We start from the raw sequence: 72,089 nt of genomic DNA on the forward strand, positions 1-72,089 counted from the left end.
CGTCTCACCATGTCCTACATGTACAACCATGTAACCCGCACCTGCTTAATAGGAGGACACTAAATTCTATGAACCATAAAAACATTGCAGCGTTTTATGAGAGTGTCTCTTTAAGAGGGTGACATTTATGAGCGGCTTATCTGCAGAAGAAATCGCAGCCATTTGTTCTGGTGACATTAAACCCAACGGACTTTGTGAATTAAAAACAGATAATTCTAAAATAAATGATATTCAAGAGGGATTATATTTGTGCCAGCAGAGAGGAGAGCATATGGAATCATTTATTATGCACAAAGAGGCGGAATTATCTGCATATCCGTCGCCATTATCTGCATATCCGTCGCCATTATCTGCATATCCCTCGCCAGACTTGGGCTCGGTCTGGTTGGCGATTCTGACAAACATGAAATTCTGCAGATCCGTTTTTAACTACAGCGGTTTAGATAGCCACGATCAGATGACAAGACTTGTAGGATGAGCGCTTTATATATGAAGGTTTCATCACTTGGATTCTAGCGACAGATGGCTTATGGCGTCTTCGTTGGCTCCGGTTTTTAATGATAATTATTCAGAGCCATATGTGGGAGGCAGAGACTATACATGTATTCTATATAACTAGAGCCGTCTCTGCCGTGCGGGGAAATAAGTTTATATTTCTATATATTTGTTAGATCAGAAATCTGAGGAGTGTAGGAATCTGGAACATCGCTATGGAGTAAGTGACAGTGTGAGGTATACGGCGTCAGAGATCAATGGAAAGACGGCAGGACAGTAAATGCATTGAAAAAACATTGCACTTAGGTAGAACAACAAAGTTACGAGATGCTAGCACTTCTTTTTACACCTACAACACTTATAAGGCCAAGTGCAGGAAAATAGAAAAATATCCCAGCTCTTCTTCCTTTAAACCCTACAGGGTGCAGACTGTATACACTTACAGGGCACAGACATTATAGGGCACAGGCATTACAGGGCGCAGACATTATACACTTACAGGGCACAAACATTATAGGGCACAGGCATTACAGGGTGCAGACTTTTTACACTTCCAGGGTGCAGACATTACAGAGCGCAGACCTTACAGGGTGCAGGCAATACATACTTCAGGGCGCAGACATTATAGGGCACAGGCATTACAGGGTGCAGACTTTTTACACTTCCAGGGTGCAGACATTATACACTTACACGATGCAGGCATTACAGGGTGCAGACATTATAGGGCACAGGCATTACAGGGTGAAGACTTCTTACACTTCCAGGGTGCAGACATTATACACTTACGGGGCGCAGACATTACAGGGTGCAGACATTATACACTTTTGTGTTTTTATTTTTAAGTCCCTGTATTCCAAAAGGGTGTTTAATGTATGGGGACAATGTATGTGATTTGCATACACTTAATGAGGGATGAAGGATGATCTGCATATATATTATACTATGTTCACATTTGAACCAGTGTTTCCAATAAAGGACCAGAACAACAGACATACACACCTCTAAAACAGTCGTAAGCGGCAGTGGTTTCATTGGATATCCATGTTTTTAAACTGAAACCACTGGACAAAAATCGTCAGATTTGTAGCACATTTTCATCCGGTGATTTTCTGCAGACACTGTAATGTGAACCCGGCCTTAGTAAGTAGTGCAGTGAATTGCTGCAAAACGCTCCAGTTCCTCACATTACCCCTCTAGCCATTCTGAGAATCCAGCGCCCTGCACATACATCACTAGTGGAAGAGGTTCCATGTCCTTGATACATCAGGAAGGAGTTAATAAGGAGTGAACCTTGTTTACTAGTCCTGGGTTTATTTAAAGAAATTGTGGAGGAGTTTGAGCGATCCCGTGCCCCTCCGCTAAACTCCACATTCTTGAGGGATAACAGCTGGAGACATCTATGCTCAGAGATCTTCTTAGCTCCTTATCAAATAATAGACATTGAAGAAACTTCTTACATCAATAGCGTATAAAGGACGAGACTTGTCCTATTACTTCACCTTGTACAGAGACGTCCTATGCAGAGAATCAGACAGAAAACGATTCATTGCACAACAAATGTGGATTAGGACAAGGGGTTTTGTGACCGTTTGGTGGAGTTGCTGAAAGGTCTTCTGTAAATTGCTCTTATATTAGATGGACAGTCATCGAGTCAAACTCTCTCACGGAAATCAGCTGATCAGCAGATGTGCCGGGCGCAGGACCCTTAGCAATCAGCTGCTCATTGGGGTGCCGGGCGCAGGACCCTTAGCAATCAGCTGCTCATTGGGGTGCCGGGCGCAGGACCCTTAGCAATCAGCTGCTCATTGGGGTGCCGGGCGCAGGACCCTTAGCGATCAGCTGCTCGCCTTGGCAGTGCAATTGTCGTGGGGTTGTCTTGTGAGATTACCCTTAAAAGGGAGTCTGTCACCAAATCCCAGCCCTGCAGAGACAGATTAGGGTTACCTGAACCAATCCTTGTTTGGAGCAACAAGGCTGTAGTCATTGCACCAAAGGAGCCAAGCAGTAACTAACATACATTAATCCTGGCAGGGTTAATGATCTACAAGTCACAAATCACACAAATAAGGACATTTAAGAATCTGATGGATGTTTTTTTTTTATTTTCCAGTTTGAGAGCATAGCAACAGAGAGTAGTGCAAAAATAATTCATTTGTTACAAAACATTGTAAAAACTGTACAAAAAGAAAAAAAGGAACAAACTTTTGCCCAGCAAATCCATCAATAAAGATCATTGACATGAGACAAGCGCACATGGGTGTCACCCCCTGCGGATTCACAGACATTATTGCAGATTGGTTACATTCACTGATTGGTTATCGGATAGACATTTGGCATCTATGTAACATTTCTCGGCATTGCCGGGCTATTCGGTAGCCTGAGCTCGACTTCATGAGACCCGATAATCGCTGTAATTGTCCTATACGTGTGTTTTGCACCTACATTGAGAACCATTCCCTTTCCTGCAGCCATAACACAGACACATTTGATGATGTCACTTTGGTTCCGGAGAATCATCGGAGCTCCAGTTATTGTCCATGTTATGGCGTCTTGCTCTGCATTTCCTTATAGACAGTGTCCGGCCAACACCCCTGACTCTTACAAACCCCAAATGTGAGCAGATTTTCAGACATCAAAGTCTTTACCAAACTCTAAATCCAAAGAAACGATCCGGAACGCTGAATCCTGAACAGTTCCCATTTACATCCTAGCATTGGCCGTAGACCTTCTTATGTAACAGGAATATTCCCAAGACTGTAGTTTCCTCGTCCTTATCTCAGTGCCAGTTTCGCAGTCAGGTTGCTGAGGTTTGGCCGTGCGCCCCTTACAATTCCTCCAGATCACCTTCCTTGGTGCTCTGATCAGAGCTGAAGGCCAAGCTTACGCTTTTGCCGTTTTGGGCAATTTTGCTATAGATTTTTGTTAAAGGCAAAGTAAAGGAGAAATCTTAATGAAGACTCCACCATCTCAAGATCTATTTTGGACCTGAACAAAAATAAAAATCTTGCAAAATCTGCCAAGTGTGAACACAGCCAAAGGGACGTCATTGGCACCAATGTAACAGAAGTGACAAGTAATAGCAGCAGAGCCTTGTCCTCCCCAAGTGCAACCTGCAAAACTCATCAGGTTCTCCAAAAATAAATTTGGGTGGAGAACAGAGGTGCACATAGAGGAGGGGCGCCATAGCAAAGACCAAACTAGGTCTCTGCATCTCCTCCATGGTCTTTAGGCCAATTTTTCCTACCTATGTTTGTTAATATTGCAGTTCCTTTGGAGGGAGTCCTGCACTGGTTTTTACAAGGGCCCTTCTTTTTTTTTCCCAACTGTCCTATAGCAACCATACCATCATGTTTGCACCCTTGACCCTTCACAAATTTTTGCACTCCTATTTCTAATTAAACACAATAGAATAGTCTGACGTGCTAGCAAAACCCTCAATGGACTGCAAGACACATTACAACCACTGGGTGGCCCCACTTAGACAACTCCCGACAGAGTATCACAAAACCATTGCCTCGATACTGGTATAAGTGTGGCACATCTTAGGCCTGGTTCACATCTGCATTCAGGGAGTCCACTAGGGGAAACCCCAAATGCAAACCTATCTGCAGAAATAAGCAGCGACCTAAGGAAACCCAAGGACCCTATAGACTAAAATGGGGTCCGTGCGGTTTCCGCATGAAAAATGCAGAGAGAAAAGCGCTGCTTCTAGGACTTCTCTCTGCATATTGCATGCAGATAGAGGCCCAAATGCAAATGAGAACTGGGTCGGAGTATCATCTTGCACATTTGGTTTGAGCTAAGATTTTTCTGACTTGCTAGACATGGTGTGACTTCTCAAAAGGGGGCAAGACTGTAATAGGTCTCAAAGTTGTGGGTAAAAATTTGGCTAATGTCTGCCAAATAAAGGTGGTATAAATTTGGTTATTCAACGCTGCCAAGAGACAAGATAAAGAATGACGTATCTGTACAACCTGGCTGCAAATCCTTATAGGTGAGCTGAACTAGAAATATAGGGGGACTATACTGCCTACAATTCGGTCTTAGGGTACAGGTACCCAGGAAGCCCCCGTGCGGTCCTCATCTTTACATGCGGTACTGGCAGCAAGGACAGGGGAGAGACCGGCAGAGACCGGCAGCCAGAACAACAGGATAGAAATGCATTGGCACCGCTACGACATTCTCCTGCTTAAGCCAGTCTTGGCGACTATACGACTCGTCTTTCACATTACTCTGCCTCACAATAGCAGCGGAAGAAGCGCACAATAAGATGCTGAAAAGACAGGAAAGATGCTCGGGCCTTTACAAAAATCAAAAGGGAATTTAAAAAACAAACTGAAATCGGTTCTACCCAGGAATGCCAAAAACTGCCCAAGAAATAGATCTTATTGTCAGGGATCTGGGGGGGGTCTAGCCTGCACCGTGACCAGGGCTCAAAGAAAGAAGCAGAAACATCCGACTCAACAAAAGCTAAAACTAAAAAGTATTAAAAAAAAATTATAAAACCGAGAATATTTTTTAAATATTAATATCCAAGTTCTACTTGGCAAAGGGGAAAAAATAAAGACAAAATAGGCCTTTAATATACAAGTCATTAAATTAACCCTTTGGCTACCACAAGGCCCAGCGGCATGTCGCTCTGCAATACGCTCTGGAGGCCTTTGGTTGTCAAAGGAAAATTATTGGAAAAATAATAAGAAAAAATAAGGTAGAAATAAAATGACGTGTAAAATATCAGAGTAACATGCTTCAATTTGGCAGTGCAAAGTCTCTGTTAGAAGAGGTGCATCGAAAAAAGAGCCTGTGTGTCTTATCCTCATCCACTCGCAAAAAACATTCAGGAGGTCAAAGGGCACTTCCATCTTCAGGCTAGGTACAGGTGATCCACCCGGCCCAAAATTTACAGGGGCCACCTGCAGTTCTGCTTCTACTTCTCAATACTGTCTGAATTGAATGCAATTTTATGATTCTCCTTCATTTAAGTACAAAACCGACACATTTCATATAGAACGAAATATATATATATATATATATATATATATATATATATATATATATATATATATATATATACACACACACACACACACCGGTATGTATATATTAGGGCTTATTTAGATGCCTGGATGTATTAGGCTACACCTTTCATCCCATCCATGGCTCCAATGAGATGAACCAGGGTCTATACTACAGTTAGATCGGGTCATTAGACCCCCGGTGGGGCCGGAATTGTGGCCCTAAATAAGTTTATGCATCATTGAAATTCCAATACATGTAACAATGATGGAGAATGTGACGATGGAGCGATGAAAGAGAAGAATTACTTTGATTTATTGCTAATTCACCAAGAACTTTTACAATTCCACAGAGACTGTGAGATGAAGAGTCTCGATACAACGATCGGTAACCTAAACACATGTAACAGTAGGTTTCGCAGCCTATGATGTGGTGTCAGGACGACCGCAGAGGAAACTGGTGCCAAAGACAATGGCAGGTGGATACGATACACAAGGATGTAATGGTTTACAGATGGCGGATTTTGGTCCCGATTCTGACGCGGGGCCAAAATCCGCTTGCCACAACGGTCGTGGCTTCAAACGGTCACGGTTTCCCGCTCCGGAGTAGGCACAAATGAATGGGGAGCGTGCTGCCGTGAGGTGGACGCCGCGGCTCAATGAGCCACAGAATCCACCTGAAAAAAGGGCCGCTCATGGACTGTCTCCATAGACCTCTATTGTTAGGGGGCGGATTAGGATATATGGGGTGGGTTCTGCACCAACATTTGCCCCCTCTTGCCCCGTGTGAACAGAGCCTTAGGGTATGTTCACACGGTGCAAAAAGAAGAGAAATTCTTCTTCATTTTCCACCGCTGTCTAGCCGCGATGGGATTGTGTTGCGACATCCCACTCCGATCAGACACGGATGAATGGGCCTAATCAGCAGGAAGTCTGGAGCCGCGGAGTCCTCAGCAAGATCGTGCAGGACCCTTCTTTATTCCGGGTCCTGCTGCGATCTCTGTCTCCCATTGAAAACAATGAGAGGTGAATTTTGGGAGGAATCTGCTCCAGATTCAGGGGCAAAATCCGCAGCAAATTCCTCCATGTGAACACACTGTTCTAAACATGTTAACACCATGTCGATCTGTCTACAGTATACATGTATTGTTTGGATCTATAGTATACAGCAAAATGCTGAGACGATAGATCTTTAGCATAATCTTACTTGGGTGCGTAGGTCCTCACATTCTCACCTCCCCCCTTCTGCAATGATCACGGCTAAGGGGGTCTTGGCTTACGCCTTGCACACATAGAAGCAGATACGTCTATTGCGGTGTATTTTTAGTCACGATACTTGGCAGTGATGCCATCCTAGGTAACCTGAAGGTGGTAGCAAGTCCTTACCATAGATACCCAATAGACGTGACCTGTTACATCTCAACATTTACATAGGGCACATTCACCAAATCTAAAATTTACATAAAACATACCAGATTCTTGCAATGTTTAAAAGCAGACAGGCCAAAAGATGCAACGTGCTTCGGGAGAAACCTCCTATGATAATCCATAATATGTCATTCACTGTCATTCAGGCGCCCGCATGTCCTTCACCTTCTCAAGAGGAAATTACTTGCATATGAAATTACCTTCTCCATAGGTTATGGTCCTAATAATGATCGGTGGTTCTTGTCTGCACCGCCCCAATGGTGTATAAACAAATTATAGTGACTTATAGTCTATAGGCCACTCTGAGCGCTTTACAAGTCACTAGATTGAGTTTACATCCCATTCACCAAGTGCTAGGACTGCAGGAATAATAAGGAACCATCAGAGGTTTTATGCAGGTCTGAGACCAATGGCATAGACGCCCCCTGATATTCGTCGTCACTCACTGACATGTCAGGGCTCGGTTTAGTAGGGATCGAAGAGCTGGAAATCCATCAATAACACTTGACCACAAGGAATTGACACTCAACGTTGGTATCTGCTGCAAGACTCCAATCTATACACTGGCTATAGGCTGCGTGGTCATGTTGTCTGGTCAGTTATAGCTCGATGTCTCTGCATAGAATGGCATTTTTGATCTAATAAAACATATTCCATCCCAATTGGCAGCCTATAGATAGGTTTGATATCTATAACAGGAGCTTTCCCAATCCCATAGAGCAAACAGACAAAGCAAGTGCCGTGTGACTTCACCCTTACTGACATGTCAGCAAATACACAGTCCAGTCATAGTAATGTGACCAGTGCCTACGTTAAATAACCAATGGCAGAAGGCGCGTGTCATCAGCCATCTGGGTGCACTCATCATTGTGGAAGACACAATGGATCAACACCATTATGCATCTATCCTTGCCGACCATGTTCACCCCTACATGATGGCATCTACCAGCAGGACAATGTGACATGTCATAAAGCTCGCAGTGTACGTGCGTGGTTAGAGGAGCACCAGGATGAGTTTACCGTACTCCCTTGGCCAGCAAATTCCCCGGACTTGAACCCAATGGCGAATCTGTGGGACCACCTCAATTGGGTTGTTCGCGCCACGGATGCTCAACCGCATAACCTAGCGCAGCTGGCCACGGCACTGGAGTCGGCTCAACATCCCAGTGACATCATCACAACATCCCCTCTCTTCCTGCACATCTCGCCGCGGTCCGCTCTGCCAAAGGAGCTTATTCTGGATTGTGACGGGTGGTGACATTAATGTGACTGGACTGTGTAGAACAACCTTGTAAAAAAAACCACAATGGGCCATCACCATCTAGATTCCTCTCGGGGTCAAGTGTGTCAAACAAGGATTCTGTCTACAGCAAATCAATTTCCAACTACTTGCAAGACTTGTAAATGGAGCCATTGCCACTGGGAAGACTCTTCACTCCGCCATGTGCATACAGGAGCCCCGGGATTTGCTTTGACCCTTACAATATACATGCTTCTCATGAATACATTTATCTCAGTATTTGTTGTACTTTAGTAATGCATATAGGTTCATGCAACCTGGGTTATACAATACTGCAGATACGGGGTTATACACTGTCCTAAGCAGGCTGGAATGTTAGATGCAGGACACAATGCAGAATGGGGAACTACCACATCCCCCGGGAGAGGTCACTCTCATGCTGAATAGGATTACGGTTTGGGCGGGGGATTGACTGTTTAACAAACCAGACCTCTGCCAAATAGGACATACATCGTGGTCTTCTTTATGTACAAAGCTGGTACGTTTCCATTCTCTGAAAAAGTAGGGCAACAATATGAAAGCATGCCGCTGTCGGGAGACCAGAGATTGTTCAATTCTTTCCACATTCAGGAGACAAAAAGATCGCCTATGTATCCCCCAACGTCGTCATCCAACAAGACCGGGTGCCAAATCCTCTGCCAGCAGATAGGCCATATGCTTTAAGCTACAAAGAGAAAATCGGTCGTAGGCTTTCCGCCAAGAATTATAGATTACTTTCAACACTAAAGTCCCTTCGGTTCTGTACAAAAGGCATTTATGTCATTTACAAATATAAAAAGTCTACATGACTGGGGGGGGAAGGAAGAAAAAAAACGTCCAATACGTATAAATATGTTTGGGTAGATCTTCCTATAAATACTAGAATAGTTAAAAAAAAACAAAAAAAAAAAAACGTAGAAATATCTTGTTTATATAAGATATTCCACCAATTCCCCATCTGTAAGATCTTGGCCCAGGGACGGGATGGGATTTTTTCGTTCCAAGGTGCTGGACTGAAAAGTTGCATCTGTGGAGGAAGAGAACAATAGTCATTTACAATAGTATAGAAAACAAAATATATGTTAGGAAAGCCAAATAATCCGAATAGACTTAGACCTTGTATTATAGGGGTGTCGGCAGTTCTGACCCCCCAATACTGCTGCCTGCACTGGTAAGGTGGCGGGGGGCGCAGATAAAGCACAACAATGATCAGACTAGGAGAATTTTAACACATTGTACATCAAGATTGCAAATGTCCTCTGTGCGGTACCCTGATCTCCAAAATCTCGCTCACAGGATGGCTGCCACATTTTCCTGTTTGGACGCTACAGCAGAAGAAAAGCGTTTGAGACGTCAATGCAAAGGGCCGGGGGCACCGCACGTGAAAGGACCACCCAGATAACATATGCAACGGAGCCTAGTAGTGCATTAGACTTCTATTTCTAGCTTAGGTCTTATTCACCTCTGCATTTGGGTTTCCATTTGGGGAGTCAGCTTGTGGACCCCCTCGAACGGAAGCCTATACGCATTAAAAAGCAGTTACCCTAAGGAAACCTGCCAAGCCCATAGACTATATTGGGATCCATGTGCTTTCCACACGAAATAGGTGGAGAGAAAAGTCCTGCAAGCACATGATCCATGCGGAAACCACACAGACTCCATTATAGTCCATGGGGTCCGTGTGGTTTCCTTAGGTAACCACTTTCTAACGCGTATAGGCTTTCACGGAGCTGTGTAGTAGATATTTGTTGTGTGTGGGTCTATTACTTTGTGTAGCCTAGTCTTCTGATTCCATATTCCCCAATACAGAGTCAAAAACTGTGGACAGATGCCCTTTAATCCATTTTAAGTATTGGGGACTAGAAGACTAGGCTACACAAAGTAAGAGACCCGCATATAACAAAGATGAACTACTACACAGCTTGTGGAGACTGCTAGTAGGAAAGGCACCAGTCACTTTGGGGAGACACTCACCTGTTTTCTCAGAGCTATACATAGGACTCGGAGTGGCCAGCCTCCCCGGGCCTGGAGATGCACTCACTGAAGGAGCCTTGTTTTGCTCATTACTTCGGTCTGTCTGGGTGCAGCAGTCTCGGCTACCAGACTTTGAATGTCCAGAAAGTTGTGGTGTGGATGGAAGTACGGGTGAGGGCGTGGACGAGATGGACTCGGGGCGATACTCTGTTCCTAGCAGAACACCTGCGCAAAAGACAAATAACCAGTGGCCATAGGTAAGGCAAAAGCTGAATATGGAAATACAATTCTTTTCCTTCCATCTTGCTGTATATAGTAGGGTAACTTACCCAAGCTGCCTTTCCAGCTCTTGTCCTCTCTCTTCTCCTCCAGTATCGGTGTATTGCTGAGTGTAGAGGAATGGGAGAGGAGCCCAGAGCTGGCATTGGAGATAGACATAAGGGACTTTGATGGGCGCATGGAAGAAGGTTGATCCGTTTTGCTAGGATCCTTACGAGAACGTTGTTGCAGCACCTTGATCATGGCGTCCTTCTCAATTATCTGTGCGTGAAGCGTCTTTATCCTGGCACAGATAGAAGAGAGAAGTTTATGCTGCCATATCCCACAAATATAGATTTGACTTCCTAAATCTTTTATGATGACATGGAGTCTTGTTGTGGGTCTGTCAACAAATCGACAAGAACCTCAACAGAACCCTGCAAGGCCCTATCCTAAATCAATGCGGTCCGCCCAATGCAGTGTCATGGGTTTCATTGATCCATCATCCACATGACCGAGTGTACGGGCCGAGGTTCTCCCGATTGGGTGGTCTGACGCTCTGTTCCAATGATTATACAGAAAGGTCCTATCCTGCAACGTGGCATCAGAATGCAGCAATGGAACAGAACCGCCCTACTGAATTCAACAGGGAACAATGGCATTCTGATGTCATCTGAGAGCTATGAAGTCCCCAAATTGGTAATATTTGCCATATATTTTGCATAGGACCTTATATCGGTTGTGGCAAACTCTGCCTTTCCATTAGGCCCCTGTAGCATTGATGACGGAGGCTTTAACCACCTATGAAGTCTCTAAAAGCCCAACATTTCATAAGGACTATGGAGCCAAAAAGTATTCAATGACAAACCCAGAGTATTACCCCACAAGTATGCCCTCATAACCTCACCTTCCCTCCATGTCTACACATCTTCTGTTCGCCAAAAGGATCTCTTCTTCTTCCTTCTGGATACGGGCCTCCAGGGTGGTATCAAAACTTGCACTAGGAGAATGGCTTATGGAGCTGGTGTCCCTAAAATAAGGCAAGAAGTGAACAAAAGGACGCAGACATTGCTAAATGCAAAGAATAACTGAGTAACTGAATATAAAGTCTACACAGATCAACTGGGCATCCAGCATTCGCAGCGGCACGGCGTAAAGTAGCACTCGCGGAAGAATATTTGCAGTTTGTCAGGAACAAGAACACATGGAATATTTACTACAAAGAATACAGGATAGATAGTGGACCATTGAGACCACCGCCGATTCATTACCGTGTGCAACCAATTGCTATACTTGGTCAACCGCCTGCACACAAACTTTGCTGTGAAACTAAGAATTCCCGAGACCCGCACCGACTGCAAGATGATGCTTTTTGCAGATCAATGGGCTCAATGAAGCAATTCCATAAGAACCAGGAAAACTTTCCTAGGGTAAAAAGTTTGGGATTTCCTTGCATGTATACACATTGTGCAGGTACCTTATAGAAAATATGGCAAGTGTGTATACCCCGAGCATACAGAGTTAAATAATCTGCTTACACTAGCTGGCCGCCAACCCAGATATGCTGTTTTACAACTTTCAGCTCTTCAAACACCCATGTCCCTGAAATAACTAGTAAATTCCAACACAAAGGCCTGAGAAGAGCCGCCCGCAGATAAGATAAGGGGAGAATGCAGCGCACACTAAAGAACCATCTATAGGGTCTTGGCCATATTTTCACTACATCAGCACAGACTGGGATTTGCAGGCCGCCATTGAAATAACCTACAACTTCCCTAATGGTGAAAAGGGGAAAGGGCAAAGCTCGAAAAAGACTGAAACAGGAATCTGTCACCAGAATTTTCACCAGTAGACCCAACGCACGGTCAGGGAGGGTCCAAAATATACTTTCTCTGTTATGTTAAAAAATCATCTCAGACATTTGTATGGAAACGGAGAAGAGCCTCGGTAAGAGGATGGAGGAGGAGATCCCGTCAGATGCCGATAAATGGGGCTGCGTAGCACCTAGAACCACGGTTTTGGTGTCATTTTAAAGCAGAGAATCTATGTTTTCACATAACTCCAGGAGAGCTGTATCTTCAGTTTTCTCTGTAACTGCAAGTGGAGATTCTCACCTTTAAAGTGACACCAGTGACATGGTTCTAGGAGCTACAAAGCCCAACGTAATGGCATCTAAAATGACTCCGCCTTCTACGTCTCGCAATGTCGAATTTACGTAGAAAACAGTCCAGTGTGACTCTTCTCATCTCATTTTGGGTGGGTTCACACCTGCGCCCAGTCTCCGCTTTTAGGTTTCCGTCTTCTGCCCAAGAAACTGGACAGGAGACGGAAACCCGGCGGTCACTTTTCATATCCATTCATTTCAATGGGTTTGCAAAGTGTCCGCCTGTGAGTGTTTTGTGGTCACCGCTGCGAAACAGTTGTTTTTTTTTTGTTTTTTTTGCTGGACCGCGGAGACGGACTGCCAGGTTTCCGTCTCCTGTCGGGAGAAGACGGAAACCGGGCCCTGGTGTGAACCCGCCCTTACACGCAGATGACTGTGGAGATGTTTAACATAATAGAGGGAACACTAGAAAGGATAGCTCATAGATTACCTGACAGCGCTAAGGGTTTGGTGGTGAAAATCTTCTTGTCCGGTTCTTTTTAAGCAGCGTCATTCTGCGCCCTTAACCCCAACTAGACAGAGCCCGCCATACAGACAAAGCATAACTCATAGTCACCTCTGAGCAGCGACAGTGGCGGCAGCATCAAGTGCAAACTGTCTCATAACACTCTCCTCCAAGTACTTCTGCTCCCACTTGGTCATGTCCGCCTCCAGGGCCAGGACTCGCTCCTCTTTCTCCCGGAGAAGCTCCATTAGGGCGGCCGCATTATACTCAGAAACACTGGTGGACTGCGAGTTTCCCTGGCGCTGTAACAAACAATATAAGTTTTACGAAGAGCAACTTAATAGGAAAGCCATCAATAATAGTAAATGCAATAAGTTTTAGCATTTGTGTGACATCACTAGTCATGTGTGTTCTCAATGTTAGATGTTCAGATTTGCACCAGACTAACACAATGTGCGCCTGAAATCAGCAGAGGAAAAACCAGTCCTGCACGCACAGCTTTTTCATCCACCAACAACTGACAGACCCCAATACAGTCAATAGGGTCCGCGTATGCAACTGCTATTTTAGTGGATCGCCTGTTCGTTGCTCTGGTCCTCCGACAGACCCTGGTGTGAACCTAGTGTAAGCTAGAAAACCGTTGCTGCAAACTTCAAGCACAGCTATGTAAATTCTGCATTGAAATGTCTACAATATGACACAAATCCCAAGTCTTATCATATTGTAGCACTGTGCAATGGGTATTGTTAATGGCATACTTGTTGGTCTCACCTCTGGGGTCCGCATGCATCTGCAGCATGAGAGTCCCCCAACCCCAAGTTCCCCCTGGTTATATATTTGTGACTATTTTATTGCTGCCCCTGGACTCTTCTATTTACTGATCTGTAAATGGTGCAATCACAGATCCATTTTAAGTGAGGGCTCCATAGAAATTGTGGCCGTGTCTGCAGGCAGTCCTTTCACCAAGCTGCATCGCACCACAATGAAATTAAATAGGAATGCGTTGCAATGCAGAGGTGGCTGCAACGGTGAAACTACAGTCCCAATAAAAACCTCGACCCTTCTGGATTTCCTGTGAACCTGAGCGTTGCAACATGATTCACTTTTATGACGCTGTAATGCAGAAAGGTGAAGATCTGATTTTTGATGGCATGATGGGTGTCACAGCTAAAATCACAATGCAGTCCAAAGAATTATACGGACAATGTCAGACTCCTTTAATGGGTGTTGTTGGGGTTCAAGTATTTTGGATGGCAAGAATAGTGCCGCAGGGGCTCAGGGTATCCTATACCTGCAGGGGAAGATAGTGAGTAGGTGGGTTTGCTATAAGATTGAAGTTAAACAATAGTTCTCTAGTCTCTACTTCAATGTTCAAATTTAGCTTTTTGCAAAATGGAAATCAGTCAGTCATTGCATCTGTCCCCAAAAACTCAGTGTGAACATGTCTTTAGGGTGCACAGATAACCGTAAATGCACAGCAGAGACCATCATGTAATGTAAGAGACGGCCAGACAATGAAGCATTGATGTGGAGAAGAGTCTTCTCTATATGTAAGCAAACAAGATAGAGTGAACTCAGCTGACAAGTCCCAGTCCTTGAAGAAGCAGCTTGAGGGGCACAGGATTACATTTTCATTCTGGACACAACACACAAACAAGGCGATTGTTTTGCTGGCTCTCTGCAGGAGCCGCTGACCACAGTTCACCTCTGCTCGGTTTTTTTGCAGGACTCTTGGAAGGCTGGGGGTTTGCAATGACCTGACTGTGCAAATAATCTCCCAGTAATGTGCAGACGCAGCACTTTGCTTGGGCCAAAGAAAGAACTAAATTTATACGGGCTATTTCTGGGGCGTCTGCTGGTCTGCTATAGGAAGGCCAATGTATATTTAATGTGTGTGCGCGCTAGGATAATACCGTAATACAAAGGAGAACATTCACACCCGCAAACAATACAAGCTGAACAGTAGCTTTATGCATCGCATTTGCAAAATTTGTTAATACAGTTTTCGTACAAGATGTCCAACAATATCATAAATTTGCCATTTTCTTTAAGTGACCAGTTGTGGTTTATGTAGATTGTGAGCCCCATATAGGGATATAGGATATAGGGATCACAATATACATTTTTTTCCTATCAGTTTGTCTTTGTAGAATGGGAGGAATTCCATGCAAACAAGGGGAGAACATACAAACTCCTTGCAGATGTTGTTCCTGGCGGGATTCGAACCCAGGACTCCAGCGCTGCAAGGCTACAGTGCTAACCACTGAGCCACCGTGTTGCCCCATCTATTGACCCTTTTTGGTTTGTATCTTTATATAGGACAAAAATGAAATCCTGAGAACCCATGTGGTGGTACCTGCTGCATTCGGAGGGATTCCAGTTCTCGTTCCAGCCTGGTCCGCAGTCGATGTTCCAGTTGTTCGCGCTTCTCGCAGGCCGCCTGGAGCTGAGCTAAGGCCTGCTGCATCTTTTCTACTTTGTCAACATAAACCTGTTTCTTCTTCAACTAGAAATAAAAGGAAACGTGTGGCGTTAGCAAGTCCCATTGTAAGGTGCGGGTCTGGGCATGACAATGCTATCAGCTATTGATTTCCACTGATATTTTACATCTACGTCAAAATGCAAGTAAATTCGCTTTTACATTTTTGAGTCACTTTCCCGCTATTTAATGTGTTCTTATTTTCTCTTCTTCTTTATTTTTCTCCTTCAGAGTCCTTCATCTTAGGGCGGGTTCACACCTCCGCCCGGTCTCTGCTTTGTGGGTTTCCGTCTTCTGCCCGAGAAACTGGACAGGAGACGGAAACCCGGCGGTCAGTGTCTGCCCGTGAGCGTCTTTTCACGCAGAAGACGATCACAGGCGGACACTTTGCAAACCCATTCAAGTGAATGGGTTTGTAAACTGACTGCCGGTTTCCGTCTCCGGTCCAGTTTCTCGGGCAGAAGACGGAAACCTGCAAAGCAGAGACCGGGCGCAGGTGTGAACCTGACCTGAGTCGGGATGTTTGGCCTGCATAGCCCTGGTACTGGGTGTGAGCGGCATGAACTGCGATGGTGGGCAAGCCAAACCCGATATAGTACCTGTGCTACAGAAGTTGCCCTTACATGGCTATGGGCTTATACACCTTGGTTAAAATGTATACGGAGAACCTAATGTTGGTTGTAGTAGATTTTGCTGACATCAATGTATAATACTGAGAAGTGAGGTCCGTGTCTTTTTCCAAAGTGTTGGGGCACCCGCAGCGATTCCTCTCCAACTGAACCCTCTTTTGCACATCAATCAGACCTCAAGGGGTACAATTACAATGGACAGAGTGACTATTGAGACAAATGGCTCCACCCAGATGACTATCCAGCAATTACGTATAATATAGTCCCAGCCTACTGTAGCGCTAAACATACCATGAATGAGGCATGATACCCAACCAGATTGGGCAGGGGTCTAGGGTGACACATGGCTCCGGGCAGCACATCTCTGATTTGAAGCAAGGACTGGGTCTTAAGCCTAATTCCTACAGGATTCCAAATTCGTAGGATGTGCAGATACTCCTCATCCTATAGCTGGCACGACAGGTGAATGATAATATCACTTAGGAAACCTGTCCATACGTGCTTGTATGGGAGGCAAAGCAGCGCTATACCAGTTTGGTCACATTGCAAAGAGATGAGAATAATTTACCTTAACTCCCTTATGCCCATTATGCAACGTATACAGATAGGCCCCCGGTTTAGTGCTAACTTTCTTATACAAGGACATTAGTACATGGTCAAAGCCTGGGTACCAAGTGTATTTGCACTTCCATGCACTATAATATATATATATATATATATATATATATATATATATATATATATATATATATATATATATATATATATATATATATACATACATACACACACACACACTATATATATATCATAGTCTTCGCTTCTGAGACAAGGAAAGGGACAAATGCAAAGAGCAATGCCGCAATGTTCAGCCATTATATTGTCGCACCTTTTATGGTACAGTTCTAGTATGTAAAGAATCCCGTATATCCCAAGCTCTCGCAAGGCACGGTCTCTTTTAGATTGCACTTGACAGAGCTATGAGAGGAATCCCCTGTGTTTATACTTGCTGTTCAGGATACCTCTTATGGTATAAGGTTGGCCACAGATGCCAGTCCATCACACAGTCATAACTGTCATCACACAGCAGACGGCTGGGAACTCGCCACTAAACTCGCACTCCCAAACACTTGCAGCATATAAAGGGGTCTTCTAATCTTTTCAAAAGCACCAGAATAGGTTAAAACATAAGAATTAAACAATGGATCCCCCTGCCGCTCCCATTGCAAAGCTTCACAAATTCCCCCCACTGTTGTCTACTCCCCGATCCCCTCAGACTCAATGTCATGACTGCTTAGCCAATGATTGAGACAAGTCACAGTTTTGACAAGTAAGGCCCATGTACGGGGGAATCGGAATATCTAGCCCATATTTCACAGCCTGAACCGGGTGAGCGGAGCGGGACTCCATATATCATACGGATCCCTCAGGCAATACCATGGGGCCATACTGGCTCAGCAGTCAGCTTGTGTTCAGAGGGACTGAGAAGTAGAAACCCGCAGAGGACCAGCGAAGAGAGTATTCCTTCATTCATTCATTTTTTATTTTTTTATTATTATTTTTTTATTTATTTAAATTTATTTATTTTATTTTATTTTTATTTTTTTTACACATCCTGAACCTTTTCTAATAAAATAAAAAAAATTAATTTTATTTTTTATCATTAGTATTATTATTATTATTATTATTATTATATTTATTAATTAATTTTACACATTCTGAACCTTTTTTAATAAAATAAGATAATTTGATTCTATTTTTTATTATATTATTTATTATTATTATTATATTTACTTTTTGTATTATTATTTTTATTTTTTTTATTTTTTTATTTAATTTATTTTTTATTTATTTTTTATTTATTTTATTTTTTTTTACACATCCTGAACCTTTTCTAATAAAATAAAAAAAATCGTTTTTGTTTTTTTAAATTATATTTATTTATATTTTTATACACATTCTGAACCTTATCTACCGTAATAAAATAAAATAATTTGATTCAATTTTTTTATTATTATATTTATTATTATTATTATTTTATTTTTTATTTTTTGTATTTATTTATTTTTATTTTTTTTACACACACTCTGAACCTTTTGTAATAATAAAATAATTTGATTCTATTTTATTATTATTATATTTATAAGAAAAAAAATAATTTTTGATTTTTTAATTTTTTACACACATTCTGAACTTTTTGTAATAAAATAAATCGACAACTTTTAACCAGCACCTGTTGTGCATATACGAACAAAATCTGCATTATATCAACCCTCGCTTATCTCCAGCACCATGCCGTATAAACACCAGCAATAACTGAAGCTATTAAGGTTTGCTTACATTGCTGTGTTCTATTAAGACAAACACTGACTTATAATGTACAAATGAATTATATTATCCCCAGCGCCAGGACTTACAAGGCTGTACAAGCCCCTGTGTAACTGCTGGTAAATAAGAAATGCTGCTAAACTCTCTATATTCTTAGATTTTTTTTTATTTTTTTTTCAGTGTATACATAAAAGATTTAGTATTAGCTTCAAGTAGTTTAGTCTGAACAGAAGGCAGCACATAAAGAAGGATGGGTAAGGTATGCTAAAGCGTGGGCCGTCGCAGCGGCCGTCAATCCTGATCAGCAACGTTCCTGACTCTCTGGAATGTTACTAAGCGCCTGATGTTTTCCAGACAGTAATACAAAAAAAAAAAAAAAAAAAAAAAAATTAAAAAGTTTCATCTTCATTTACTGAAAATTCCTTTGGCAGACACTGGCCAGACTCCCTGCAGAGGATCAAGTATTTGTAGCCCGGCTATGGACTGCAATGGGTCAATGAAGTAGTTACAAGGGAAACCCTGCAATCTGGGCATCATTAGAAGCCGGGAGCGGGCAGATTGGGGAATGTTGGTGGTAAAAGGATTGTGGAATGTGTAAGGTGAGGAGAAGCAGGGCACCGACTAACCAGAAAGAAAGAAAAAAAAAAAAATTTCCAGGATTAAAAGGAAACCAGAGCCAAGTTTCTTGGGTTTGCAAATCTACTTAACATGGTCGTTCTAAGAAGCAAAAATAGGACTTGAATTCTACATATTTTATTGATAATACGCACGATATATTCCAACCTGAATGCATGTCAAGTGAATCAGCAATTAAATATGTATCGCTCAGGCAACATTGTTGCTAATGTACTTTCACTCTGCATTCACTTCCTTTTTTTTTTTTTTTTTTTAATGTAGATTGTGAGCCCCACATAGAGCTCACAATGTACATTTTTCCCTATCAGTATGTCTTTGGAATATGGGATGGAAATCCATGCAAACACGGGGAGAACATACAAACTCCTTGCAGATGGTTTTCTGCCCTTGGCGGGATTTGAACACCAGGACTCCAGCGCTGCAAGGCTGCAGTGCTAACCACTGAGCCACCGTGTGGCCCCCTGCATTCACTTCCTTGACAAACCAGACTACATTGACTTTGGAGTTGATTCAAAGGATGAGAATATCTAAGTCCACAGATACTGGATTGTATTTATCAATTATGCGCAGGATAGGTGACAAAAGCCTGAAATCTAATGGGTCCCCAAACTGGAATCCTCCATATTGCAGTGTGTATAATGCTAATAGAAAAAGGGGAGCGCAGTCCCAGTATTTTGGGATCTCTGTAGACTTTATATGAAATGGCAGTGCATATGCTGGACCGCTGCTCCATTCCAACTTGTGCCGTGGGGAGAATGGGGATCCCTGTTCTAGGAATTGGTGACAGTTCAAGAGACGAGACATTTCTTACTTGTTGTAATAGTTGGAAAATGTCCATTTTCGGCAACCCTTTTAATATACCACCAGATTACAATCTTTGGAATTCACATCCTAGATCAGGGTTAGGGAACCTTGGCTCTCCAGCTGTTGCAAGACTACAACTCCCAGCATGCAAACTTGCTCTGCTGTTGTTGGAATCCCATGGGAGTGAATGGAGCATGCTGGGAGTTGTAGTTTCACACCAGTTGGAGAGCTGAGGTTCCCTACCCCTGTCCTAGATCTATATCCAACACTACTACTTACTTCTTCTTCCAGCTTCACCACCTTGGCCTGTGCATTGTTTAGGGCTTGGTCTCGGATCTCAATGTGCCTTCTTTGGTCCTCGTTCATGGAGCGTAAGGAGGATAACTCCATTTCCAACTTCTCCTTCTCTCTTTGCAGGTCTTTGTCTGCACGGATAGAAAAAAAAAAAAAAGGATGATCTGAGTATTCTGAAAACTGACAAAAATGTAGGGGGCAGAAGTTATAGGAGCTGAGCGTACACATGTGGGAGTCTATGGATGAGGTGGATAAGTACAGATGTAGCATTTGTTAACTTTACATTCTGAGATCTTATCCTATCTCATCTGTGCATGGGTTTCCGTTTGGGGAAACCTAATCCGGATAAAAAAGGACCCCATAGATTATAATGGGGTCCGTGTGGTTTCTGCACATAAAATGCAGTGGGAGGAACAGGGTGACCCGAACGTGGATGTGAAGCGGGCCTCATAAAGCCATTGAAAGAGTCTGTGCCACAGTGTTGTTAATGCGTTCGGAGTCATGTTAACCTTTGCTACCTCTGTACCCTTACTTTCCCATTCTATGTACCAGGATACGATTCAATCTTCCAGATTTCTGAATAAGCTGCGGCTCTTTCCCCGTCCGTGACAGTTTCCTGACCCCCTAATACATAATATTCATCTTCTATGGAAAGCCCAGCAATCTGTAAATGGCCGTCATTGTTCCTGCGGTCGCTCCCTCGTCGCTGGTGCCAATCCATTGACTCATTCAGCTAAAAAGCAATGCTAAACAACATCACCCACATCCTTCTATTCCCAGCTCCGCACCACAAACATCTGGGCGTTGCTGGAGCGATGGGTGTATTTCTGTAGAATTCTCCAGGGCATAAATCAATGACAGCAACAAAAGTTGTTAACAGGGCAAAAAGTGGGTGTAGTTTCAGCAAGAGAATGCCATCACGCTGAACGAAACAGACCGGCAAGGTTGTGATGACTGTGTCGTCCCTAACAGATACCGAAACTGAACTACTGAGAAAAATATAGATTACGTACAAATGGAGCAGACATCTCTTATTGACAAATGATGTGAACAGTCTGGAATACAAAACTGAAAAAAAGGAGATTAAAGGCCAGGGCTCGCATGGTGCAAACGCTGCAATCGGGCAAAAACCGTGACATTATATAGTCCCTGCAAAGTGGTCAGGATTGTAGTGAATCCCAGCCACGCTGCAATTTCCAAAACTGTTGCGTTTTTGGTATTTGCAGCATGTCAATGATACATACAGAACCACCGGTAGTTACCCTATAGGTATAACTAAAGCAGCAACTCTCTGGACTTTATCTGTATTTCCGCTGCTACGTGGGGTCTTGGGCTGGATTCCCATTTACGTCCAGGGGTCCGCTTTCTCTATAGACACCATATTTATATATTGGAACCTAAATTGCAGAGATGAAACATTATTGTATCTTACAGACCCGCTTACTTATCCCATACATTTTGGTTATTTCACTTGTGCTGCCAATTTAGAGAACCCTTTGTACATTACCGGGGAAAAGCCAGTTACAAATGTGAAGTCACACAATGGATTGTGCGGAATTTACCCGTAAAAAAAACCCCCAATAACTTGGAAAACCCCAGTGTAGAGGAAGAGGAACAAATATTAATTCCAACAGCTCGAATCTAAGCCAGACAAGAGAAAGTCAGAGAGGAAGGAATTCAAAGGACTTGTGGCCCCGACCGTATCAATTAATTCACTTCAGATGAGATGACGACAGAACCGGACGGGTGAAATGACAGACATTGCTGAATTGCAAGTGACTGGTAACAATAACTAATGAGAAGATTTGGTAAGAAGAGTCCCTGCAGCCATAACCACCCAGTCAGTCGCTGACCGACCAGTAATGCAGCATTCCTGAGACAGGGCCGTGGGAGGAAGGTGAATCAGGGCAAAGGTTTACACGTGAACACGACTGAAGCAAAGCCTGCCGCTTGTAAGGAGCTCTACCAGACGCTTTCATCTCCGGGCATCTACTGAAAGTGGAACATGGAGACAACTAATTGTGGTCTTTACCGGCTTAGGAGAGCGGCGGTGGGAAACCTGGGCGAGAATCCCCTCCGCCTGCCACGGAGAGCTTACAGGCCAAGAGAAGGAAAAACTTGGGTTGGGTTTGTTAAATGGTTGTCAGCTTATCTTTAGATGTGGCTTATCCCAATCCTGACAAAACGCGAGGTTATGTTAGATTGAAGGATGGTTGTGCCGAAATGGTTGACTTTCTTCTGCCATCTTCCCACCCGGCCATGATTATTTAGTTCTGGCACATGGAGAGGACAGACCCATAAGATCTTTCTATGGATCTGAATACACAGACTACTTAGGTCTTACATTTGTTCTTCAAGGATGTTCTGCAGTTTCTACAGCTGAGGTTTTAATTGCTATAATTGAGGCTAGTTGGATAATGACGGCCGCTCTAGTGAAAGTGGAATAACCGGGAGCAGGAGTGACGGGCGTCTTGTATGGCCGGGTCACATTAGAGGTCGCTGTCCAGTAGATGAGAGAACAATCTGCAGCGCTACCTCTGACCCAGTCCTATAGCCACATCCCAGGCTGTCGGCCATTTCACACAAGCGAGACACACCTTGTAATGGAAAACTGAACCAAGAATCCTGGCAATGTGTGTTTGAAGGGGGGTGATTGATGAAGACATATGTATAGGGGTCGATAACTGCAGAGACCATATATATGTAGTAGTAAAGGGCATTAAGTAAGTTGTCCAAGATGAGGAGATGCAGTTGGATAGGACACCAATATCAGATCCGTGGGACCCATTCAAGTGACTGTGAGCTTAATGGTAATACTGCAGCATGGCCACAGGTACTTGGGGGTGTCAGACCTCTACAGACGCAATCCTGAGGTCAGGTCATCAATATCTGATGTTAGGCCATTAAAGATTAAAGGGATTCTATCATTAAAATCACATTTTTTCTCAAATCACACTTCGGAATATCCTTAAGAAAGTCTATTCTTCTCCTACCTTTAGATCTCTTCTCCGCGCCGCTGTTCAGTAGAAATCCCGGATTACGTCTGTATGCAAATGAGTTCTCTCGCAGCACTGGGGGTGGTCCCCAGCACTCAAACAGCACTGAGGGCGTCCCCAATGCTACGAGAGAACTCTCCAGCGCCGCCTCCATCTTCTTCAAGAACGCCCTCTCCCTGTGTCTTCTTTCAGAGCTGAGTTCAAACTTCTAGACCTTGGGCAGAGCTGACTGCACATGCCTGCTGGCCACAAGAAAATGGCCGCTTACACAGCTTACTGTGGCGCTTACACAGCAAGCTGGTGTAAGCAGCCACTTTCTTGTGGCCTGTGGGTATGCGCAGTCAGCTCTGCCCAAGGCCTAGAAGTTTCAACCCAGCTCCGGAAGCAGAGAGGCCGTTCCTGAAGAAGATGGAGGCAACGCTGGAGAGTTCTCTTACAACATTGGGGACGCCCGAAAACCGGGATTTCTACCGGATGGCGGCGTGGAAAAGAATAGCCTTTCTTAAGGCTATTCCTACGTGTGATCGAGAAAATATGTGATTTTAATGATAGAATCCCTTTCTATATTGTGCATTCACAAGTAATATGTGGCTGGTTCGGGGTCTGAGGACAGCAGCGGCTCCCTACAGGTCTACCATCATCGTCCCTCCATGTCCGAGCACTCAAAGACAAACCCATATCCCAGGTACTGACTAAAGGCGACTCCCATAGAGAACTCGGCCGGGCCGCTTCACTCCCACAGAAAATACGTAAACACCTCTAATTTCCTCAAACAATTAGCCGTCCTTTAAAACCAGATCGTCGGCTTTACTGGAGCTGGAAATTCTTTTAATTTCTCACAAGCTTGGAGACGTACAAGGAACCGCATAAGATCAGCCCTCCTTCCAAAGGGTGGGAAAAGGGAGATGAAAGCCTCCAACATCAAACATGCGGGATCCAGATGAAGCAAAGAAGCAAAAAAACACCAATCAAACCGCACATTCAGACATCAATACGAGGAATCCACACAGCCTTTGTTTCTACAAATTATTAAACACAATGCCATTTAACCCAACACTCTCCAAGGCAGCGCCCCTCCCCCGACCGCTCATTATCTACGCTTTTCATTTTACTTGTTTAAGGGAAGGGATCACTTTTCACCGACACCTCTCAGGACTATGGCGGCTTACTCCTTACATCTTCCTTCACGTTACTTGGGGGCACGAGCCCATGAATATGTGTGTGTAGGGTGAAGGTGGCGCCATAGGGCTTTTCCTAAACTTCCCAAAGTGAAAGGAGCCCTTACCATCAATCAGACTGACCTGCAACGGTGCCCTTACCTAAACAGCTTGTCACAGGCAGAAGAGGAAGCTTTCCTTCTGTAAATACCCAATATTCATTACACAAAGGGAGTTGTTACCACCACTTTCTACCCAGAAACATTTAAAGGGGTTATTTGGGACTTACACAGGATGACACATCCACATTTGGGGGTGCAACACCCCAGGACCCCCGCCAATGAGCGGATAGAAGAGGCAGCAGCATTCATGTGAGTGCTGCAGAGTCTTCATTGAATACCAAGTACAGCTCTGTATATATTGTAGGGGATGGACTTAGTACTGTAGCTCAGTCCCATTCACTTGAATGGGACTGAACCACGGTTGCACCATGTGACTGATGAATAGGACATCAGCAGCACAGGGAAGAAGCTACAGCATTCGTGGTCACCTAAGGCCCTTCAATTATCAGACCCCCATACTGATGACCCCTTTAAGAAGAACAAGATGATCGGAGAGGATCCAACTGCTCAGCCGCTCCGCTGATCAGGAGATCGGCGCGGTGCTCAGGCAGCACACAAACAACTTCATTCATTACAATGAGAGCACCTGAGATCGCCAAAGTCCTCTGATCGATGGGGGTTTGAGCAGTCGGACCCCCACTGGTCTAAGTTATGGATAGGGGCTAACTTGCTTTTGAGGGAAACCCAACACCCCAAATACAACACGGACACCAAATACTGCCCCGGGCAGAGAACTCACTTTGTGCAAGTAGTTGGGATATGGTCTTCCTGTTGTCCTCCGATCCTTCAATCTCCTTTGCTGCAAGTTGCTTATTTGCAGTTTCCATTCGTTCTTAAAAAACAGAAGAATAAAAACTCATCATGGACAGGCTGTATAGAATCTATACATTGCACACATATATATTGTAACGGCTGACATTGCTATTAAGAGAACAGCGTAGACAAATCGGGGGGTGATGGTCATGGCCATGGCTGATAAGCTCATGCTTTTATGACGCCAATGCTTGCAAGTGTCCAGGATTCAGGCCCTTCCTGTGCAAGACCCCAGTTTTTTGGGTGACCGTTCTAGTGGGGGAGCGTGTGGTGGGCGCTCGGTGCAAAGTGTGAATGTCTAGGCCACGTACCTTGCAGGTATGCCTACACCGCCCACCCAATCCTTTATAACTGAGAATTTTGTCATATGTCATAAAAGACATGTGCACCCTGATGTCACCGATATAGCATGCACGCAAATAAAAGCATTTCAAGGCTAAAGAACATCCTTCCAGGAGACAAAGAGGTTGGCTCTGCGCTTTCAGAAGATCAATGATCTGCGGGTATTACGCGGCAAGCTTTACAAGACTCAGTGAATAGGATACACAGATTAAAAGGAGATGACACCTCATTTCTGAAGGAGTAACAAGCTAATGATCATAATGCACAAAAAATGTCAGGCTGAAGGACGGGCCTCTAATACAAGAAACACCCAAACAATCTGAAGAGAATGCCTACACTACGGAGTCATAGGGACGTCACTTCCGAAAAGCAAATCATTCAATTCCCAGCGTTCCCACGGCCCAGCTATGGGTGCAGACGATCTGCAGAGATAAACTGGAAGCGCAGGCTCTTTCATAGATCAGATTTCAGAGGTGCTTGGCAGGACAATGGAGGTTTGTTGGATTTGTGGCTGTGTGAATTTTATAGGTGGAGCCTATACAGAAGGATCAATATGTGACAAATACTAAAGGAACGTACGTGGCCATTATAGGCACAGCCATGTTTGGAGTTAGATTGCAAAGAAATGGATCCAAATGGAGGAGGTGTCCTGTTCTACAGAAGATGGAGAAGGCATTCCTAAAGAGGATGGCCAGGGGACTGCGAGCCCCCATATAAATCAGGTATTCGGGGTCTCTTCTCGCACCCATTATACACAGCACGGAGACAGAAGCAGTGGATTCCGGTCCCTATATTGTAGCTGGGCACGGTCACCGCAGATCAGCTTCCACTGACTTCAACAAGAGCTCAGTCACTATACAGGGATCGGAGCTAACCCCTTCTGGCTCTGTGCGCTGTATAGTTCAGGCATCCAAAGATGCCCCAATCAGCTTGGCGGTTTCGATCGAAATCTTGCGCATGCGCAGTAGCGCTCCCTCCGGACCGCTACTGCACACATTCCTGCGCCATTTTTGTGTAGAGAACTGCTCCGTTCCCCTGAGAACTACATGAACGTGCTGGGCGTGCGCAGTATGGTCGCGATGTTCTCTATAGGAAAATAGCGCTTTAGTGTGCGCAAGCGCGAAATTTCAACTGAAACCGCCGGGCTGGAGGAGGTGAATCTGAAGGAGGAGGAAGTCAAAGAAGAGAGGAGGGCATGAACAAGCTATGACGCAGGGGGTGCATGGAACACGGTAGGGTTAAAAACAATTATTCATGCATATGTGGGGCTCTATCAGCATGATTTTGCTGATAGAGCCCCTTTAACTAAAAACCAGAAAATCTAATGACAGAGCCCCTTTAAGCTCTTCTGTATCTTCCTTATGCTAAATCCACTCGTTGCTGCATTTTGTTTTCCCACCAGCCAGGAGAGGATTTAGGAGAAGGGACTTTATATTCCCCGTTCCTTTTGAAGCCACTCTTGGCATTGGCTCAAAAAAATGCAGCAAAATCTGCAAAAAAAAAAAAGCCAAAACCCCAGAGCTTTTCTGCAATGTGTGGGCTCAGCCTTTAGTAGCGAGACAATACAGTGCACCAATCTGAGCGAACACAAGCCTCTGAATCTCAGGCTGCAGCTTGCTATGTTGTGCAAAAGGAAAAATAATCCGACTTTAGAATATTTTCCAATTTTTTTGCTATAAAATACCTCTGAGATCTCTGTTAAAGTCGTGAATCCTTCGAATCTCGCCCTCTAGTTTCGTTCTCATCGCTTTCTCCAAAGTCTCTCTCTTGGATGAAGATTTTACAAGGTTTTCATAGGCTTCGGAGACTCTCTGGATTTCCATCTCCATCTAAAAATGTGCCAAGAGAACGTCATGAGGAGCAAGGCCAACGATACACTCCCTATGTAATGACACGCTGCACCTGTTTCCTCCCTTCCCAAAAATGGAGAGCTCAAAGCTTTAATGATATAAAAGAAAAGAAGCATCTGCTCAATACCCGGGTACACTAAGACGAGGACAAGAGGGGACAGAACAAGGGACCCATCATCACAATATTAAAGACAATTACTTTCTGAAATCTCGCCACTTTGTCGTAACATCCTTCCAGCTCCTGGCGTAGAGAGCGGTTCTCTTCAGACAGAACGGCGACCATCTGCTGTGCCCGGGAAACAATGGCAAATGGGTCGCCCTGCAATTGGGAATACGGGGAGGGTAACGGAGGAGGTCTCATAGGGTCCATCGGGGGAAACTGCTGCTGTTGTTGTTGTTGCTGCTGCTGCTGGCCAAGGTAGGTCTGAGACATCCGATAAAAATCTCCATGGTGAAATTGACTGGATATTTGATGAGGTCGAGGTGTCCCAGAGAAGAATTCGCCATGGCTCGGGGAGGGAAGCTGTTGTTGAGATGGTGACATGGCTGATGGCGGAGGGGACTGGATAAGGCTCATAGATCCCAAGGAGGTAAGAGAAGAGGTGGGACTGTGGTAGTGCGGGGACCTCTGCTGAAGGTGTTGCTGCACATCCTGATTTTGCCTGTGGATGTAAAAAAATATATATATTAAAATACTAAAATAACCCCTTTAAGTGGGGTGCGTCCATAAGGACATCAAAGAGCCCCCTACTCTAGACCCTCCTCTAGTAGCGAGAACAGAGAGAGAGTCAATTCCTTATTGGCAGACACGAGCCATCTTTGTATTACTGTACATACACAACCTCCGCTCCAGGGAAAATCTGATTTTTGTAGAAGGTACCAAGAGCGGGACCCAATACCCCAAGTGATATCCTAAGCAGTTGGATTTTAAAGGAATCCTATCATTGGATCCCCTTTTTTCTGACTAACACATAGGAATAGCCTTAAGAAAGACTATTAATCTCCTAGATGTCTTCTTTGGTAGAAATCTGGGTTTTCTTCAGTATACAAATGAGTTCCATGGCAGCACTGGGGGTGTCTCCAATGCTGCGAGAGAAATCTCCAGCACCGCCTCCATCTTCTTTTGGAACGCCCTCTCCCTGTGTCTTCTTCCGTCCTCGGTTTCGACTTCTAGGCCACAAGAAAAGGGCCGCTTACACAGCTTACAACGTAAGTGGCCATTTTCTTGTGGCCCGGGCATGCGCAGCCGGCTCTGCCCGAGACCTAGAAGATTGAAACCGAGGACAGAAGACGACGCAGGGAGAGGGCGTTCTAGATGAAGATGGAGGCGTCACTGGAGATTTCTCTCGCAGCATTGGGGACTCCCCCAGTGCTGTTTGAGCACTGAGTACCGCCCCCAGTGCTGTTTGAGCGCTGAGTACCGCCCCCAGTGCTGCAAGAGAACACATTTGCATTCCGAAGAAAACCTGGATTTCTACCGAACAATGGGGCGGAGAAGACATTTAAAGATAGGAAGAGAATAGACTTTCTTAAGGCTATTCCTACGTGTTATCGAGAAAAAAAAAAAAAGGGAATCCAATGATAGGATCACATTAAAGGTACAGATCTGTAAAATGAAAATATACTCCCTGACTGACAACAATGAAGCATAAAGAGTCCATAATACAGACTTGTGCGAGGTTCTCACTAGCTCTGGCTCTCTGCTGTCCTGGACCATCATGGGACCTGAACAACGGAGAGTCGGACGACTAAAACAAGGGGTTACACATGAGGGAAGACAGACTATACTGGGATCTGTTGGGTGTCCATTGGTTTTGAAGTGAAACCGTACAGGACTCTTTCCGCTGGACTCTGCAATGTGCAAATGTGAACAAAGCCTTATCAGAAATACAGATGTAGTGGATGGAGCAATGGGACTTTCAGACAGGAATACTCAGCGTGGCACCAAAGATGGATGACCATGCTCTACAGACCTCTGCCATAGGGTCACCCAATGCTGCCTATGGAAACGCACATGTAGCATTGCATGTACAACGACAGCTATTTCTTCCGGCAATTGGATGCAACACAAAAGGGACGGTTTCGATAAGATAACCCCTTTTCAGATTAAACCAGCCCAAGGCCTCTGGTGCACCAATGGCCTCATTTACATACAGTTTTTCTTCTATAAAAGTGACCTACATACAGTGGCCTAACTAGGAATGGCAGGTCCCCATGGCGAGCTTTAGACATGGGTGCAGGTCCTGGTCATGTGATGTCAGGGACGTCACTGAAGTAGGCCTGAAGCCTGCCTGGATCCCGGCGAGGTAAGTAACAGTGTTTGTTATGTTCCCTTACCTTTCCCAGGCCTCCGATCATTATACTCAGGGGTCTAAAGTATAATAATAGCGCTTGTGGGGCCCGCGGCGTCACTTACCAATCCCGGCTACCCCGGTATTTACGCCCCTGCCTACCTAACAAGAGGTATATTGTTTATTGCTGCAATGACAGATGAATATGCTTGGGAATACAAGAATCAGCGCTCAGCGGTGCAAATCATAAATCATATTCACACAGGAAAACTGCAAACGATGTATATATGACTATATAGTACAGAGCGTATTCACAATTCCCACTGGGTACAAATAACATAAAACGCACAGCAGGAGACTAAAGAAAATACATTGTGCACATTGCAGACACAACACCGACCAGACCACAACACTCCAATACACTAACACAAAGACATAGAGAATATACACAGACCTAATGAAACTTCTAGAAAAGTAGTAATGTAGTAACGTACATGAAAAGCAGGCACAGAGCCCAAGGCTAATGAGATCCCCGGCCTTCTCCGGATTATTCGCCGGGCGCTCCCTTCGTCATCCTCTAGAAGCACCAAGTCATTTTTCAGCACCAAATCCCCAAGTGCTTCCCATGTCCCGGGTAATGGAGCGCCGAGGCAAAGGTTTCAGACAGGAGGTAAATTGGCTTTTTAATGCAAAGCCTTATGAAGACACTCGAGTACTGGGATCTCTGCGAGAAGTAAATTGGAAATCCTGAAGGCAGGACGGACGCCTTGTGATGTTGTGTGTGACTGAAGCTGTTGGGACCAGTCAGGATCGTAGCGTCTGCCCACATCCAGAAGGTGGATCTATAGACGTGTGTCATTAATAGGAATGTAGGTCACATCCCTCACACGGCCGATTCACAGGTGTAATTTATCAGCCATCAAGAATGTACACGACTGGTTTCCCTACTTCATTTCACTAGCGCCTTCTTCTGCACTAATTCAGACACGTACTTATTAAAAGATTAAACGCTGTGCGATCTCTCTCAATGGCTATGGCAACATGGAGTCACATCTGACCAGCAGAACTGTCAGCATATGTACAGAATACAATCACCACAATCAGATTGGGATTGCACAGCAAACATGGCAGAGGATGCGGATCTGATTCCCATGCAGAAAACTTATCCAATACAACAGTGCAAAATCTGCTCCTCAAACTCACCAAGTCTACACCTGCCCAAAAGGAAAGGCCACCATTGCCATCCTTCCAAAATAAAATAGAAAAGAAGCAATTCTGCTTTCACTCATTTATTAAAAACATACTAGATATTATTTAAGGTCAGGCCATTGCAGACTTAAAGGGATCCTATCACTGGATACCCCTTTGTTTCTGACTAACACGTAGGAATAGCCTTAAGGAAGGCTATTCTTCTCCTACCTTTAGATGTCTTCTCCGTGCCACCGTTCGGTAGAAATCCCGGTTTTCTTCGGTATGCAAATGAGTTCTCTTGCAGCACTGGAGGCGGGCCCTAGCGCTCAAACAGCACTGGAGGCTTCCCCAATGCTGCGAGAGAACTCTCCAGCGCCGCCTCCATCTTCTTTTGTAACGGCCTCTCCCTGCGTCTTCTTCCGTCCTGGGTTTAAATTTTTAGGCCTTGGGCAGAGCCAAGTGTGCATGCCCGGACCACAAGAAAATGGCCGCTTACACCAGCCATTTTCTTGTGGACCGGGCATGCACAGTCGGCTCTGCCCAAGGCCTAGAAGATTGAAAGCCAGGACGGAAGAAGATGCAGAGAGAGGCCGTTCCAGAAGAAGATGGAGAGTTCTCTCACAGCATTGGGGACGCCCCCAGTGCTGCGAGAAAACTCATTTGCAAACCGAAGAAAACCGGGATTTCTACCAATCAGTGGTGCGGAGACAACTAAAGGTAGGAGAAGAATAGACTTTCTTAAGGCTATTCCTACGTGTTAGTCAGAAAAAAAGGGAATCCATTGATAGGATCCCTTTGTAGACCCTGTGCAGTCTTATTTTGCAGTCACACTACCTTCAGGAGGTCTTCCACTTATTGCTTACATATGGCAGGTTAACCATAAGTAGAGGACAGACAGAAGGAGCATCACTACAGCCTGAAACAATACATGACATTTTTAATCAACACTACTTAGGAATTCCCAAGGTGACCTTAAAGGCCGTGTTCACAGATTTCACCCCCAAATCCATAATACATTACCCCCAGAATCCGCCTCCCATTGTTTTCAATGGGGGACAGAGATCGCCGCAGGACGTGGAAAAAAGAAGCGTCCTGCTCGATCTTGCTGCGGATCCGGGACTCCCTCCTGGTTAGGCCCATTCATCCAGGTCTACACAGGAGCGGGATGCCACGACAGAATGCTGATGCACTGCATCGGCGTCCCATGGTGGCCAGACCGCGACAAAAATGAAGAGGAATATGTGAACATACCCAAAGGGTTATTCCTATCTCAGCAAGACATTGCCAAGACGTGAATCCCACTGTAAGGTCGGACCTTATCGCAGTATTCAGTGGAGATCACAATGTAGATTTCCATTGTTCTGCTGAAACATTGCTCAGGACATACATTGCAGGCAGTACGTCACACTACATAGAAGTATACAGAGACGTACCTGGATGAGCCGTATTCTGGAGGTGGCTGATAACGGACCATTGGACCATCTGAACGACTGCCTCTAGGATCCCCGTAGTGATGTCCCATGTCCTTCGCTTTTCCTTGAGTTGGCAGAGTGGAAATATTTTTGAAGGGGTAGTCCGGAGGCGGCCCCCTGTGCTCCATCTTTTGCCCACCACTCTGTGATGGATTCTTGTATACTTCATTTGACCCAGAGGTTTTATAGAAGTCTCCCGGCTGTGGGGACAGAGGGGCGCTGGTAACAGGGGCATGGGCCTTCACCCCACTAGTAGCCAGTGACAGCTGCATAAGGCGTTCACTAAGGGAGCGTACATGGCCCTGCTTTAGGTCCTTGAGGCCGTCATCCTGATGAACTTTCCCTGTGTTAACCCTCTGAACCGTGGGGCGACCCTCTGTCCTCATTTTCTGATTGGTCACACCAGTTACATAGAAAGCAGCTCCAACACTAGTATGAGGTTGTCCCCGGAAATACTGAGACTGAACTTTGGCCTCTTCGTACGTCGGGAGCTCTTCACTGTTCTGGGCTCTCAGCGGTATCTGTTTCTCCATCATATTCTCCACTTGGATCTCCTGCCCTTGTGGCTCCTGGCGGGCAGCATGTGGAACTAACTGGGGGTCTTGAGGATTCAGTCCCTCGTTCTGAGATAGCTGCCCACCGCCATAGGAGGGCACATTCCCAGTCGCTTGTTGATGCAAGGCCAGCAGGTTACGGTTGTCATTAGGATTTCCGTACCGGAGCTGCTCCTGCAGCAGTCTCTGCAACACTGTGGTGGCTGCTTGCTCTTCTGAAGTCCTCATCTCCAACAGTGTCGCCTCAAAACTGGAATCCGAGTGACCTGCAACAGCAGCAATTAGGCATTAACTTTGTGAACCAGAGCATAGGAAGCGATTTTAAAGTTTAACCCGACCGAGCCCAAAATTGGCATTATAGCAATGTGACAATCGTGTGCCGGGTCAGAGATGGGATCACCTACCGAGCCATGCACACTAAGAAATCTGTTGCAAAAGCCACCGTTTTAACAACTTTTAAAGAGGAGCAGACACCAGTTTTCCCAATACACACATTACCTGAAATGAACATGCCCATGAGGACACTTCATTCGAAATGAGAGATCAAACTCCCTTGTTGTCCTGATCGGTGGGTGCCTTGGTGGTCGGACCCCAAGTAATCTGCAACTTATCCTCTATATCATAAGTCTGCAACCTCCGGCACTCCAGCAGCTTCCTGCTCAACTGTTCTTGCAATTTCTATTGAAGTGAATGGAGCATGCTGGGGGCTTGCAATTTCACAACCGCTTTAGTGCTGACGGTTGCTGACCCCTACCCTATAGTATGGATAGGAGATAACTCTCCAGTGCTGCCTCCATCTTCCTCAGGAACGGCCTCTCTTTGAGTCTTCTTCCGGCAATGGCTGCAAACTTCTAGGCCTCGGGCAGCCAACTGTGCATGCCCGCCAGCCACAAGAAAATGGCTGCTTACAATACTGTGTAAGCGGCCATTTTCTTGTGGCCGGAGGGCATGCGTAGTCGGCTTTGCCCTAGGCCTAGACGTTTGAAGCCAACCCCCAGAAGAAGACCCATTCCTGAAGAAGATGGAGGCGGCGCTGGAAAGTTCACTCGCAGCATTGGGGACGCCCCCCTTGCTGTTTGAGCGCTGGGGCCCGCCCCCAGTGCTGCAAAAGAACTCATTTGCATACCTACGAAAACCAGGATTTCTACGGAACTGTGGCGCGAAGAAGACATCTAAAGGTAGGAGAAGAATAGCCTTTCTTAAGGCTATTCCTACATGGTAGAGACAAAAAAAATTGAGTTTTACTGATAGGATCCCTTTAAGATGGGAATGAATCTCCCTTTAATAATATACACAATAATATACACAACATGCAATGTGATATCCGGTGACAAATCCATTTTAACTCACTTATGTAATTAGGTTTTCAGAAGAATACGTTACAAACGGCCATTCTAAGTCCAAGAAGACCATAATTTAGTAGAAATGTTACCTATTTCTGTCTGGTGAGAGTCGCTGCCCACCAACACTGCGCTGTTTTCCTGCTCATGAGGAGGTCTATGAACGTAGGAGGAATGTTCTCTCTGCCGCCGTCTTCAGTCTGAAAACACATTTAAAATGTATATTAGACAGGTACGGAGAGCCAAAAATGGAAAACTGGAGCTGTGAAGCCCGTGGGTTTAGTAAAATAGCAGAAAGAGTCTACAGACCTAAAGGAATCATCTAGATTTTGAATAAATTAAGGATATCTAGTTCGGCCCGGTTCCACTCCGTTCCTGCAAGCAGCACTTTTCGTGCGGAAACCACACGGACCCCGTTATAGTCTATGGGGTCCGCGGGTTCCTTTAGGTAACTGCTTCTTTATACAGATTAGGATTCCTTTCAGGGGGTCCCCAAGTGGATTTCCCGAACGGAAACCCATGCGCAGATGTAAACCCGGCCTTAGAGGTGACCCAACAGTGCATGGGATGTCTTATGTTCTCCCCCACTAATCCTTCAGCAGCTTGCAATGTCAGTATAGTGAGCCTATATACGGGCTAAGGGGTCTGCAAAAATAATGTCAAGGGAATAGGAAATGTATCCAGTCCTCCTATTGTGGTGCAACTGGAATTGCCTTTTAATCTATTGCACACCTTCATAAAATGCAATGCTAAAAATTTGCAAAAGATGAACATACAACACCAAAATAATTTCATCATCCAAACAATAGCAGCAATTCCAGAGAGTAAAACACAAGCAGACACCTAAACAACTGTAACGCCATAAAGGTGCAGGGCGGATCATAAAACTCCTACAATAGCAAACACCCAGTCCACATTCTTTGTAGATGACAAGCGAGGTAAGGGAAAAAAAGACAGCAAAACCTACAAGTAGGTGCCACGGCCTATGCAAGCTATTGCACATGTCCCGTAAGACATGCTAACCCGAACACTTTAAGGGTACATGCATCAGGATTACATGCAGATTTTCTGCACGGATTGCAAGGTGAATAATCACAGCATGAAAATCCGCACCAAAATCCGCAATCTATTATGATCCTAAAGAAATGATGAATGGATATTAATCCTGCAATCAGGATTCAGGAATTTTAATGTATTGGATAAGGATTTTCTTTCAAGTCAGACCGAATGGATTTTGCTCATCATGAACACGTCCTGACACTATAATCTACAAACTGGAGCATTTCAAAGCAACACTTGGCGATTCCCTTGACTCTGATGGCACCAGAATATAGCAAAGAGCCCATCAGGGTTAACCTCTCACCTCCCGCCTCCCAAGACGTCCTACATTGTTTAAGACCACGTGACCTTAACTTACATTGTAACCTAAACACAATAAATTAGATACTCACAAAGTGACAAGATGGCTCTGGCTTAGATAAGCGCCGCTCTATGGTGGTATTTTCCACTTTCGCGTGTATTACGAGCCATGTGCACATAGGTCTCAGGTCTGGTCCCAAGAGAGGACATAATGTATATTGCATTATGCTGAGACTCCGTGTCTGCCTGAAGCCCTTCATTAAATGTAATATAATACCGCAATTGGTATTTTCATCTGTCATTCATATCCCCCCCCCCCCCCCAGACGATTTGCAACCAAACAACCGGCACCAGAATGGTTAAAGCGACCTTCCGATGCATATGCATAACGCATAGCTCAAATACCTGGCCCCCTCTTTGTAAGGTGGCGTACTTGTAGTGAATTAGCCACCGCCAATGTATAATAGCACCAAATCTGATCCACCTGGTGTACTAAAAATACTTGCAAAATATCAAATCACGCTACAGGGTTGCACCCTTTGCTAAGACTGAATACAACCGGGGCTGTGGCGTCCGCCGGCCAAGACTCCGAGGCCTCTATGTTATAGACTTTTGGGTACGGTCACACCGTGTGGTTATAATGCAGTCGTGACATCATGGTCGGGTTATGACCACACCACAGGATTGCACCATTAGTTTCCAAGATTTGTCAAGCTAGTGGTGTGAATAAGGATCAAACCTCAGCAGAAGGGACATCTAATGATCTCCTCAAGGACGAGCCAGCAATGATGAAGCGCTTCCTCCAGTTCTACCAGTGATATCATTTTCCCGTGCAGGTCCCGGCCTGCAGACTTGTACTGGATATAGGCAGCTCTGGCACCTGCTAGGGAGTAATTAATGCACCCGTACCTAACGAAAAAATGTAGGGTGGTGCAACCTACCCCGAGCCTACCAGGAGAGATAACATTACTTCCTCATCCCAAAGGTTACAGTGAGGCAATCCCTAATACGTATCATACTGAAGATACAGGGAGTATGTGTAATACTGAAATATATCCGAGCTCGTATACCGTCACTACAACGTGCCTGTATATACAAGATACTCTGCAGTAAATGGGAGATTAAGCCGCAGGAAATCAAACTGGATTGTGAACTTCCTTCCAGATCTGGCCCTTTGTAAGGACTAATAGCGGCCATTAACTCCTTATTACAGGGCTCGGTTTCATCCGTCCTACCTGTAATACAGCTTTACATTCCCACACACTGCCTGCATGTTACATATACCGTACTTATAGTCACTATAGGGTTAGTGCTGAAGGTTGGATTAAAGAACCATCATGGATTACATTTCATTGTATAATGGATGGAGCCAGCTTTGTGGATTTAGGATCTTTTCCCTTCTTAGGCCCGGTTCACATCTGTGCATGGGTTTCCGTTCGGGGGGTTCGCTCAGGGACCTCGAACTTGAGGCTGAAGACCCCGACTGCCGGAGGCTTATATCTATATAATATATACAGGATTATATATATTATATACAGAAACCCTGGACACGACTATTGCTGTGAAACTACAACTCTCAGCAGGCGCCATTCGCTGCTGTGTGCACTGATGTAGATCATTGGTAATATTGGACCCAAAGAGTTACCAAGCAAGAGGAGGACCCCCGCTGGGACTGCTCGGCGTGCCGCCATAGGGCCCCAATACAAGCGGACGACCCAGAGAAGGACCATATAAAAGGACTCGGCTGCAGGTTACAGACCCTTGTCCAGCATAATGGTTTTCACACCCCAGCATGCTCTAGATCAGGGGTAGGGAACGTACGGCTCTCCAGCTGTTGCAAAACTACAACTCCCAGCATGCATACTGGCTCTGCTGTTCTTGGAACTCCAATGGAAGTGAATGGAGCATGCTGGGAGTTGTAGTTTCACAGCAGCTGGAGAGCCAAAGATTCCCTACCCCTGTTCTAGATGTTCGTTTCCAGCATAGCAGAGCTCAATCAGCGCTGACAATGTGACGGATGTGTGTCACACGTAACGAGTGCTTTGCTTCATTACCATGTGTCACTCCGAGTGATTCAGCTCCTGTGACTGTACCAGGAGTGTAGCTTTCACTTACCGCCACGTGACCGGACCTGAACAAGTTCCCATCGAGTAGAAGCAATAATTACAAAGCCCACATCAATACCCATAATTCATTGCAAGAAGGATCCCCATAGCTGAGGCCCTTAGAAATAAAGAGAATTTCACCCAAACATAAAAAATGCAGCAACTAGAAATACAGGACCTAGTGTTGCCCCAATAAAAAATAAAAAAAGTGAATGTAAATTGTTAAAATAAAATTTGCAAATCAAAACCGGTAGAGAGAGTAAGCTGTGCGGTTCAGTAGACGTATTCCAGAGCGGCCCGCATTCTTCTGCAGCGGAGGGTGTGGTGAGAAGCAGGTGTATGGATGGGAGCCAGCCCGGACTATCCATACCACACAGGCTGAGTCACCTGAGCAACAATCCTATACACAGGAGGGAAGAAATCATTAAATGTGTTCCCATCGTTGTAAATGCAGGACACATAGGGAGCATGCACCAGAACGAATGCAAAAGAGCGAGCGGGGTAGTCATTCACGTGGGGGCTTATCCTTAAAGAGGAAAACTAGGACAGCCACAAGATAGGCTATAGCTGTCCAATACGTGGGAGTGGTGGGAAAGCAGGGTGCCGAAGTCTGGTGGCCACTATGACTGGAGAGGAGGCAGAACAGGGGCCCGAGGGCAGACAGATGCAATGTGGTTCCTGGTCGGTGTCCGCTCTGTACACTATATAGATGAAAACTGGTATTTTGCTGACAGGAACATGAATTGGATCATACAAGTGTATTGTTGCTTTGTAATAATAGAAAGGATCTCTCCCGGTCATGTGTATAGCCACGACAAAGCTGAGATAACATTGCTAGCCGCGAGGGCACGCCTTCCTTTCTGACTTTTTTCCTTCACTCTGCAATATCGGTCACGGCCGCGGGCAATTCTATCATTCCCAGGAGTGATAAAACGTCGCCTCCTGTACACCGTAGGGACTGTATGGGGACATTACAGAGGCCCTGCATTGCTGGTCTATGACACCTCAGTATGGTAGGTATGTCTTTCTGTATGACGCAAAGCAAAAAAAACTCAATATACTTCCATAGGAGGCCAAAGCCATACACAGACTCAGTAGGGTCTGATGTAAAATCTATAATGGGGCCCCAACAGATCTCGTGGCATTTAGAATAATGGTATATTTTGTCTGCAATAGAAGGGCCAGGGCCGGATAGCGACTGCTGCTTCTGCCCCCCGTATAGCTGCACCCCTAGCTGCTGTTTTATGACCAATGTGTGGATTTTCAAGTAACTATAGATTATGTGCATGATAGTCCTAGATACACGGTAATAATTTATCCCCATCCACAGAATAAGGCCCGGTTCATATCTGCATTCCAGTTTCCGTTTGGGGACATCCCGAATGGAAACCTAATCCTCATAAAAAAGCGGTTACCTAAGGAAACCCGTGGACCCCATAGATCATAATGGGGTCTGTGTGGTTTCCGCACGAAAAATGCGAAAAGTAATGTTCCGCTTGCAGGACTTTTCTCTCCGCATATTTTAAGCGAATAGGGGAATGGAAAGGCCTGAACGCAAAAGTGAACTGGGCCCAGTCAGATAGCTCAATAGTTGCACAATTTCATTAAACTATGCATATGAGGTTCAGGTGCAATTGGGGCGTGTCAGAGCTTCCAAGGACTCCACCTCTTGGTCTGAATCTCCGCCCTGTACGATGGACCGACAATCTCTTCCTATCCCTGAGCACCACTTGCCAATTGCTGACGCTGGGCACATGCGCCTGATGTTTCCCGGTCGGAGCCCTTGGGTGCTATGACACGCCCCCACTGAACTTGAGCCAAAGTTATGTATCACAAAAAAATAAAAATTCAGTCCTACATTGCTCTGTGACTGTTCTGATATTGAGGTTCCTGGTCAGACGTCACATTGCTCCAGAGTAAACTTAAAGGGATTCTACCACTAAATCGCTGTATTTTCTGCTTTAGACGTCGGAATAGCCTTTAGAAGGTCTATTCGTCTCTTACCTTTAGACATGGTCTCCGCCGCACTGTTCCTTAGAAATACCGTTTTTTTACCGGTATGCTAATGAGTTTATCCGCAGCAATGAGGGCAGGCACCAGCGCTCAAACAGAAATAGGGGCGTCCCCACTGCTGCCCGAGACCTTCTCTCCAGCGACGCCTCCATCTTCAGCTGCATCCTCCCCTTCTCTATCGTCTTCCTTCTTCGTCAGCTCTGACGCCTGCGCAGTCTTGCCTGGCGGCCTCGAAAATATGGCCACCGGCTGGCATGCGCAGTCGGCTCTACTAGTATCTCACTGGCAGAGCCGACTGTGCAGGCGTCAGAGCTGACAAAGCAGGAAGACAACAGAAGGGGAGGATGCAGGTGAAGAAGGAGGTGTCGCTGGAGAGAAGGTCTCGGGCAGCAGTGGGGACGCCCTCATTGCCGTTTGAGCGCTGGGGCCCGCCCCCATTGCTGCAGAGAACTCATTTGCATACCAGTAAAAACCGTCATTTCTAAGGAACAGCGTGGCCGAGATCACATCTAAAGGTAAGAGGCGAATAGACTTTCTAAAGCAGAAAAAACAGCGTTTTAGTGGTAGAATCCCTTTAATGGGGCTTTCTTATAAGATTTCTCAGCTGCCCTATGTACTGGCAGTATAAGGTCCAATACTTCATGCACCCCGCCAGGTTCCAATCTAAAGTTACCTACATATATACACAAGTACATCCCACTAGTATACACCGCTGCAGCCGTCCTGGTGTTTTACTGTGGACAGAAATCTGTTTGCTGCAGATTCCAGAGGGACGGAGAATAATATAAAACCGCGGAATGCAGAACAAAGGCCAAAACTGGGCGGAAATCTGAGTCATTTCAATGCTCTGCATACACTTAACAAGGGGACACGGATCAAAGGACAACTGATACTTCTGATTTACCAAGGCCACAGCAAACCTCCTAGAGGTAAGGCTATTCAGCAAGGAGACAAAAAGCTAGGGCTACCTTTGTGCTCCGAGGAGATGTCAGTTAACCCACCTGCTGCCAGAGCCAAGGAGAAGGATGGAGAGAACGATTCTCAAGTGGCAAGAAAAGAATGTAGCTGGTGCAAGAGATTCTTCAGGAGGCGCTACTATCTACCGAGCGCACGGGAAATCAAGGGATTGAGAAAGAAAGTCAAGTATTACAATACAGGATGAATACGGAGGATGCCGGGCCTTGACTTAGGTTGCAAAAAGAAGTGTTGTATATTGCAATATATAAGATTTTATAAGACAAATATTCCCTTATCAACTGATTTCACACTTTGCAATCCACCAGCAATCTTAAGTAAAACCTGCAATAAATCTAAGAATAATACATGCAGATTTAGCAGTAAGGACAGGTCATCAGTAGTACCATCCGGCACCCACACCGATCAGACGTTCTCAATAGTTGATACACAGAGAATAGAGCAGGAAGCAGGTAGCACCATTCCCTATGTAGTGGTCAGACCAAGTACTGCAGGTCAGCGCCACTCACTTGAAGCAGCAATGACTCCATTCAATCACTATGTGAAAGAGCTGTCTGCTTTGTGTTCTATTCTCCTTGCTGTCTGATGGGGAGATCCGTGCGTCAGACCCCCTCCAATCTGATATTGATGCTTATCCTAGAATATGTCATCAATGTTTTTAGCCTAGAAAACCCCCTTAATACTGAAAACAAATCGCAGACTCAAACTATTCTATCCAACCAGGGCGGGGGAGTCAGTAGGCCGAACCACAGACTTCTTCATTCCTCTACAGACTGACTCAGACTCCTTCACAAAAGTCTAAGGCCTGCGTTTGGGCCATTCTGTTTCCTTACACGCATGAAAAATGTGGAGGGGGCAACATGGTGGCTCAGTGGTTATCAATGCAGCCTTGCAGCGCTGGAGTCCTGGGTTCAAATCCTGCCAAGGACAACATCTGCAAGGAGTTTGTATGTTCTTCCCGTGTTTGCGTGGATTTCCTCCCATACTACAAAGACATACTGATAGGGGAAAATGTACATTGTGATCCCTGTATCATATATCCCTGTATGGGGCTCACAAACTACATTTAAAAAAAAAAAATATATATATATATATATATATATATATATATATATATATATATATATATATATATATTAATAACTGTATAATATAATTACTCATTTTATTTAGAATGGGAGTCAGTAACTTTTTCCCAACTCCGAGCACAGTTGGTCCAAACTCCAGGGCGCCCCATGTAACCCCAGGTAGTGTCTATAATCTATAGTACAGAACTACAGACGTATTATATATATATATATATATATATATATATATATATATATATATACACACACACGCCTTCGCTCTGCCGTGTGCATTCCCCTCATTTTTCTTGTTGTTTTTACGCCGGCCCATAACTTGATTGCTGTTTCCTATCGGATTAAATGCAGATGGATGTTGGAAAAGTAGTGGTTGTGACAGAGAGGGGGGTAAGGCAAGTAGACACACACAGGAATCTACAACCGTACCAGGGAAACGCACCAATACCAAAAAACCTTGCAACTCCATCCCCCACTAGGATGCCTCCCCCTACATAAAGAAGTGATGCTGATGTAACAGGGTTGGAGCCGCTGCCTCCTCGCTGATGAGAATCATGTGAGGCTCCAAAATCCAGTGCAGAACCGCTCTGCAGCCAACGCTCTGCAAGTCATTAGACAGGCTAAGAAATGGAACTCGGTGACCCAAGAAAGAGCAAAGCAATGTAAGAGAAAGCAGTAATAAAGGCGATATCAGACCGCCATACCAAAGTCTTACAAACCCTGCGGACTTTGCCCTGGTAAGCCGAGACTTGGGAGAGGTTCCATATCCTCCGTCTGCTCCGAGCATGTCTGATGTCATTGTGTTCGGCAAGACTTTTCTCTCCAGTGTCCCCCTCCTCCCTTTTATTGACTGGTTGATAAGCAGAGACTATTCATGTCACTACAAACGCTAGGATGTGCGGACAGAGTTTACCTTCATTGTCAGGAGAGTTGTCAAGTTTTGTTGCCTTGAGAAAGGTATAACAAGGAAGCGAGCCTTCTGCATTGTAACCTAATATTAACCATTAAAATCCCCGCTCATACACACAAAACTCTCCAACCGCTTCTACTGTGAAGATATATAGAAGGAGCGAATACAGCAGAGTTACCCGAACATCAAAACTGCTGCAGCCTGATATTACATCACAGAAGACAAGGAAACGCTATGAAAAGTCAATGGAAAAACATTGTTGTCTATTGCGATAAAATATCAAACTGCAGAAGGTTAACCAATTGCAGAAGTTCGGGTTAACTCTGCTACAGGTGTGATATATACAGATTATTACCGCTCTGTGGTATATGGGGAGATCACCACTAGTGTATTGCACTGCTAATAAGTTACTATGTCAGGACTAATCAGAGTAAGTTCACACAGAGGCCGCCTCAGATTCTGGACCAAAATACGGGTAGCTGCGACTGGATGCTGGTGCAGTGCAGTCGCGCAGTCCGCTCCAGATTAGGCCAAAATGAATGGACCTAGTCCGGAGGAGGGAGTGTCTTCAGGCCGAATTATAAGACGAATCCGCCCGAAGAATGAGCAGGTCGCTGCTTTTTTCCAGGAGCCGGAACAAACGGCTCCCGGAAAAAAAGAACTGACCGGCTCCCATTGATTTCAATGGGAGCCATCTTTCTTGGTCAGGATTTTGATGCCTCAACATCCTGACCAAAATACCCCGTGTGAACCAACCCTGTTATATGGACACCAAGATGCTACACTCCACGTTGGCACTGGACATATACTGTATACCCAGGTGCAGGCCGACCGATGGCTGACTTTACTCATGGCATCCACTTTTGGTCAATGATCAGCCAACTTACACAGACTGCACATTAGTTAATGGGATCGTTGATCAGGTGACCACACGACTGCCGTCCCATATGGGATGTGTATGGCCACCCTTAGACAAGTGCCCTTTTATCAGGAGCCAGTGCTTGTGTCATCTCCGTAGTCTTCCTCCCTGCAAACACTGTATTGCAAAAAGTGAAATGAACAGTAAAATCCCATTCTATGAACTGACCTGACGTGTCACTTTACACAGTGGATGTTTTCTATAGTGCATGCATGCTACTTGTTTAGATCACATCCACTTTGCTGCTATAGTACAACGCTGTGAATAATTTTTTTTACCGCAGGTGAAATCTGAAGCAAATACGTCCCATGTAGATGAAACTTAATATTAAAGAACAAGCAACTGCACCGCTTCTGTGATGATCAGGTAATGGCACACTTTGGGGAGAGACCGGAGCCCCGAGGGCGCGATCACACGTGCCATTTATAGCGACTCGAGCTGTATACTCCCTCGCCCTTTACAATCGACTCCTGACATAAACTGCATCAAACCTGGAACCCGTAAGAAGAGCGACACTGATAAATACACGCCGGTTTTGCAATACAACGTAGCAATGAAAGGGTTAGTACTTCTGTAACCAGGAAGCTTGGCAGGCCTCTGGAGTGGGGCCATTGAAACGGAAACTCTGCACTCAGTGGCCAGGGACAGACAAGGAAAGATCAGCAAAAAAAAAAAAAAATCCCAATTCGCAGGAAATCCGTCAGCATGTAGGAATCTGCGAGCGCTTACCCTCTAATCACATACACACCGACATCTCCTGGACTCCAGCCTCGTAAGTATCACATACGCCTGTAACCATGAGGCAAAAGCCGAAAAATACAAAGCGCGGGATGAAGAAATCTAATCTAGATAAGTATATAAGTAATCCGAACTAGACCGGGACACCAGTACGGCTCAGGAGAACGGTCACGTACCCGGTGTGAGCGATCACAAAACTGACGTTATTATACACCTTGTGCTACAGAAAGCTAAAGTCACATGTAAGAAAAAGCTGCAGATAAAAAATGCGTTTTTTTCTGCAGTATTTTTTCCCCTATAGGTTTTCGAAATTGCAGCATGTCAATTATACCTACGGAAATGCCGGCGGTTTTCCAAGGAGTAGGATTGGAGCAGAAAGTCTGCAAAGGAAAACGTCTGCAAACTTTCTGTGATGTATTGCTGCCGGAGTTTATCACGGGACGCTACAGGGGGCCTAACCGAAATCTCAGTCATTTTGTTGGTCCTGTAAAGGCAGCAATTTTTTTCTGCTGCTTATTTGCCACATGAGGCCTTAGCGATATACGACAAAAGAAGTAAATGCAAAGTCATTAAATGCTGCAAGAGTTCTCGCAGCATTGGGGACGCCCCCAGTGCTGTTTGAGCGCTTGGGCCCGCCTCCAGTGCTGCGAGAGAACTCATTTGCATACCGAAGATTTCTACCGAACAGCGGCGCAGAGAAGACATGTAACGATAGGAGAACAATAGACTTTCTTAAGGCTATTCCTACGTGTTAGGGAGAAAAAAAAAATAGGGTATCTAAGGATCCCTTTAAGCATCTCCTTAGGCTCAGTTCACACCTGCGTTCAGGCCATTCCGTTCCGCTATCTGCATAAAATATGCAGAGGGAAAAGTCCTGCACGCAGCAATCTTCTCATGCGGAAACCACACGGACCCCATTATAGTTTATCCGCTTTATTATGCGGATAGGTTTCTGTTCAGGGAGTCCGCTTGGGGAACCTGGGCCTCGAAGGCGTTCTTATAGAATGACATAAATAACTATGGTCAGAAGTGCCCAGATTTGTTCTGCAGAGATTACAAGGGCCACTACGGCCCGGATACAGAGGGCGTATTCTGCGGGACAATAGCAGATATTATGGCACAGTGTATAATCCTTCTTACAAATCTAGTGGACGGGATAACAGAACAGGGAACTGTAGTCTGGGCAGTCTGCAGATATCTTAGAGTCGTCCCCATCCAGCAGATTCTGTGCAGATCATTTATATACCTTAGGGTCTAACACACCAAACCCTACGGCCTCTCCCCATCCTGTACCATAGGTGCCATTACTCTCCGCTATATAAGTGGCCGTGTGTCTATTGTTCTGGTCCTCCGATGGACACATCAGCACAGATGTGAACATAGCAATAAGATCAGTCAGGAGAATACGGCCTACATGTGGACTGGGTATCCCGGACTGAACACAGTCACGTTCATGACCACTTTGGGATTGATGGAAACCGCCATGCACAGCGCTCATGGGCAATCTGATATCTGTTCCCATCAGCCTCATAGACACTGAATTGCCCATATACTGCTGACAGCGGCAGAACGCGATTCTGACAAGCAAGGAATGAAGAAAAAAAGCGTAATTCGCAAAACGATCTGTATTTCGCTCTTCACATAAACCCGCCCTAGCCCAGTGCTCAAATGACTCAATATAAAACGCGTCGGGCACAGAAAAAAAACATGAGAAAACAATGGCCGCGTTACAATGAGCATAACCTTATCCGAAAGCGTAAGCCATCTTATCCAAAATCAATAGACGTGTGTGCGACGTGATCCGACAAAAAAAACAGAAACTGTCACGTTGTCTCCCATTAAATGACATACAAGGCTATAGAACTGCAATTGTAATAATAATGAGGCAATCTGGTTACTTATAGGTTTCCATAGGAATCGCAGCGACGCACCGTCCGCCTCCTCCACAGTTCTGCAGTTGCAGGAGAACATAAAGAGGGAAATCTCACAGAGGCCACGGCCAGTGGGGGTCAAATATTCCCTTTAATCTACAGATTCTTTCACATTTGATAGGCTTTAATCCCGTGACCTGCTGACCTCACATTCCTCGGTATCTCTGTCACAAATGGACCATTCACAGGGCCAATCCGCAGCTCTATTACACAACGGCGACTGCGGCACCACAATCCAGTAGTTGTTCCCAACTATGTGTAATGTTATATCCAGCTATTCACTCTGATAAACTTTAATAGAGAGGCGCGAGTCCTGAGAAAAAGCAGAAAAGGGAGCGGGCACGTTTATACAGTGATTTAAGGAGGGGGGCTAGGGCAATCCTATTAAAGGGGTTGTCAGAGACTCAGGCCAAATGACCAAGCCGGTATCAGATCGGTGGAGGTCCAAGACCAGCACCTGCACTGATCAGATGTACTGGCTGCTAGAAACCATGTACAAGTGAACTGGTGCAGCTCTCCAGGGGTCACTACAATGTATGGAGCTAGAATCCCAGGCGCAGAGCTGACGATTTGTGCAGGTTCTGGGGGTCAGATCCCAAATGATCAGATAGCAATGACCTTTCCTGTGGACCTGGTGACCTATCCTGCCGACACTTGGCACCGCCATCAACCAGCTTTTCAAAACTGCGCGTCCGCTTTACAAATCAGTGAGGTCACTTTCATCGGACACATGGCTTACGTGCAGCTCATGAGAATGGGGGTGACCTGGAATACCAAGCACAGCCACTATACAATATATGGTACTGTACTTGGTAAGCAGAGAAGGGGTCACAGAGCTCACCCATGTGGGTGAAATGTGGATTTTCTCCAATTTCACCCTCTGCAAGGTATAAGGTAAATACTGCTGCAAAATCTGTAGTAAACTAACAAGGAACATGCGGATTTTGCTGCAGATTTATGGCAGAATCTGCACTTATAGGTTACCTACAGATTTGGAGTGTGAATGTTCCATCTACAATGGTGCACAGTTTCAGAATCTCATGTGTATAAATTGATCTGTGGTACAAATTATGTAATCTGCAACATGTCAATTCTTTCTCAAGATTTCACCCTCTGCAATGGGAATATCCGTATTCATTCTGTGTCCGTGCAACCCAAGATGCACGGGCAAAGTCATTTTTATATTTGCAATCACGGATCCACAACAAGAATCATATGATCCCCTACAATGTGCAAGTGCTGCAACTGTGGTCACCCTAGGACATGCTTCATAATTTGCAGTTCTTATATATAATGTCAAATACCCTGGATGAACCTCAATAGGATGAAAGGTAGAAATTGTAGAAGCGGTAAAGGTTAGAAGCCCCCGCTCTCTGCAAAACAGAGCGGCTCAGGCAATGGTCTCAGGAATCCTAATGAATAATGGGCCACGTTACACATAAAGGACGGAGCGGGCAGATGGTCATCAGCTATGCAGCAGTGCTTCAGGACAAATCGTGTGTAGTCAAGTGACATAGGGACACTGCGCGCTCTGGTCGGGCAGGAATCTACGCCGTCTGCCTTTTTCCAAACTTTATAAGTATCAAAATATAAAAACAAGACTTAAACAAATAAAAATGCAACTTCCTGCAGAGACGAGACCATGAATGTCGTGGCCATATTTGCAGTGCGTCCGGATTGTTGCTTAGAGACTCGTGCTGGTTGCTCCCTGGACATTTGTATGGCAGGGGGAGGAGAGGATCCTGTGGAGGGAGAATGTGGTACTGCGGTTTCCTGGAGACAGGAATCTCATGCTCCCACCCCAGGTCTCCAGCCACGTAGGAGCCCTCCCTGCCAAACTCCACTCCTCCCTTCCTCTGTCCCTGGAAAGACTGGCCAAGAGGTGAATGACAAGGGGAGGGAAGGCGAGAGGTGGGACGCTGCTCAGAACAGGTGGGAGACAGGTGTGTTAGACTAAGGAGCATCCTGCCCGTGCCAGAGCCCTGCACCGCACCGGCCTCAACCGAACAGGGCAAAAAATAATAAATAAAAAAGTAGATACATTGTTGCAACCCTAAAATAAAAAAGTAACATGTTATTTATATCTACGGGAAGCAGCAAGGTCCTGGACCCTGTAACGTATATTCGGCTGCACGTCATGAAGTCAATCTGTGTACAACGCTGTGGTCTACAACGGTGCTACAGGAAACAAATAACATACGGATACATTGTAGGAATCAGGACATTCCATCTAATGGCAGATACAGTCGGCCCCATTGCTATAGACGGTATCCGGACCATCTGACTGTTCTATTCCTTCCATCGGGTCCTACAGTATAGCTGTGTTTAGTTCGTGTAGCGCCGTAGTAGACCGCAGCGTTGTACAGTGATTGACGTCATTACATATCTCCCCTGGAGCCTGCAGCCTGACATACATTATAGGGTGCAGGATCTTGGGGTATCTGGGGTTACTTGCAGAACTTGTGTGTCTCTGAGGTGTCAGACAGAAACTGCGTCTCCCGAACACCGATGCCAATGTGAACACAGCCTTACCTGTAATCCACCTCCACACAATGCGTTACATTACATCCAGCCCGTAAACCCACAAGAGACGGATTTATACGTTTCTATTGATCTTTGTACCCGTACAGATCCAATAGGAAATAACCTGCCAACCTGCCTAAGACCATGTTCACACACCGATTTGTTTTTATGCCAATTTTTGTGCGTTTTCCATATTACAATCCATTGAATTCCTGCAATTAAAAAAGCAGCATGTTCCTTCTTAACCAAAAATGTCCTGAGCGGGTACATTGGACGGGACCAGGACACGCCATTGCCAAACCTGAGACTCAGCCTCACATTCACATTGCTCACATGTGTATTTGACCAGTGTGAACAGACCCCAAGCCTCATTACGTTGACACATGCGGATTTCTTTAATGGAAGGCATTTCCTGCACCCAAACTGCAGCGTGTGAACATGACATCGCCTCCAGCTGGTGTCACAAGGAGTCATTAGAAGTTATTAAACTATCCGACCCATGACTGAAGGCTTCATGCGGATAAAACACAAGGAAACGCCACAAAACCGCCGATGCCGTACACATGACACTCAGCATGTGACAGGAGCGGTACCGCAGCCATCACAAGTACAATGCAGACTAGGAGGTGTGCGGTTACTGACCATATGGCCGCCTGGTCCCCCGCTGTCCCGGTGTAGCCGCCGCCGCCGCTGCCGCACTCCCGACTCCTCAGCTCAGCCCCAGATCACTCTACGCGACTCAGCGGCCGGGAAAGCGCTCAGCTCCGTCCTGGCCCCGCCCCCGAGCTCTCATTGGACGGTGGTCCCCGCGCCCGCTCTCCTATTGGCTGAGGCCGCTGTCAGTCACGGTCACACAGACATCTATTGTACTCCCGAGGTTTATTCAGGGCAAGGTTTAGTAACCCTTACGGCGCCGGATGAAATGCGAGAACAGCGCGAGGTGCAAATCGTGTGTATATATGTATACAGGGAGTGGGGGGGAAGGTGTATACACAGAGGCTGACACCACTAGGACAACAGGTGCCCATAGCGACCAATCACGGCTTTACTTTCCGTCCTTTCTAAAAAGAATTGTGGATGCTATGGGCAACTGCGCCACTAATCTGCTGCACCAGCTCGTAGATACATATATAATACATACATACATACATACATACATACATACTTATTATTGGAGTATAGGCAGCACACTGGCTCAGTGGTTAGTACTGCAGCACTGGAGTCCTGGGTTCAAATCCTGCCAAGGACAACATCTGCAAGGAGTCTGTATGTTCTCCCCGTGTTTGCATGGGTTTCCTCCCACACACCAAAGACCTACTGATAGGGAATGTAGATTGTGAGCCCTATATGGGACAGTGACTGTCTGTAAAGCGCTGCGGAATATGATGGCGCTATATAAGTAAGCATAATAAATATATATAGTAAGACTTCTTTGTCAATCTGTAAGGTGTGACTTAGGTTGTGTTCACACATGGCAGAAAAATGAAGCTCCTTCTTCACATCAAAACTACCGAATCTCTTCCTTCCTTGTATCTTCTAAGGTTTCAAAGGAACAAAAAGCACATTTAAGGGACCCCGTCAGGACAATTTGGGACGTTAAACCAAATACCGGTTCTTATGGACTGGGGTTGTAAAGTGTTGTAAAGCCATACTAGCCCAAAAAGCGGTATACTCACCATGTTGTGTACTCCTAAGGCCGCGCTTCACATCTGTGTTCGAGGAGTCCACTTGGGGACCCTCGGAACGGAAACCTAGTCTGCATAAAAAAGTGGTTACATTAGCGGACCCCATAGACTGTAATGGGGTCCGTGTGGTTTCCACTCAATTTCCGCACAAAAAATGTGGAGAGGGGAGCGGAATGACTCAAATGCAGATGTGAACCGGGTCTAACGCCTCGTTCACTTTTGTGTCGGTAATCCCCCCCCCCAGCGGACTACCGAACGCATATGCAAGTGGTATGCAGTGAAAGCACACGGAACCCCTAGACTATAATGGGTCCGTGTGCTTGCCGCCAGATCTCCTAAGGGAAAATACGGATAGGAAAATACTTCACAATCTACTTTCCTGCCCGTATGATTCTTACAGGCAGCGTGCTCAAACACAAGGACCCCATTATAGTCTATGAGGTCCGTGTGCTTTCACTGCACACCACTTGCAAATACATTCGGTAGTCCGTATGGGGAGTCCCCATGTGAACCAAGGGTCAGCAGAAACTGGGTATAGAGAAAAGTCCTGCATTATAGTCTTGGGTGCAACCTGGGACCCCAGTGCTGCAAGGCAACAATACTAACCACTGAGTAATCTGCATGTCCATAATGGAAAAGCAGCCACTTGTGGGCAACAGCAATCATTGTTAGGGCTAGTTCACACAGAGTTCCACGTGTATACATTCCGTCGCGGCTGCCGCAGTGCACTATCATCCCGTCATGGCATATGGGCCTAGTCCGACGGGTGGTGTCGTGAGCTGAACATCCGCGGAATCCGCCTGAAGAAAGGGCAGCTTGCTTCTTTTTTCCGCGAGCAGGAACAAACCTCTCACGGAAAAAGGAAATGACCGGCTCCCATTGATTTAAATGGGAGGCGATTTTCTGAGCAGGATTGTGACGTGGATTCCGCATCAAAATCTTGACCACTTTGCCCCATGTGAACTAGCCCTTAGAGTCCTTTCACAAGGCCGTATTTGGAGGGAGTCACTGGATACCAGTATCATATATACATGTACATATCCAGTAAAGGGGTCTCGGGGATCTAAAAAACAGAAACCTAATCCATTCCATAAGCAGTTACCGCGCTCCCCGTAGACTATAAAGGGGTCTGCCTGGTTACTGCCAAAAAATACGGAGAAATAAGACTTTTTTCCGCATTTTTCAAGCAGATTTGGGGACAGAAACCCCCGAGCAAGGTTCGACTACTGGTGTGAATCCAGCCTTAATAGAATATGGATAATTAACATAGTGATGTCACAGATACAGGCAAAAGGATCGCAATGATGGGATGTTACTAATTACACAAGGATAATGCGCACAGTGATGTCACATGAATGAGACAATGGACACTGATACTTTACTATGCCCCGGACTCAATAATTACACCCCTGGTCCAATGCGGTTCCAGCACTTTGTTCCCATCATTCTGAATCTTATTCAATTGAATGAGGGGAATTCTGTCGCACCGAAAATAAGCAACCAAAATGACCTTTGTATTACTGACCTACCTCTAGTTGGTACCTCGGCGTTATCAACTCCATGCCATATTCAGTCGTGCCATAAGATATTGATTCCCAGGACTTTACCCGGCTCAGTGGAGTTACTTGTCGCATATACACGGAGGAAGAATTGGGGGAAAACTTTGGAGAAAACACTAGTGTGAACCAAATCATATAATACCAAAATATCATACATGGAGCATAACATATACAATGCAGAAAACGCAGAGATTTTAACTGTAGCAGCTTCAGGTCACTGGATCTGCAGGTATAACAAGGCTCATAAACATCGCTATTCTATGACTTTACCTCCCGAGGCCTTTACAACAGAGACCTATAAACCAGTCTTTACTACTTTACGCTGTGTATATACTATATACTGTGTATATACTATATATGCTTTACTCACTTTAGGTTAAGTTTAACAAGTCCAATATCATTTGGGTTTTAATCTATTCCATGTCCATAATATGTCCATAGTAGGTTACCCTGGATCATGTAGATTCATGGCCGTAGGTGCAGACACCGCTGCTATAACTAGGTCTCAATACACTAAGAACAGACTGGCTGAGGTTCAAATCTGCGTTTGGGGAGTCCACTAGGGGACCCCCGAACAGAAACCTATATGCATTAAAAAGTGGTTACCTTCAGGAAACCCGCAGACCCTCATTAAGGCCTCGTTCACATCCACATGGGGACCCCCCTGAACGGACTACCGAACGTATTTGCAAGCAGTGTGCAGTGAAAACACACAGATCCACATAGACTATAATGGGGTCCGTGTGCTTGCCACGAGATCTCCGCAGGGAAAATACAGATAGGAAAATACTTCACAATCTACTTTCCTGCCCACATGATTCTTGCGGGCAACGTGCCGCAAGCACACGGACCCCATTATAGTCTATGGGGTCCGTGTGCTTTCACTGCACACCGCTTGCCAATACATTCGGTAGTCCGTTTGGGGAGTCCCCATGTGGATTACCAAACGCAGATGTGAACAAGGGTCAGCAGAAACTGGGTATAGAGAAAAGTCCTGCATGATAGTCTTGGGTCCGCAAGTTTCCACAGGTAACTACTTTTAAAGCGGCCATGGTCTCTGTCTTTCAGGTCCGTATGTGGACCCAAATAACAGAAACCCAAATGCTAGTGTGACCCTAGCGTAAGTAGTTCATAATGTTTGCAAATGTTTTCTTTGACTTAAATAGTGAAAATACTTAGGAGAGGCCATCAATGTCTGAGAGGCGGGTGTCCGACCCCAGGGAACATGTAATATACTTTGTTATTCCGAGCACAGGACTTGCGGGAGAAAGGGGGGTGATATATAATCCAGGCATTGTCGCTTTTGATTTGTTTGACCCCTGTGCCATGCATACTAGGTATAACACAGTATATCAGTCTTACCCAAAGTACGGTAAGAAGTAAGGTCAGATATATGGCCCTTGGAGAAGTCAGGTTTTGCAATCCTGTTCCAAAGGACGGAAAATTACAAAAAATAAACTTTTCTACTTTGGTTCAAAGCCATCAAATCCACATTATATGCAGGTGGTCTAACATGTTCTATGGTTATTAATGTACATGGACGACGTTGCACAAAACTGCTCCAATTATCCCATAATTCTTCAGCGCTCACCGTGCATCTGGCTAGCATTAGGCGGTATGTTAGTGTTGTGTACACATGTATTTAGCTTTTACTATGTTTGTATAAACTAAACAAAGGGGAGGATCCTTGTCCATAACTATGACATCAATCAGCGACATGTTTAGTTACTTTAAGAGACTCTTTCATCAGTTGCATGCATCTTACAACTGTGTAATCGCTGTATGGAAAGATGATGGCAGTAAGTACTGGAAGATGTTTACTGAAGGAAATGGAGTCCAGGTTGTAGGAACCTAAATTATTTAAGGTTCTGTCATGTTGTCATGAGCTCTCTGCTAATATATAACATAGCATGTTGCAATGAGAATTGTGATTGTTTACCATGTGAGGAGTATGTGAACCGAGGGAGGGTCAGCAAGTGGTAAAAATATATTATATAAAGCTCAGAGAGGATCAGGATAGGCCGTCAATACTAGATTTGTGAGGGGTCCACTATAAAGTATGAAGTACTATAATGTTATCATAGTGGTGTTCCATATTTATGGTTATATATGGACTGCCGGAGAGAGATACCTATTGGTACTGATCCTCAAGGAGTCTCAAGTGTGTAAGGGAAATCAAGAGGATTAAAGCAGACAAGTCCGGAGGACTCGATGGTATACGCGAAGGGTTCTTAAAATGTGCGGAGACCAGCTAGGTGGGGTTATTACGCACATGTACAATATGAGTCTAAAGCTGGGAGTGGTACCTCGACTGTGTCCCAAAGAAACCCAACCCGATGGGCTACAATGACTACCGACCTGTAGCACTGACATCCCACCTGATGAAGGTCCTAGAGAGACTGGTCCTGACACACCTGCGCCCCCTAGTGAGCTCCGCTCTGGACCCCCTCCAGTTTGCCTACCGGCCGGGCATTGGGGTAGATGACGCCATCATCCACCTTCTTCATAGAGCTCTCTCTCACCTGGAGAAACCCGGGAACACTGTGAGAATAATTTACTTTGACTTCTCCAGTGTGTTCAACACCATTCAGCCAGGACTACTGAGGGAGAAGCTGAACCTTGGTGGAGGGACCATCACCTGTCCAACTGGATCCTAGACTACCTGACAAACCACCCTCAGTATGTGAGAGCCCAGGACTGTGTGTCCGACACTGTGATCTGTAGTACGGGGGCACCACAAGGTACAGTTCTTGTCCCATTTCTCTTCACATTGTACACTGCTGACTTTAGGCACAACTCCTCCAGCTGTTACTTACAGAAGTCCTCCGATGTCTCTGCTATAGTCGGCCTTATCACTGATGGCGATGATAGGGAATACAGAGACTTATACCGGGACTGTGTGGACTGGGGCCAGCAGAACCAGCTCAGGATTAATGCCGGGAAGACCAAGGAGATGGTGGTGGACTTTCGTAAACGGAGAGGTGCTCCGACCCCGGTGGAGATCCAGGGGACATGCATTGAGATAGTCAGGACCTATAAGTATCTGGGCGTGATCCTCAATAATAAACTAGACTGGGCTGATCACCTGGAGGCGCTGCACAGAAAGGGCCACAGCAGACTCTACCTGCTCAGGAGGCCGAGGGCCGGGGGTCCAGGGGCCACTTCTTAGGGCCTTCTTCAACTCTGTGGTTGCCTCAGCCATCTTTTTCGGAGTGGCCTACTGGGGGAGCAGTATATCAACCAGGGACAGAAATAGACTTGACAGGCTGATCAGGAGGGTCGGCTCTGTCCTGGGGGGCCCCCTGGACCCAGTACAGGTGGTGGGTGACAGAAGGACACTGTCCGTGGTGACCTCCATGCGGAAGAACAAATCCCACCCCATGTATGGGACCTTGATGGGACTTGGCAGCACTGTAAGTGACCGTCTGCTCCACCCCAAGTGTGAGAAGGAGCTATCGCAAGTCCTTACTTCCAACCGCGACCAGGCTGTATAATCTACATCAGACCAAGCGAAGACTCCACACAGAGAACTAATGATTATGACGATGAAGTCTTCCTTCTTTCTTCTTCTGTTCCTTAGCTGCTATGGACTCCTAGTATATCTTCTCTTCTCAGTATATGTGTCCTGTAATATATTCCTGTGTATTATCCTGTATCTGTATTACTAGGCTGCTGTAACATGCTGAGTATCCGCACTGTGGGACTATTACAGTATTATCTTATCTTATAGAAACCTGTTCCGTGCAAAAGAAAACCTTGGATATTTGTAACTTTTGACATTCAGCATAGGTTGCTTCACTATAAATGCAGATCCTCAGCAGCGACCGCTGTTAAAGTGCCAATTTCCTCCGTGACTTCCTGCACTGAGCATCCTGCCCACTTCCCTCCTGTCCAAATTCTTCACCCTCTACTTAGGACAAAGCTTTTGCAAATGGAAATGTATGCGTCGCATAAAAGTGGCAAGGGACAGCTACGGGATAGAAGCCAGCTTGTGTAACCGTGCAGTGTTATCCAGGAACTAAACAGAACTAATGAAGATTCGGTAACATTTCTGTAACATTTACTCGTGTATCCATTGGGGTGAATTTATTAATATTGCTGTGGATTAAAAAACCTCTAAAACTACTAAAAGTACAGACCTATAAAACAGACCGAACTGCTGTCGTACATGTGCTCGCTCCTCTGTTGTCAGACGACTAACAAGCCGCACCTTTACGCACCTCTTCTAAAGGACGTAAGTAAAGTCGTTACCTTACCGGTCTGAAATAACGTGGCAGATGTTTGATAGATCGTGTAAGGTCCCGGCATGTTTATAACTTGGAACAATCATTAATCCAGAATCTGCTGCTGGAAAACTGTCCCTGGACACAGCGCACCCCATAGCCAGCTGGATTGTTGTCCCGTTACAGTTTGGCGTTATTGTTGTATGCGTTTTATTCTTTTTTTCTTATTATTATTTAATCTTTTCTTAGATTATTTTATTATTCTTTTCTGTTCTTTGTCGGCCTTCCGTCTATTTTTGTGCTGCTGTAAGTTCAGAGATTGCCTACACGGATACATGGTAAGGTTCACATAGGCATTGGAGTCTCCGTACAAGACTGCGCAGATTCCGCTTAAAGGGATCCTATCATTAAAATGCTATTTTTTCTGAGTACCACGTAGGAATAGCCTTAAGAAAGTCTATTGTTCTCCTACCTTTAGATGTCTTCTCCACACCGCCGTTCGGTACAAATCCAGGTTTTCTTCAGTATGCATATGAGTCCTCTTGCAGCACTAGGGGCGGGCCCCAGCGTTCAAACAGCACTGGGGGTGTCCCCAATGCTGCAAGAGAACTCTCCAGCGACGCCTCCATCTTCTTCTGGAACGGCCTCTCCCTGTGTCTTATTCTGGCACTGACTTCAAACTTCTAGGCACGCACAGTCGGCTCTGCCGTTGAGCTGACGGCGCATGCCCACGGCCATTTTCTTGTGGCCGCTTACCCCAGCTTACTGTGTAGAAGAAGAAGAAGATAGAGGCATCGCTGGAGGTTTCTCTTACAGCATTGGGGACGCCTCCAGTGCTGCGAAAGAACTCATTTGCACACCAAAGAAAACCGGGATTTCGACTGAACGGTGGCGCGGAGAAGACATCTAAAGGCAGGAGAAGAATAGTCTTTCTTAAGGCTATCCCTACGTGCTAGTCAGAAAAAAAAAATGCATTTTAATGATAGATCCCTTTAAAAGAATATATATGCTGCAGGGAAGACATTTAGGATCCCATAAGATAAGATAATAAAACCAAAATATACTGGGTGACCTACTCCACTTAAGGGGCTAATAGATGACATTTCAATGTGCCCCTTTGCTGAATCGCTTATCACTCTCAGGCTTAGTTGGTCTTATCGTCTTTGTTGCAGATGGTCGCCTCAATGGAAAGGACCTTTGTGTATTCCTGAACCCCAGAGGCCCTATCGACTGAATTACCATCGTGACTATGGACGACAAGACAATCTAGGGAAGGGGGTAAGTTCATGTGTCATCTACTGTCCCCTAAAATGGAATAAGTTACATTGTATTCTGGTTTTACTATCATCGTTTAGGAGACCCAAATGTTCCGCCATCTGCTGCACTCATCAAGGGCACCCTAACCACCATTGGGCTCAGGGAGACTTTATTACAAGGGGAACCTACTGCAACCCTCTGCCATAGTACAGGCCCCTCTTCACCGCACCAGACCCTGAGCAGTGCTGGAGGGTTTAGTAGATAATACTGCCACTCTGAACCCAACTAATACTACTCCTATCCTCTGTCTTCTCCTCCACTGGTTCCCTGAATAGTTAAAGGGACATTTCAAAAACATATTATATGGCAAAAACATATTACCGTATATGGCGTACATGTCTAATGGATGTGGTGTCACCTCTATACACCTAAGATACATAGTAAATCAGTAGAGATTAGAAACATCATAGTATCCATACAAGATACCGCACTATACAAGATATATTTTCTATTACAGCTCCAGGTACAAAAATATCGCTGGATAAGTAATGCACAATAATATGTCCTCAGCAGCAGCAGGAATTACCGCTCATTACTCTCTGGTTTCCCTGGTTTACCCTCCGAAGAAAATTGGGAAGTATTTGCAGGCGAGGAATTCCCCTGAATTTTAAACAGCGGAGGAAGTTGGCCGGAAGCCACGCTTTCCTATATTTTGCTCTAAATTGATCTCGTTCCATTCAACATTTTTTTGGAACGGCCAACTTTCCTTTCGGTTTCCGATCAGAACTTTACCAAATATGGCGCCAGAGCAATTAGGATATCCGTTATTATGGAGACCAGTGCTAAGCAACCCATTGAATCGCCAGCTGTTGTGGATAAGGCTATGCTGAATAACAATGCTAGAGTTCTACTTTACCCTAAACCTGTGGACTCATCATGTTGAAGGGGTAGCGCCATGTCACATGTTATGGCGTAGGATGACGTGTATGATGTATGCGAGGCTCTCTGGAGTAATCAAAATAATTGTTATACCAAGGTCAGCGCTCTTAACTTGCGACCATAAAGGTCATCCATAAGAAGCGCTGAACCAGTCAGAATAACTAGATTGGTTTATTGGATAAATAATATACAGAACACAGATGTCACACGATGACGCATTTTAGTTTCAGTATAAAAATGGCAAAACCCCCATTATAGTCTATGGGGTTCGAGAGTGTCCACAGGCAACCACTGTTATAGTGGAACGGTTCTCCGTTGTTCGGGTCCCCCGTCAGACCTGAATGATTGAGAGCCCGGCGCAAGCGTGACCCTAGCCTGAATTGTTGTATTCATACATACGTTTGGTTGTTAAACAGCTTTTTGCCTGTTTGTTGGCTGCTCATTTGTATCTTTACATGGGCCAGTTTTCGGTACATTGTGTCGCCAGGAATGGTAGTTCCTGATAATCGCTCATTTAGAACATGCTGCACTTTGTCACAACTTATATTGGTCAACCATTTAGTGGATCCACTAAGGGCTAGTTCACACGGGGCACGGGACCGCATATTTTGGTCCTGATTTTGATGCGGGAAGCCGCGTCAGAATAGGACTAGAGATGAGCGAGTACTGTTGGGGTCAGCCGATCCGAACAGCACGCTCCATAGAAATGAATGGATGCACCTGGTACTTCCGCTTTGACGTCGGCCGGCCGCTTAACCCCCCGCGTGCCGGCTACGTCTATTCAGTTCTATGCGAGCGTGCTGTTCGGATCGGCTGATCCCAACAGTACTCGCTCATCTCTAAATAGGACCAAAATACGATTGTCGCGGCTTTCGACAGTCGCGGCTTTCTGCTCCGGAGTAGGCCCAAATGAATGGGCCTAGTCTGGAGGGTGCTGTTGCGAGGCGGACGCCGGGGCTGACTCAGCCGCGGAATCCGCCTGAAGAAAGGGCAGCTTGTTTCTTGTTTCCGTGAGCCGGAACATACCGCTCACAGAAAGAAGGAAGCTAGCAGTCTGCATAGACCTCCATTGTGAGGGGGCAGATTCCCCCTCTTGCCCTGAGTGAACGAGCCCAAAGAAGGGGATACAAACACCAGGGCTTCTGTTAAACATGGTTTTCCATGACCAAAATATTGATGACCCATCCTTAGGGTAGGTCATAACAATGACATCATCTGATTGCAGGGACAGCACCGCATGTCATGTGACATCACATTCATCAGTCACATGGCCGCCTGTGTGTAGCTCAGTCCCATTCATGTGAAATGCAATAATTGAACGGTTGTTGAAATTGACTAATTCTGCTATGAAGACCGTGCCGACTTCACGAGAAATCACAAATAATACTAGAAGGGCACGGAACTGTCAGAAAATTGCATAAGAGTACAATGACTATGGCTAATAAGTTATTGTTAATGAAATGGGATTAAAAATTTTCCAATTCACCCTGCAACTCCTTCCCTACGGCTAGTGAATAGAGTCGCATTGCAACCCCAAAGGTGCGACTGCAACTGCAAAAGTCAAACATTGTTCAACTTTCTTGCAATGGTCACGGTGGCTCCTTCAGGGTCACAATGTGACAAGTTGCAGTCAGAATCGCTGTGTGGCCATAGCCTAAGTTGGATAACAGTCGTTGATTTTGCTGACATTTTTACTTTGTTTTGCAAATTTGTCTTTCCACTAAATGCTGCGCCTGAAACCAGCCTAAAAACTCTACGAAATACACATGAAATTGGAAAACTTCAGCGACGCGTATAATGGTAGTTGCCATTTTTAGATGTTGTTTTCCCTGTTGTATTGTTCTTCATCTTACTGGTGAAAAATAGCTAGAAAAACTCTGCAGCCGAATACAAGAGGGAGGGAAGGAAATCTCCTGGAATGTGTCTACTCACAATAACCGCAATCTACGCCGTATCAATAACACCGTCTATCTGGGGGGAGTTATCTTGGAGAACATGCTAAATAAATATTTAAAAACATATATTAAAAAAAATCTAATGCATGGCGAAAAAGAGCGCTGCAAAATTACAGGGTTTATGTTCCCTGGACTGGGTTTATACTACAACACTGCCCCCTGCTGGCCACAAAGGCAATGAGCGATTTAGGTTGAACAAATCCCAGGTATCTGCAAGCAGTAACAACAAAAATGACACTAGACAAAGGCTACGACGTTTCCCTCCCTATTCCATCTGCATACCTCCCAACCGTCCCGATTTCCGCGGGACATTCATGATTTGGGTGACATGTCCCACGGTCCCGGTTGGAGGGAGGAATGTCCCGATTTCAATTCAGATCTGCGTCCAGCAGATCTGAGCGAGAGAGGTGCGCAGCGGCGAAGCGAGGAGCTGACCTGTGTCAGCTTCAGCCGCATATGTGTTCAACTCAGATCTGCGTCCTCTGGACGCAGATCTGAGTTGAAATCGGGACATACCATAGAGAGGCGCGCAGAGAGAGTCGAGGGAGCGGAGGAGAAGGTAAGTGTAATGTGGAGGTGGATTGTGAAACTGGGGGCAGATGAAGGAGAGGACGGCATGACACTGGGACAGGGATGGAGAGGACGGCATGACACTGGGGGCAGAGATGGAGAGGACATGAATTTGGGGGCAGAGATGGGGGGACATGAATCTGGGGGCAGAGATGGAGGGGACATGAAACTGGGGACAGAGATGGGGGGACATGAATCTGGGGGCAGAGATGGGGGGACATGAAACTGGGGGCAGAGATGGAGGGGACATGAATCTGGGGGCAGAGATGGAGGGGACATGAAACTGGGGACAGAGATGGGGGGACATGAATCTGGGGGCAGAGATGGAGGGGACATGAAACTGGGGACAGAGATGGGGGGACATGAATCTGGGGGCAGAGATGGGGGGACATGAAACTGGGGGCAGAGATGGAGGGGACATGAATCTGGGGGCAGAGATGGAGGGACATGAATCTGGGGGCAGAGATGGGGGGGACATGAATCTGGGGGCAGAGATGGAAGGGGGACATGAATCTGGGGGCAGAGATGGAGGGGGACATGAAACTGGGGGCAGATGAAGGGTGTATATGAAACTGGGGGAGAGATAGAGGGGGGATATATAATTTACGGGTGACTGTAGGAGGATTATACTGTGTGCGGGCACATGAAAAATTAACGAATGGGCGGAGTCAACACAAAAGTGGGCGGGGCTAAATTTGTCCCTCTTTCGGTTCTTCAAACGTTGGGAGGTATGCACCTGTACGGAAACAATCTATGGGGTCCGTGTACTTTCACTGCACACTGCTTGCAAATGCGTTTGGTATCCCATTCGGGGAGGGGGGGCCTCATGCGGAATCCCCCAAACAGAATATCAAACCCAGATATGATCGAGGCCTTAAGATCGATTCACACCTGTGCCAGGTTTCCATTCAGGGATTTTGTCCCCCATTCTGCTTGAAAAATGCAGAGAGAAAAGCCCTGAAACGCATTTTTAAGGTGGAAACCCGAGCGCAGGTGTGACCCTAGCGTCCCGCTATGTTGTTACCCTCTCAGTGCAAAATCTTATTTTGTTAAGGTGTCTTTTTTTCAGTAATAAAACAAAGAAAAACTGCCATTGTTGCTCAAAAAATCCAAGATGACCGTCATGCAGTGTGTTCTAGTTTAATACTCACGGGCCAGGTCACCTTGTCAGACCTAAATCTGATCTTTTTGTTATGTATTTTTTGCAATAGACATGATTGTTGGCAGTGGTGGACGTAGTAGTGGCAGAGGGTGTGATATTGGTAGTCATGCGAGTAGGGGCACTGGGGGGGATGTAGAGGGGAATTATGAGGGTGTGCAAAAGTCCCATTGCCATGAAGAGTCAGAAGAAAGTTGAGAAGATGAAATTATTGAATGTGATGATTCTGTTGCAGATCACACATGGCGGCTGGGTAGGGGCGGACTGGCAATCAATGTCACCAGGTACATACCTAATGGGCCGGCTGGATTATGGGCTGCTGAGCTGGCAAGACCCCTTACCCTGCCTACTATTGAAGAGTGCAGCCCAAATATCTACACTCTATACCTTTATAGCGGAGGCCGCCAGGCGGAACACAGTATTTGTTGGACGAACCTCTCAAGACTCGCCAGCAGTTTTGTTTGGACCTAACAGGTCTATACTGACCCTGCTATTATATTCTAAGAATGATCGGAGGCCCAGGGAAGGCGATTAATCCTAAACAGTGTTACTCACCTCTTCTGGGCTCCAGCACCAGTCATCAGGCCTCTTCTGGTCATGAATGATGTCATAGACCACTCAGGCCTGTGATTGGGCCTCAGTGGTCACGTCGGTGTAATGACGTAAAATGACATCAGCGTTACCCACGTCATTTTGCGTCTTGACCCCAATGTGACTGCTGAGGCCCAATCACAGGCCTCAGTGGTTTCTACGACCAGAAGAAGCTGGAAGACTGACGCCGAAGCCCAGGAGAGGTGAGTAACCCCGTTTATTATGTACAGTCACCTCCCCTGGGCCTCCAATCTTTATATTTTGGGGTCCACTTTTCCAAAAAATTACTGAGTATTGTTTCTGTTTCTTTTTAAATGTCATAGACTTACCTGAATGTTCTTACTGATGCGTGGCCTTGATCTAACCGGCTTCTATGGCAAGTGAGGCCTTGTAGTGCAGGTTCTGTTATGTTGGGGAAAGTCACAGCTCACGTGCAGATATTGCTGTAGAATCTGACTTTGCAGAAAGGGGCGAATCAGGGAGTAAGTACCAACTAAAGCAGCTTTGGCCATGACTCGCATCATGTGCCAAAATTCAAGGTGTCGCCAATGAGAGTGAATGATTGCATCGAGGGCGCTGCGATTACATCTTTTAACCGAAAAAAAACAAACAGTAGGGCTAAACCTTTTTGCAGTTGTCCCAGGGTAGCAAGAAGACTTCATTTAGTGAAGTAGTTGCAGCTCACTGATCTTTGGTTATGGTCAAAGTCATCATGTGGCCTCAACCACATGAATGTGCAACCAATTAACTTGGTCAATGGAGCTGGGCCTGTCCATTATATTTGATCTCAATCGGCTAATGCCGGCTGGTGCCATATCTAGTATAGTAGTATGCAATACTGCGCTCCCATATAGGAGAATGTATCCCCCCCATAGCATAAACTCAGAGTAGCCTAAAAGGGGCTAAGTTTACATCTGTTCCTCTGGTCTGAATGAAAAAGCCGGGCTTGCAAGACTATTTCATCTGGCAATGCACCAGAGATGTGAGCCCAGTACCGGATCAGATTGGCGAGTTTTGCAGCTACCAGATTCGGTATAAACTGAGCGACAATTAATATGGTAACGTGGACCAGAAGTCTAAACGAACCGGGGGTCCCGCATTGATGATTCCAAGCCATTTAGAAATGTATGTTGGTCTAGTAGCAGAGGGAATCTGTCAGCCCCTCATGGCATCCTGCAGCAAAAACTGCAACACATCGCGGTTCCTCTCGCAGTACTGTAGACAGAAAGTTTGCAGAGTTTTCCTCTGTAGATTTTCTGTTACAATTATACCTATAGGGAAACCCCAGCATTTCCATAGGTATCATTCACATGCTACGATTTCCAAAACCGTGCCAGTTTTGGAAATCGCAGCGTCTGCAGCATGATTTTTTTTTACTGCACAGTGGGCTTGGGATTCACTAGTATCCCGTCCACTTTGACTGTAAAACGCAATTTTTTTTCCATGGAGTTTCCCATCCTAAAGGTGTATTTCCATCTCCAGGAACTGCGAGCTTATGTTATTTCAAGTGTTTTCCTAAAAATAGCCAGTCATAAGTGTTGACACCCCTTAATTTTTCCAGAAAATGTTATTTATATAAGGAGATGAGATTATGTTCCCATAGACTATTACAAGGCAGAGATACTGTGCAGTCAGTGTCAGTGCAATACCCACAGCATGTAATATTGCTGTGGATCCTGGACTTGACCATACAGATTCCCTCCCCCCCCCCCCCCCCCATCAAATCAGGACAGCTACAAAGTTTTTTTTTTTTTCTTCATGCTAAAATGATTGACGGCCCACTCGAGAATAGGTCATCAGTACAAGATTGGTGGGCCTACACCCCCGCCGATCAGCTGTTCACAGCAGCTCATACACATAACTGAGCTGTTTGCTTCCTGCTCCATTCTCTGCATATGAGCTGGATAGGTCCTAAACTGCAATGACTGTTCTGTATACTGGCTGACTCTGGGTTCACACCAGCGTTCAGCACTCCGTATTAGGTTTCCATCTTCAACCGGCAGAAGATGGAAACCTGTCATGCAGAGTCCGGCCGTGAGCACAGGTGAGAGTTTTGAGCTCCCCACAGTGAAATTTTTTTTTTTTTTTAACCGGATGGAGTACTGCATGTACAACTGTGTCCGGTTATATAAAAAAAACCAAAAAAAAAAACCGGTTCCGCCGCGGAGAGCATAAGATGCTCACGGCCAGACACTTTTCAAACCCATTCAAATGAAAGTGACTGCAGTTTTCCGTCTCCTGTCCTGTTTCGTGCAGGAAACAGAAACTTGCAGAACGGAGACCCAGGCGCAGATGTGAACGAGCCCTGAATCGAGTTGTTTGCTTCCTGCCCACTTTTTTGACTATGAGCTACAGAATGGTGGTCTCTCCCCAAGGAGTGACAATACCCCCTTACCCTGTCTAAGCCTCTCACCTCTACACTGGGCTGATGAGATGCAATAACATCGAAACGGTCGTCCTCGGTTGAGAGACTATACCTGGTAATAATCCCAGCGTCATTGCAAAACAAAGGTCTCTTGGAAGGTCGAGCATGATGCTAAAGGGTGCAAACCTTTACTGGGTTATTTCACTGAAATTCTGTCTTCCTAACTACATCAGGGAAGACAGGCTTGCACATTCCAGTGAGCGCCCTCTATTGGTTTGCAACACTGAGGCAGCAACTGACTTCCTAATTACATCATGGAAGACAGATTTGCATATTCTTCCCATGCTACAGAAAACCTCTAATGGTTGAAAGTGGCATCAGTTGCACCTCCAGAGATCTGATATTAGTAATACATCTTCAAGATAGTCAAATATTTTTTGTCCAGAAAACCCCTTTAGGCTGAGACCCCACGTTGAGGAAATGCAGCTTTTGCTGCGTTTTTTTTTTTTTTTTTTTTTACCATGAGTGGATTGAGCAGAAGTTAGAAGTAAGACAAGCTTCCGATACATTTCTCATTCCTTTTGTAGCAATTCCTGGCTTTATAAAACAAAAAAAAATATATATATATAAATATATATATATATATATATATATATATATATATATATATATATATATTAATATTACACACACACTTTCACAACATGGGGCCTCAGCCTAAAAATCTACACCACAGAGCAATTTTACAAGTGTTTCCAGGAAAAGAAAGCCACTACATGGAGTGACCCGGCTTGGTTTCTATATTCATCGTACAGAGTCTCTAACATTGTGGAGAGTAAGACCAGCCAAGATAAAAGGTGTAGAGATTTTTTATTTTGAGCAGATTGTTGGGGCGCCCATGTAGTTTGTCACAAACCGTGGATACACTTAAAACTGGATGAATAGCACAGACCCCAAAACAGACATCTACAGGGCAATATATACATCTAGTAGCAAAACAATATACACCACACACGGGGCCTAGAACTGCAACATATTCTGTCCACACGAGCTGTGAACCGGGGACTGGTGAGATTACGCAATGCACCAAAGTCGTCAAGCAAATAGCCTGGCAACCGTCCATATGAGAAGCGGAAGATTTCAGGGTAAAGTGCTTGTGGCTTCTGCTTTCATGCCCCAGGACGTGACCCCCAACCGTTCTCGCTCAAGATTGGTTCTTAATTCTTTGAGGTTCAATGCTTACGAACTGCTTAGAGCATTCACACCAGGGAGGACTTTACCTAGAAGGAATGGGACAAGGAAAACACAATAAGTCCTGGATAAATATTAATCTGTAGGCAATAAAAGTGTGAGATTATATGGCAGCCATTCTTATACATGGCCAGGACAAGTCACCAGAGCAGGGACATTGACTATGACATTGACCCTGCCAGGACGGGGTGTTATAAGATAACCCTATAACCAAATTACCTTCCAGAAGCTCCAGGCTGGCGCCTCCTCCGGTGCTGACGTGACTCACTTTGTCTTCAGTGTCCCATTTTGCACAACACGTTGCAGTGTCTCCACCGCCTATGGGCAGAGAAACAACATGAAAGAAGCTCAAAAATAATACAGATTATAAAGGGAATGGAGGGAAAGGGAATTGCACATTGTAATTTTCCACCAATCCACATCAGCTAGTAAACTCATTGCAGATGGTTGGCCCAGCTCTTATGAGCTAGTTACATCCATTGGCATTGGACGGTGAATAATTTGGCTCCACCATAATGGACGCAGTTACATTCATTGCTGGAAAGGATTACCTAGAGCACACGACGCCTAAACTCACCAATGATGGTTATGCAGCCCTTTCCTGTGACCTCCACGACCTTGTCCATGACGGCTTTAGTTCCTTTAGCAAACTTGTCCCACTCGAATACTCCGACCGGACCGTTCCATACAATCTGCTTGGCTCTTCCCACAGCTTCCTCAAACAGCTTCATGCTTTCTGGCCCACAGTCAAGACCCTGTAAACAGACAAGTCCACTTATAGCAGGTGTTCCGGTTTTTCTTTACTGCATTATAACCACAAAGTGCAAAGACTAGTACAATATAATGGCAGATATCAGTGGGTCACATGGCCTGATCGCCGCTCAGCCCCATTCAAGTGAAAGGGGTGAATTGCAATACAAAGTACAGCATCTACATAAATAGCATATTATGCCATAATAGGGACGTGATCTCTTATGAGGCCATTACTTCCAGAACCTTGGAGGTACATTGATGCACCCCTATGGGTTTTTAGGCAAGTGAAGTGTTCCTGTATTGAGCACACGCCATTAATGCATGGATGCTCCTGCGTCCAGGTTGCCCAACCCCTGTACATAACATCCCATATATATGCTCAGTGCTCCCCTTTATATTTTTAGCATTATCGCTCATACTCACCATCCATCCTGCTGGGATTCCGGTGGAGACGCTGGCTTGGCCAGTATTCGCATTCTCATCAAACTTGTCAGCGGTGGTGAAGTCCACGGGCAGGGTGATCTTCACACCATTCTTCTCAGCCTTAGCCATTAAGTCCTTTACGATTTTCGCACCCTCGTCATCATACAGAGAGGTGCCGATCTGATCAAGAGATTACAAGTCATACTATAGATTAAGGACAGAAGAATCGTGCAAGGAATGGCGGACAAATCTGCTGAGTACTAGGAGCAATACAATAGGAGGAAAAGTAATGCAGAGTAATGCATCCTTATAGGAATATGCAACTTAACCTGCAAATGCTCCAGGGGCCGGGACCAATTTACCTACAGATAACCACAAGTGCGCCAGGTGTTTTTTGGGATTGCAGCCCGGTGCTGCCTCTGAAGCTGTGAATGACATTGTCAGTCTCTGCCTGCATCATAGACGTTGGTAAGCAAACCTCCTAAATCGAGCCTGTCCCCAGTGCACTTGTACATGGATAAAATAATCTCTACATCAGTTCGTGACAACAAAATATTTCCACCCTTAAAGGGGTTGTCCAGTTTCAGTCCATTAAAGATATGCAATTTTCCAGTATAGTTTCTCTTCTAAATTTCTGCTTGCCATCATTCATTCTGCTTATTTGCAGAGTCCATGGTCAAGTGACTGTGGGGGATGTCCTCCATTTTGGATTCCAGGGCCATGTGGTGCCATGCCTGTATTTTACACTCCTCTTTGTGTAGAGAGCTCACATTCCCCCTCAACCTTAATGGGATGAGACTCCTCTCCAGTTTCTTATCAGATAGCCACGTGCCAGAACTATTTTACCACCTTGCCACCAATCATGTTATGCTAATTATACGCGTCCAACCTGCTCTATGTCTATACAATGAACTACAACGTATTGTTGTGCTCACATGACCATGGTCCACGTATCACATGACGAACACAAAGGTGCACAACTCATGTGAGACGACTGTGCGGCAATCAGAAGACCATGTATAGTAAGCAGAAATCCATAAAACAGAGGAATAGATCATTGAAAGTTCTACAGTTTCCCAAACAGAGCATCACTACTTGGCCACCAAATGGCAACTTACTCATGTTGAGGGATAAGATCAATAAACACCAAGGATTTGGGCTGAGACTTTCTGCTGGATCCCCAGCCCAACAAAAAGATGGATAGCAAGATTTTTTATTTTATTCCTCTGCAATGGAAAGAGAGTTAAAGTGCTAAGGCGGCCGTACAGCGTCAATAGCACCCTAACTTTACATAGCAGAGTGTAATGTGTACTGAAATTCTGGCGGACTAGGTTCACACTACCCCATCAGACCGTCACACACTGAGCCCGGGACACCCCACTGACTATAATGGGTCCGCTGGGGTCTTTTTTTAAAACTGAAACCAGTGGAGGGAAAAAGTCCTGTACACAGGGGAAGTGAGGAGTTTTAGCAGTTTAATAGCCGGAAAGAAAGTTTAACTTTAATAGGGCAATGCCAGATTAAAAAATAAAATAATTAAAAATTACCTCCATGTTGTTTAATACTTTCAAGAAGGTGAAGGACATCCCTCCTCCGATAATCATTTCGTTCACTTTATCCAACATGTTATCAATGAGCTGGATCTTGTCCTTGACCTTGGCTCTGGAACGAAAGAGGGAACTCTGTATATAGCTCCGAAATAAATCTCTAGATGAACGTCAGCCGCTTTATGTGTACAACGCTCCCGCTGCCCTAAATCTGACCTGTACAATGGAGATTATCCAACCTGAGCAATAAACTTCACTTAGCCAACAGATTGAGTAGGATTATATGCTGCCATTCACGAGCCTGTATGACGACTTACAGCTGAATGTTTTACCGGTAGGTTCATAGATGCGGCAATAGAAATGGCAGGGGCTCGTGTTGGACAGATTAAATGCAAAATAAAAATGCATTTACCCTTTCCTGCATCCTCCCGTCCGCTCCTGTGCTGGGCCAGTCATGGTGCGGTCTGTATACAGAGCAGTGATATTGGCTATATTCTGCTGAGGGCGGTGAACGGGGCGACAGGACTGCTGCAACCAATAAGCCGGGTTATACCGCAGCAGCCCTGTCAACATGGTGTAAGAGCATAAACAGCAGTGACAGCCAGCCAGCGTGGAACGAAGGGGAGGCAAGTGTAATGTACATTTATTTTTCTAGCATTTTCTTCTTGCTCGATTTTAGTTTTATGAACCTCTATAACCCCATGGACATTTAGTAGTCAGACATAAATAGTTAGACTGGAAGGAAATTGCTGCCCGATGAGTCCAAGTGTGCACAGACACTAGAGGAATAACAGCCCGCACAACTACACAATGAACATGCCGCCATCTCGCTGCTTACTCAGCATTCTGCCACTCGTCTGGAATATGGAGCAGAGAGCTGAGGCAACAGGTCAAAGTCTGTAAAACCTCATGGGAACACATCATTGGTTTTGCACAATAGAAGCAGCCGGAGCGTGAACATCATTGAACGCTTTGTGATAATTGGCTTCCTTGCAGTTGAAGGCCTCAGTACTATCACTACAAGGGATCTGTGTGCCTAGAAACTGCTTAGTGCACACAGGGATGGCCACATGGTTTTTGCTATTGGCAACTGGATATCTACAGGCGTCCATCTTTATGTTACAGGATGGCACTAGATAGCAACCACAGGCTAAGACGGGAGCTCTGGCAGGCGCAGGCACATCCCAGAGGCACCAGACGGCTCATCGGCACACGGAAAAGTTGATTTTCACAAGCTTGCACTTTGACATAAAATGGTATAGTTACTATATCACCCATACAATACGTACAAGTGCTTTAAGAGAGATTCTGGCAGCACCCGACCCCCTTTAAGAACAGCTTTGGTACATATAGACACCCTACCACTTTGGCTGACCAAAAAGACGGCTCCCATTGAAATCAATAGGAGCCGGTCAGTTCTTTTATCCGGGAGCCGTTTGTTCTAGCTCCAGGGAAAAAGAACGGACATGCTCATTCAGGCGGAGCTGCCTTGCAAATCCACCTGAAGACACTCCCTCCTTCCGACTAGGCCCATTCATTTGGGCCTAATCCGGAGCAGAGTGCGTGACTTGTGTGACATCCAGTTGTTGCTACCCGTATTTGGACCGGAACCTGAGGCGGCCATAAACTATGAACACTCCCAGGCAGAAAAGAAAAAAAGGCTTGAAAGGTGACAAGACCATGGGACACAACTTAAGTCTCACTTACCCTCCAAGGATGGCAAGGAATGGTCTCTCTGGTTTCTCCAAAGCCTTGGCAAAATAGTCAAGCTCTTTCTTCATGAGGAATCCAGCAGCTCTCTGGGGCAGATCAACCCCGACCATGGAGCTAGAAGAGGAGAAGAACCATCATCAGGCTGCTATGGGGGCGCAGATATCTGCAGGGGGCAGAACTGCTGTCTACAACGGCCCAGTAGTTGTCCGGCAGAAAGATTAAGTGTTAATCACTGTATACAATTCAACGGATATCGGTTCAGGCTACTGATATATGTATACCTTTAATGGGGGTATCAATAAATGCAAGTTTGGTAGTCTATTAGAGTATTGGGCTCTCTTTCCCAGAGCCTCATCCTCCCCCCCCCCCCCCCCGAACTTGGTGAATCAAGAGTTTGACCTCTAACCTTTCAATAAATAAGTAAAACAGAGGAGAAGATCCCCAGCTTCACTTAAGAATGCATAAGAACTAAAGTGTATTTCTGCCAATACTAGCAAAAAAAAGCCAACAACAACATGAACACACCTGCAAGCAAATACCCATAAGAAATTGACAAAAAGCCAAGACAGAAGATTCCCCAATTGCATTGCTCTTCTGGAGACGTCACAGGAGATTGTGATCTCCAGATTTATAATATGAAATGCGACTTGCATTAAATCATCAATAAAAGAGCATCGCGGACCTCGAATTCCCAGAGATCGAGGAAGTTCACATACACATGGCACTTGTTTTGATGCACCTGTATCTATTCCCTGCCGGCTCCCAGCTAGTGTCGCAGTACTCAGGAGATTGTAGGAGACACAAAGGAAGGAACCAATTTATACTAAGGTTCGTTCCCTGCAGCTCAAGACACTACGACACCAGAATCATTCATCATCTACCTGAAGGAGGTTGCTGAGTTACCTGTGAGCTCTGTGTGCAGTCCCAAAAGCATCATTGACGTAGACGTCACCAAGCTTGGACAGGGATGCCCGGAAAGCTTCCACTTTTGCAGGATCTGCCTTGGTCTGAAAGCAAGAGGATGGAAGTTACATTATAGGCTATGGATTTCATAGAATGGTCTCACTATAAGCCGAAAGTAATGGTTTCTGCAGGTGCCTAGGATTTCTGAATTAGAGGAACTGTCCATATCTATGCTGTGCTATTGCCTTATCAATCCGTTCTGTAAAAGACAGAAACACAGACCCA

The 72,089-nt window shown here is 45.4% G+C and overlaps 2 protein-coding genes across 2 annotated transcripts in view; both read right to left on the reverse strand.

Moving 5' to 3' along the window:
* Positions 1-9,146: 9,146 nt before the first annotated feature.
* AMOT (angiomotin) lies at positions 9,147-42,670 on the reverse strand. The gene is made up of 13 exons (XM_075259432.1): positions 42,610-42,670; positions 34,449-34,556; positions 32,424-33,282; positions 27,708-28,170; positions 27,343-27,487; positions 25,243-25,335; positions 20,214-20,359; positions 15,415-15,564; positions 13,170-13,360; positions 11,357-11,479; positions 10,521-10,753; positions 10,192-10,416; positions 9,147-9,244 (listed from the first exon to the last, which is right to left on the reverse strand). The coding sequence occupies exons 3-13, from the start codon at positions 33,242-33,244 to the stop codon at positions 9,147-9,149; spliced, it is 2,688 nt and encodes an 895-aa protein (XP_075115533.1). The 5' UTR covers positions 33,245-33,282; positions 34,449-34,556; positions 42,610-42,670.
* Positions 42,671-66,067: 23,397 nt separating this feature from the next.
* Positions 66,068-72,089, reverse strand: part of LOC142184820 (phosphoglycerate kinase) — a 9,205-nt gene continuing 3,183 nt past the window's right edge. The window contains exons 4-10 of the mRNA XM_075259914.1: positions 71,805-71,908; positions 70,896-71,015; positions 69,189-69,303; positions 67,642-67,821; positions 67,043-67,220; positions 66,685-66,783; positions 66,068-66,494 (exon numbers count right to left, since the gene is read on the reverse strand). Coding sequence (XP_075116015.1) covers positions 66,454-66,494; positions 66,685-66,783; positions 67,043-67,220; positions 67,642-67,821; positions 69,189-69,303; positions 70,896-71,015; positions 71,805-71,908 — 837 coding nt within the window. The 3' untranslated portion in view covers positions 66,068-66,453. The remainder of the gene's footprint in view (positions 66,495-66,684; positions 66,784-67,042; positions 67,221-67,641; positions 67,822-69,188; positions 69,304-70,895; positions 71,016-71,804; positions 71,909-72,089) is intronic.

The sequence above is a fragment of the Leptodactylus fuscus genome, chromosome 11 (genome assembly GCF_031893055.1).
Source record: "Leptodactylus fuscus isolate aLepFus1 chromosome 11, aLepFus1.hap2, whole genome shotgun sequence".
Taxonomy (NCBI): Eukaryota; Metazoa; Chordata; class Amphibia; order Anura; family Leptodactylidae; genus Leptodactylus; species Leptodactylus fuscus.

What these genes read in the sequence shown, in the direction of transcription:
- AMOT (XM_075259432.1), bottom strand. Translation starts at nt 33,244, where the DNA reads ATGAGGACTTCAGAAGAGCAAGCAGCCACCACAGTGTTGCAGAGACTG. An exon ending in CCAGAATACGGCTCATCCAG is followed by an intron (nt 28,171 to 32,423) that starts GTACGTCTCTGT and finishes TTACATCCACAG; the next exon opens with GCAAAATCAGGATGTGCAGC. An exon ending in AAGTGGCGAGATTTCAGAAA is followed by an intron (nt 27,488 to 27,707) that starts GTAATTGTCTTT and finishes GCACATTTTTAG; the next exon opens with ATGGAGATGGAAATCCAGAG.